Genomic DNA, 72,089 nt, shown 5'->3' on the forward strand with positions numbered 1-72,089 from the left:
GGTGACGGCAATCTGGACTTTACCAAGTGAGATTTGAGGGAGGGAGGAAGCAATGGGTTCTTTTTCTTTGTAATTAGTATTTTCGTTTTCTTGAGAGCTCAAGTAAGATTAATCCTGGCCTGAATGTGATGTTGTTATTGTGCAGGCAAAACTTTAATGAAAACCTAATGTTGCTTGACAGCTTAAATTGTTTGGTTTTTCTGATCCTTGCTAATGTCTAGGTGGTTTTTACCATGGGGTATTTAAATGTGTTCCAGTTTGTCAGGGTTTAGTCTAGTTTAGAAACCAGTGTTGGTAATTTTCTTTCAAGCAATCATGGCTTAGCATCATGAATATAATCAAGCAGGAGAATAGTCAAAATCTATATCCAACAGTAATTCAGTTGCGCTGAGGATTGAGAGGTTTGGATTAAGGAGATGAGTGCCATAGCGTAGAGAAACAGTTCAGAGAGAGACAGAGGCAAATGGGGACAAAGATGTTATACAGAGTGAAAGAGAAGGAATGAAAAAAGTAGGTGGGAGGGCCACAGATGTTCCAGACAAGAGTGGATATGTTACAAGAAGAGAAAAGAGAGGAAAAGGGAAAGATAGAAGGCTGAAGATTTTGGACAGGAGTGAGAGGTAGAAAGAGAATGTGATACGCTTTTCATTCACTACCCATGAATACTGTGTACTTTCAGCCATGACAGATAGACATCTCCATTCAAAAGCAGGATGCTCTGAAATGAGTATATACGTAGGTCATACTGCGTGGTATTATGTATGTGTGGTATTGCAACACAGGTCAGGATGTATTTTGGAAATTGGACACTTTGGTGGGAAACCAGTCAAAGGCAAAATGGATGCACACACTGACAACACTGCATCCCTTAATAGCTTAGTGTGTGCAAACAAGATCATGCATATGGATCGGTGTTCTTGGTATTCAGTAAAAGCCTCATTACATCAGTTTTGGTGGGGTTTTTTTTACAGTTGAATAGTTTGTTATATACAATTTTTATGCCTTCTCTTCTGAATGTATGCATGGGAGAATACACCCCCTCAGTCTGGTAGGCACAAGAAAAACAGAGTGTTTGACAAAAAAAAAAAAAAATTATAAATGCAAATCACATCCCAACTCCTCTCCGTCCTCTCTTATCGCTGTATTTCCCTTCCCTCTGGAGTGTATGTGTGTATGTGTGTGTGCCACTGTGCATATGTACATATGCCGTGTGTAGCCGTTGCTTGTATGCACAGGCACTCACACACACATGCACAGACACAGCTGTGCACCAACCTGTATGAGGTGTGTGTGTCACCTGTACCTTTGATGAGTTTAATGATTTAATCCAGAGCAGACACCAGCTTCCATCATTTCAGTGTGTACACACAAATGCATGCTCACACGGAGACACACACACACACACACACACAGACACACACACACACACACACACACACACTCACACTGTGGCATTGACAACATGATGAATTGGAGCAATATAGAAATACAAACAGGCGTACTTTCACACACCAGTTGTATGCATGCATTATGCAACCAAAAACATTATGTGGCACCAGCATGTTTCAGTGAGAATAACTACACATACTGTATATAAGCACACCATGACTGCAGTGAAACACAATCCACTGACACATAATGCAGTTATGGTGTGCGAGTAAATCTACCAATTGCAGAAGAATTGTTTTTCAAATTAAATTTTACTGTTTTTAATGTTGGTGTGACCAGGCCACAAAAGAGGCGAGATCAAGTTGCAACAATAAGCAAATATATCTCACACCAATGAAATGAACTTTGAATTTTGGTCTGCACCTAAGAGCATGCAGCCATTTAAAAAATGTCCAGCCTGTGCCTCCATACATGGGTCATATCATGTTAAGGGGCCTGGAGACAAAGGTCTGATGTCTTTTGGTCTTTAGAGTAGCGGTATACAGGAGGTCAAACCTGAAAGTACAGAGAAATTCATATATAGATTGATTTGATTTGATTTGAGCTATATTTCCTGTTCTTGTTTCATTGGCATTACTAATTTTTCAGGCAGAATAAATCTTAATTTGGAGCTATCATAAATCTTTATGAGTAGGAAGTGGAAATTACAGCAGGCAGGCCCAGAGAACATAATGTATAATATATTTTTTATAAATGTGCCAACCTGGTGAAAACATGTATAAAACAGCTTTTTGTCAAACTTATTTTTACACTGTGCACTTCCCTATTGTATGTATTTTCCATTCATCTCTTTTACAGGAAACCCCTCCAGATAGAAACTCCCCCAGACACAAAGACGTGAAATGACCTTCACTGTTTCAGCTTTATGATCAACACCCGGCCACAATGAGTCACCTCCACCTAAGGAGAGGAAAGGGGTGGGGGGTTGTTTAATGACACAGGGAGAAAGGGTGAAACGGGCGAGGAGAGGTAAGTGTGAGCGAAAAGGATGATAGAAGGACAGGTATATGGAAGGAACGAAGTGGAAAGGGATAAAAAAACAATCTCATCCCCCTTCTCCTTAAAGGCTGCTGCATTACTCACCATCAGACAGGGGGAGAAAAATCCTCCACAGAAAAACCCCCAGTCAATTAATTAGCAACTTCCCACATGTTAAAGATGGAGGTGTAAGGAAGACCGAGATGAGGTGTAAGGGGAAGGTTGGTAAGGCCTTTGGGAGCATGAAGGGAAGCGAGTGTAAGAAAAGAAAAAAAGGAAATGAGGAAAAAGAATGGAATAGGCACTTCACCACTAATGACACCTTCATATATTCTATTAAAGGAAATGCGCTTATTCAGTTTCTTTCCTGGAGTTAGATGAGAATATCAGCATCCCTCTCATGACGTTACCGAGTACTGAGCTGGCAGTTGGCCCCTGCTTCCAGTATTTATGCTAAGCTAGGCTAATCATCAGCTGGTTCCAGCTCCATACTTAATGCACATGATAAAGATGTCAATCTTCTCGTCTAACTTTTTCTTAAAGAAACAAATAACTCCCAAAATGTTGGACTATTCCTTCATGTCTTTTTTTGAAATATAATGTGTGTACGAGCTAAGCAGGAGCTTTACCTTACATGTATTAGCTAGTGTTAGCAGTAGTTTACAGATGTTTTGTTAAATTAAAGGAAAGGCAGCTACAGGTGGAACAAAACACAAGGGTGGAAGAGGATCAGAAGATCATGTTCCAGAGGAGTTTTCAAGTAAGAAATCAGCAGGTGGAAGGGGTGGAGAGAACATCCTGAAGACTGATGGAAGATGAAGGAGGGTTGCACGGAGAAATCCCCTTCAGCCTGGAGAGCTATATATTTCCAGAAATGCTATGTCAGCACGGTGGCGCATCGTCTGCGACAAGTGCCAATGATTAATGAGATTGGGAATGACTGCTCGGACGTAATTTAACGAGTAGCTATATTTTCTGACAAAGACCGCTTTGCTGTGCATTCCAGAGGCGGTTAGATTCTCCATGTGCAGACATAGGCATCTTGTACCTTGGGGCTGACACAATCACCCCTACCATCAGAGTTATTTATATACTTCATGGTGGAGAAATATTTCATGACAATCTGTGTCGTAGATCAAGGGTTGTGGATACAGGCATGCAGTAGCAGATAGAAGAAGTGAAATCCATCAAAGCACAGCACGATGTCACATTACATTACTGGCTTAACCAGAACATATCTGAGGTCAGGTGAAAAGACTGAGCAGAACATGAACCGAACAACAGCCTCACACATTTAAACTAAACAATGGAATATTCAGCAGAGGGATGAAGAGGTGGCACTGCTGTAAAGGTGTTTAGGAAAGCTATCAGCACCATGGAGAACAACGAGCCTCTACTGATCCAGAGAGGCAAAAGTTCCTGTGTTGAGTAGTATTTTGTGATAGTGTGTCACACCGTTCACATTTGACTTGAAGAGTGGGAGAATAGATGGGAAGCAAATGTAGTGGGCCAAATGGGAACAAATTATATGATTGTACCTACCTACTCACTGGAAATATCCTTTTCATATAGTACAAATACATTATTCAGAATTTCATAGCATAACCTAGACAGTACATACAGTGAAAGTCATGATCAAATATCCTCAAAATCTGACAAAAAACACTATTAGGCAGGCTTCTAGCCTAATCACAGCTGCGTTGACTCTTTATGAGCCAGTGCATAGCTCCAGATCCCGAAGCAGATCCATTCTGGCAAGTTCAAAATCTAGTAGTAAAAAAAGTGCAGAGGCGATTGGGACTTTGCCATCCAGGCTTGTAGGTTTTTATTGAATGCCTGAGAAGCTTAGGGCAGCAGAACCAGTCTGATCTTTGACATCACTTCTCAATAAACATCTCTACAGACAAGCTTTTACATAATTAATTCTGTAATTTATTATATTTGGGAAGCTAGCCTGGACGTGATTTTAGGACTGAGGAGTGCTAGCATCTTCCAAGCTGAAGTTAGCTTGACAGTAATTCACCAACTACCCCAGACATTAGTCCATATGTCACCAAGGTACGGTTAACACCAGCTCCGCAAGCACAAATGCAGTCCCACGAGCACGGGGCTCGACCCTCGCAACACTCGCTGACTCGTCAAGGCGACTTTTGACAGTTTGGAGGCGGGGATGCAATAGACAGTGGCTGATGTCTGCCCTCCTTTGATTGGCCACTTTGAATACTGACCATGACCTTTGATTGGCTGCTTGATTTGATCACTGACACAGTCAAAGACGGGCGGTTGCCTCAGCGAACAATCATTTTCATGGGGCCATCATGTCGGAGCAAGTAAGTCTTAGACTAAATTATAACCTAGCCTGACTTGTGGGACTATAAACTTGTGAGAGTACAAAAACATGAAACTACATTTCATTTGCGTGCCGTCTATTCAATCCCCGTCTCACAAATCTCAAAAGTAAGTGTTGAGCAGCTCCGAGTGCTTAGGGAGGGTAGAGCAAGCACTCGGTACAGGCCTCCGGCTCGCAGGACCGCATTTGTGCACGCAGAGCAGAAATGCTCCTTTGCGAGAATGCTTTTCCGCTCGCAGATACTGTTCTATGCACTCACAGATGGTTGTGGAAAACTGGAGGGTTTAAATCTGTAGTTTCTAATCACTCATAGCTGATCTATGCTTGGACATTGAAGAGTAATTTGACCACATTTTGTTCCACTGTTCTCTGTTTACTTTTTAGATTTAAGACTGAAGACTTCATTGTCATTCCTCTTCCAAGAAATACTGGGGAATGTTCTGTAAATCCCCCACCCACTGTCACTCCTCTGAATGGCACAGCCATTAAGCAGGCCCACTGCCAATTAAAAAGGACAGAGTGACAGATTGGAGTGTGGTGTAAAAGATGGGTGGACACGTTGACAGACGGCTGCTCTGGAGGTGATTCATGTGTGTGTGTCAGCACAAGGAGGAGAGGTGACAAGCCTTCCATTCAGGGACTGCCGGTAGCCTATAACTGATCGTAACCTACAAAGAACAGACGGAGAGGACAATCTGCGTTCGGGGAGTATGACACGGAGGTATGTTTTATCAGGTTGAAAATCCCCCCTGCACGTACTGTATCTGCTACCTGCATGTCCCACTCTCATAAGGACATTGCTCAGTGCTTTCTATTCTCTCTGCAGGTACAGTGGTGTGATGTTGGAGCGTCAGTGAAGCTCAGGGGCTAGAAAGATGCTAACTCGGCACAGGGTTTTCTCCATCCCCCACACAGCAGCGGTCGACTTCTATCATCTACCTCCTACTTTCCTACTCCCTGGCTCTACTGCTCTGTCTCTGTGGAATAAAAGCTCTTTTCATGTGGGTGAGTGGTGGAAGAAACCCAGAAGGGTATCTCTAGCTCTCACTCTCTCTCTCTCTCTTTCTCTCTTGCACAACTTTAAATCCAGTCCTTCGGGGAGTTATGTACTGCATCTGCAGATTCATAAAATATGCTCTGCATCGTCCCGAAGTGCAAGCACTACTGCATGTTCATATGCTTCCTACATCAATTATTAACACTGTGCATTTGTGTTTCCACGGTTATTTCTAAATAACCGCACAAGGAACAAATTCAAGCAAGAAAGGACACATACGGCACAATTTAATAGATATGTGGGTGCATCAGAAAACTACAGCAAAACTCAAAACTCAAAAAATCAAATCAGATGTGTGCATGTTTAAATGCTGAGTGTAGTAGAAGAACTAAATAGGCAATGTCAGCAGTTAGTCATCAGGTTTTAGCCAAGTAATCCTTTGGCTTATGTTGTACCCATATGGCTTTAATTTGGTAATGCCATTTTAAGCAGAAAACTTCCTTAGAGGAAAAGTTCAAACATTGGGAAATACACTTTTTTCCCAAGAGTGAGATAAAGACTTAGTCTGTTTGTTAAAGGTACTCTGGAGCTTTTGACCACTAGTAGCATTACGGAGCAATGTTTTTATGAGCGGGTCCCCATTTTGTTGGTATTTTGTCCCTGTACATATACGCACATGACCAAGCAACGGAAGCGATACAGTTTGAAAATATAAACGAAAAAAAAAATGTTTGGGAGGGGGTCAAAGTGTGAGGCCTTAAGTGTACACGGCTGGATTTGTTTTCAAGTTGTGAGTCTGTGTGTGTGTGTGTCATCATGGCAAAATGTCTTGGAGACACCCACAGAAGTGGTTTTGAGTACTTCAACGTGATAGCATCACAACCGTGCAAGATGCAGTCAAAACACTTTACAGGTGTGTAGTTTAGACTAAAAGAAGGCCAAGTTCGAAGATGGGTGTGGTCCGAGCAAGAGCGCCGGAAGCAAGTAGGGAAGGGACCACTGGTCCCCCCACTTTACGCCCCGGGCCCACATTTGTTTTGATTCACGGAAAGTAATTTCGTGTCCGCGACAACCGCTGTTGTCTCATTTAGCCACTTGTTAGCAACCGCCTTTTTTAAGACACATAAAAGCTTCAAAATTCACAAGTGGGCTGTTTACTGACGTATTATGTCATAGAACAAAATGTTGAAATCTCTTAAGCTTGTGTTCACCACAGACCTTATTTCAGGCATCTAACCAAACCACCTCTAACCACTGACTTCAAGACGAGGGAACCGGAAGTGTTAAAATGCCAACTCATTTCCAGGTTTTAGGACTCATTCCTGCAGCACTCTATGGTTGGCTAGCTGTCCCCCTGCCTCCAGTATTTATGCTAATCCACACTTAACGCACGGACCAGTAATTGAGAGGGATTTCCTCATCTCAAAGGAAATAAGTGTACTTGTGAAAGATAAGTCAAAAATGCATCTGAAAGATGCTTGTTGGTTGTATATGGAGCTGGTTTGATTGTTGATGGTAGATGATCACTTTAGTCAAGGAGAACAGGGTGTGAATACCAGTTAATGACACCCAATTTGGGTTAAGTGGGCTTACTATGAACAGTGGAGGACTCATTAGGGTCTGCGGGGAACAGTGGAGTACAAGCAGAATCAATCAGTGACATCGACTACAAACCCTCATTAAGCAAACCCTGTAGATTTTTTGCCAAGTCACATTAATAGGCAGATGAGAAAGTTTCGTCTTATTAAGATTTCTGGAGGATGAATGGCCCTAGAGGCTGCTAAATTTAGCTAAAACTGGATGAAGAAGTCTTTCTCTGAAGATTAATGGTCATTAGAGGAGAAGCTGAAGTTAATACGAGCATGAATCCAGCAACAAAAGGTCTGTGTTTTTGTTCTTGACATCATTAGGTGGAGTCTGTGTCCGTGTGCATTTTAGAGGGTGTTAACTGCGTGAATCAACCAGTGAAGCCATGACAACACCTGCTATGCTCAATGCAGTGCTCCATTGGATGGATTCAGCAGATTTAGATGTGCTGTCATGCAGGAAGCAGGAGGCATTCATTTTCTGTCACTATTCCCCAAAGTTATTGATAGAGCAGAGACAGAAATAGAATCATAAAACCTCGCTGTGCGCAGGTATTTTTGGGATATGTGTGACACTGCTGATGTTCCTTGTGCTGACTGTGAGCTATTTTCGGGGAGGCAGATATGTATCCCTTTGATTTCAGCATCAGAATCAGTCGCTTTCAGTGGTGTACTAGTCGTCTGGCATAGCGAGACAAATTGGGTGGTGGGCCGTCAAAAAATCCAGTTTGTCTCTTTACTGGCCCTCTTTGTGTTCCTCAATTCTGGATTTTATCTAGAAAAGGGCAAGTAACCGCTCTTACGCTATATATATATATATATATATATATATATATATATATATATATATATATATATTTAATAATATAACACTATAGACTGGAAGCTGGTCAGTTGATAGTATGACATTGAAATTACATGACATACAATACATATAATTTACAAATTAAAAAATGCATTTACTGTTGAGTTACTCTTTAGAGGAATTCTGAATGATCAGAAACATTACAAGTTAGATTTTTGCAGCCAGTTGTCCTGTAAATGAGCAAAACACTAAGCCACTACCTATAAGGAGCTGTTAAACTGCTGAGAACAAAAAGATTTGTCAGTTTCAATCTGTGTCTTATACTTTTAAACTTCCCATACTTAGCTGTTTACATCACATATATCTTGAATAGTACAGATGTATAAAAATGCATCCTTTATGTGACTTACTGTCTAGTAGTGTGGTACTGCTGCATGTCTTTACAATGTTTTTACTGACAACACGTACAGAGGACAGAGAGCCACCAGAGGAAAAAGAGCTAATAGAGAGAACAGTAGAGGAGCTGCGGTTCGGCCGGGGACGTAGTCCAAGGGGATATCAGGTAACAGGAAGTGATTGGAGGAAAGATGCAACTGTTTACGTAATGGCTTACATTTCAAAATAAGAGTTCAGTTTAAGTCACACAATGAACGTATTAATCCGTGGGTTCCAATTGTACCTACCTCAGTATAATTTATTTAATTACAAACCAGGAAGTCAATAATTAAAAACTGCCTATTCTAAAGAAAATACTGTATTCAAAGGTTGTATTTGAAAACTTCAACTGAAGCTCTCCAGTGAAGAAAGTGATGCAATTTTTTAACATAATCTTTTAGCCTGCAAAAGCTCTGGAAATGAGGCCCCGCTTAAAAATAACTGGAGTTCTCCTTCAGGCAAGAAATCAAACCCCTGCACTATCTTCTAGTGTTAAAAAAACACCATCAATATCTCTGCATAGCAAGTGTAATGCAGAGATACAGATTGTAGAGGAGCGACTCCCAATAAGCTTTCGGCGCACCAATTCAAGTTCTGGATCCTGTCCCTAATTCATGTCGTGTAACCCTGTTACACAGGAGTATCAGTATCTGTAGTAAACCACAAAAACTACATAACATTGTCTAACTAAACAATGAGATGAAACCAGGTATAAAGCTCCGTGAAAGCTGCAGATTTAGCTGATAATTCTCTGTAGGTCCATCACTACAGGTGACCACATTGTTTCCATATTGTCATGTGGTTTTGTTATAATACAAATCTTGATTATATGGGTGTGTACTGTCTGGGTGCAGTGATTGGCCGGCTGGGTTTAGGCATGGGTTTGGATTGGTCCTTTGTCGTTTCCAACACGCCAAATCAGAAACAAAAATGTGAAGGTGTGCTAGTAAAAGAGGAGAGAAAGAAGGCTGCAAACTGATGCCGGTTTCTAAGCATTCAAAAAAAGACTGCAAGGCTTTTATGAAGTAAGAAATGAATCCTACATATTTGCAAGGCCTTGAGGAAACATAAAATGCATTTGAGGACATCAAGGGTACCTTTAATAACTTAGCATACATGTGTGCTGTCACCTGGACATAATGTCTCTCATGGGTTTCCCAATCTGACGAAGACATTGTTAATGAAATTTGCATGCTTCTGTATGCCTTTGTCTTTGCGCAGCCATTTCATTGTTAGTTGGTGCCTTTATATGACTGGTAACCAATATTGGTCATTTTGGATATTCAATATATTTTGATATCTTTTGATTCTTTTGCAGTTAACTTCTGTACCTGGATAATGAAATGTTTACTATGGGTTTGGCTGGGAACAAGACTCATGAAAAATGTATTTACAGCATCTTGGTGACATCATCCACCTTCAATTACAGTTAAAAGCTGATCTGTACACACTGGTTTACTGCAGAGCCCTGTCATATCACTATTAGGTTACACAGCGGCGACCCTCTTCCCACTGACCAGAGACAGAGGTTTCTAAAGGAGGACATTTGGCATCCAATCAGAGGCTAAATGGAATGTGGTCACTGTGTGGCCTTTAAACAAGTCCTTCCAGAGGGGAGGATTTACTGTCCTGGAATGAGAAAAGAATGAGTACACAGTATTTTCTCACCCTCTTAGAGCAGTAGTCTATAAATCCTTCATCTTACCGCAAACTGTGTGTACAGATGAGGATTTGCGCTTTAGTGATGCATTAGTAGATGCGTATGGCAGCTATATCATAACATAGTATATTTGCAATAGCGTGAAAATGAATGGCCGAGCTTGAAAAGACCTTCTCTCAGAGGGTAATGCATTAATATTTGATATAATACCTAGAATGTCTCATGTGTGCCCCATTTCTGGCTCTCCACGGCACTGCATGGGCTACTCGGACTGGATAGCTGTGCCAACCATGAGCTCTTTGATACCGATGCTTTGTGTCTAGATAAAGGCCTCTTGTCGAAGCTACTCCAGCCCAGCTGATAGTGTGCCACAATAGAAGGTTGTTTATCTCAAGTCTTCAGTGGTGTAGACCGTTCTGAAGAATGAGTTTTGGAACGCTCAACAGCTTGAAATTCTCAATAATGATTTATTCAACGAAAGTGCACAGGCGTGAATTCTGTGTTCTTTGTGCAGGTCTAATGAGCAGGGCCGGAGCTTTGTCATTTAAATACGCAAATACATCCCAACAGCTCCTGACAATCAAAGGAAACAAACAAGGACAAACGCAGGAGGCCTGTTTGGCAGACTGGTGAATGAGGTTTTACTCATGCTAAGAAATGATTCAGGTGCAGAGGTAGCGACTGTACATGCCCTACTTTTTATGTTACTTCTCCATTGCTGGCTGCTAAAAAGTGCTGCTTGGAAAATCAGGCTCTCTACTAAAGCAGGATTAAGGTCTGGGTCAGCAACACTGACATCAGTCTCCAACACTTACACAATGAGATCTTGGTTTGGGGGATTCTTCAGTGGCTTCTTTGGTAAACAGGCTGCGAAGGGGCTTTGATGATGATTACAGCTGTAAACCTTAGAGTATACAAATGGTATTTACAGTATAACAAGCAGGAGTTAATCCTAATCCTGAGCTGTAATTGATTTTTCAGTGATGAGATGTTAACTGGAAGATGTTAGACTAGGACGAGGTTTAATCCTTGTCTGTGAAACTGGTCAACAAGCAGGCTGCTACGTGGGTGGGCCAGATGCTGTAGCAACTAATGTTGTTAGTTTAGTTACTTCATAATTAAAAGGTTTATTGAAAGATGAATGCTAAAAAACATACTTTACCCAAGCCTGGATTACCAAATGGCAAAGCAGGCAATTGCCTCCGGGCCTAGATATAATTTTAGTGGACGAGAGCAGGACGGTCAATTCAGGTGCGGCCTTCTGAGAATACCGGCAACAGCAAGAGTAGATGGCATTGCCGTCCGAAGTTAAATTTTTAAAACTCCCTTACACAAGGAGAAAACGTGGACGATCTGGCCAACGAGAAGCTAAAAACGTTTCTTTTTCAGACAAACATGAACAAGGGAGCCACCAAGTGCAGCTCTCCACTCACTGTCCATGTTGGAAATGATTGAATGACTTTATGTTTTGGAGGGAATTTAACAGTAATTTTAAGTTTGCAATAGAATATTAAGAGAAAGCTGCATTTTATAGCTACATGCATGACTAGAATAATTACATAGGATAGCAGACACAGAAAAGAATTTTATTTAATATATTTTTTATTCCATTCTCTGTAAAACAATGCGACATCACCATAGCAACATATCGTCACGTGTTTCGTTTTGCCGTCCTGCCGTTCCATCGTGCTTGTTTGATTTTGCAGTCCTGAAGGTGTCCGTCTGTCGTCTACTGTCTGCCTGAATCCACGTGAATGCAGAATTAGAATGGGGCCCCATATTAAAATATAACGTCTGAGAAGAAAATGACTCTATTGAGTTGCAGTATAGGAAGTGCAGGATCAATTAATCTGGAGCTGGACCCGCACTGGGGAAGTCAGGATTTCTCGGCATCTGCTTCTTTGAATTTGATCATTCTTTTCAAATCTGTGGGTTTACACAGAAAACAATTGGCACAGGTGTTTTGATGCACATTGACCTTGTGAGCGTGTGTTGTTCTTAGAGACTGTCCTCCCGAGTAAAATCAGTTGGTTGCGAAAATGCCTACAAACAACATATTTTCATGTAAAGGACAAAGACCTCAAGCACCATGTGAATGAGGACTTTTATTAAGCTGGAATATTTTACAGTTCTTTTAGGCCTGTTGTAACCTGGCTGTAACACGCCATGGCACTAATACAGGATTGCTGTTAAAGTGCGATGAAGGTCCCCTAACCTAGACAAATATATATTTTAACCAGTATACCAACAATACAACTACCTTAACCATAGTGGATCAGAAAATAAATGTCATATGAACCCTTTTCACAACAGTTTTGGGAGGGATTGACAAACAAAGGACTTCGGTCTGAAAAGGCTTACATTGCTTTTTTATGAAGGCATTGACAAATAATTCATTTTGACATTTTGCTTGGAGGACTTTGGTCCTTAAGGTGAAAAAAACAAACACCTGGTGTAAAGTGTGATTTTAAATATGATTTATTCCAACAGAGTGAGGTGTCGTATATTGAAGTTAATGCAAACCATGTACATTAGCACTCAGTGCTGCCCCTGGTGGCCCAGATCAGTGCCACTGATGATGAGTCAGGCTGAAATACATTGGTTTCAAAATGAAGTTGTTCTCAATACTAGTTGATAGTCCTATAAGACCACTCAGAAAGACATTACTCAAGGTCAAATCTGGCAATTTATCACAAAATATGGCGTGTCTGCCATCACTGTCATAAGACCTTGAGAACAGCTGTCAAATGGACATCTCTCAATTATCATGTAACATTTTCACACTGGCAGTAAATAATGTAAGTCAGGCCTGCGTCAAAGATAGCCTGGATGCACCTGCTCTATTCATTTAGGGACAGATAGATGGAGCATTACTTCAAGGCCAGCATCCACTTAAAACAATGTACTTGATTAACAGAAGTGGTAATGAGTAGGGTTTTAGAGGTGTGTGTGTGTGTGTGTGTGTGTGTGTGTGCTTGGAATAATCATCCAGTGACAAGCCACTTAAACAGGCACAACCTTACAGGCAGGTTATTTTAGGAAGAAGAAAAAAGAATCTGGGAGGTCTGTATTGCCTGGTCCTGTCACACCACCCCTGCCTGGCCTGTTTAAACCACTCAGCATGAAGCGCAACACGATGAGGGTTTTCCCCATTCATGAAGGCAGCACTGAGTCATCTCTGCAAGTGCTTTTGGTTTTTCAGCCACCTGCAGGAACATTTTACAACTCTCATGTTGCCTGTTGCCACTGTTCCTAAAATAACCAGACACCATCATCACGCCCCCCACACCCCACCACCCCTCCCTCCCCTTCAGCCCCCGCCACATGGTTACAGTTAAGTCTACATAAATCAAGCGCCGCCGCTGATGTGGGGGCTGTGGAGGCAGACGGGGAGGCACACATGCACTTCGCACCGCCGCGGCTCGTCGCTGCTACTGCAGCCGGTGCAGCGAAGGAGACGCACGGCTTTCTCCATCACACACGGGAGGCGGAATGGCTTGAGACCAGACAACGCGGACTCGTCTCGATCGGCTGATGCACGATGGTTTTCTGACTGTCTGCCTGTCTGTGTGTATGTGTGTGTGTGTCCATCCGTCTTGCCGCGAATTGCTGCAGTGCTGTTTTTCCAGGTGTTGTGGTGTGTGTGTGTGTGTGGTGTGTGTGTGTGTGTGTGTGTGTGTGTGTTTGTGTGTGTGAGTGAGCGTGTGTGCATGGTGGTGGTGTTGTAGCCTGGTGTAATTCTCTTACGAATTGGACTAAGCCGGGGAACGGAGTCTGATGTCACATGTGCTTCATCGGAGGAGACGGGGCATCTGCAAGCTGGATTTTGTGGAGGATGCTGCGGCAAGTGATACACAGAGGGCTCAAGGCTTCGTTCTACTGGCTGGGCTTATTCGTTAGCAGGCACCCCGTTTTCTTCCTCACCGTTCCCGCGGTCCTCACCATCATTTTCGGATCTACCGTACTGAGCCGATTCAAGCCGGAGACGGACCTGGAGGTGCTGGTCGCCCCTACTCACAGCCTCGCCAAGATCGAGCGGAGTCTCGCCAACAGCCTGTTTCCCATCGACCAGTCGAAGCATAAGCTGTACTCGGATTTGCACACGCCGGGCAGATATGGCAGGCTGATCCTGCTGGCCAAGTCCGGGGGGAACATCCTGGAGCTGGCCGACCAAGTCCTGCAGGTCCACAAGCAGGTGTTGGATTTGCGCGTCAATTACAAGGGATTCAATTACACGTTCGCGCACCTCTGCGTCTTGAGCCACAGGGACAAGCGCTGCCTCCTGGATGATATCATCACAATCTTCGAAGACATCAGGCAGGCTGTGCTTTCTAACAGCACTTTCCACAAGGTGCCCGTGAGCTACCCAAACACAACGTTAAAGGTGAGCTTTTGACCGCACATGCATGTCAGCCGGGCCTGCACCCACAGAGTCTCTCCGTCAGAGCCGCAGCAGTGCGAGCATGTGAATAGCTGTAGCGGGCTGGCCCGAGGAGCTTGCCATAATTTCTGAATGAACGCAGTGGGCTTGTATTCGCTCAGGCTGGGATGTGGAGCTGCAGTTTGCTACATATGTCAGCCAGCGAGGGAACCTTCTACATAACAAAGACAGCAGGCTTTGCAGTTTTTTTTTTACCCTCCCTTGTTGGTGCAGGTGAATTGATTGGCTGTATGTAGCCCCTCACTGCCCCGCTCTCTATTCTTACACACACACTCTCTCCTCCTCACACACACACACACACAGACAGGGATATCCTGCCTTTTTTTTGATGCAGTGTTTCCCCTCTTGCCTTCTCTCGGCTGCACATGCAGCATGACATGGCTACAGCAGCTATTAGACTCCCAAGTATCCTGTTTGCCTGGAGCCTCCTCTCAGTTGCTCAGTTGAGATCTGACTGCACACACACAGCCTTATCAATCACACACAAGCTTTCAGCAGCAGCAGCAGTAACAGGTAACAAAACGTGTCAAGATGCCGAATGTAGACATACAGGTGCTCATTCAGGAGGCCCACAGATACATCAAGTGCAGATGTGCTCTGCAGATGGAGCCTGGTGCTATATGTCTGATCAGGTGTTTGGGAGCATGTGAGGCTTTTACACTGAAAAACTGCTGCACAAATGCACGATTTGCAATAAGTACCATTTGTAGTAGCCCACAGTGCAAGATTATTGGTTTATTTGGAACTTGCTGCATGATGTGTGCTTTATGTGAAGTGATCAAGCATTATTGTCATTCTCTCTTGTATGGCCTTGAGGTGCGTTCACAGCACTGTACAGGTTTGATAGAAAATGGACGTAAGCACACAAAGTCACTATAACAATCAGCTTAGTCAACGGTAGGCGATTAGATTTTGGAGATACACACCACTGTAAACTGCCTTTTCCCCTATCTGCCACACACATACTGTGGACTCAAACTGACACAAGCACATGTTTAATGTATCACAAGTCTGGTCTCCAGCATGGCGGGTTGTAACTTCCATTGAGAGCTGCCACAGCAGTGTGAGCTATCCGAGCAGCATCGGTAGCTGCGATTCCGTTGTCAAGCAAGTTTTATAGCAAATTAGGCGCATTTCCATCAACTGGTTTGGAGCGAACAAACGAGGCAAAGTGTAGTTTTGTCAGAAGTTGGCGGTGTAGGCTACGCTTTATGCATGGCTGTAATCCATCATTAAACAGAGTAGAAGAAGTAGAGGTTGCTAACCAGAAACAAATCAAGTCACCATGGCCATCGGACCCATCTAAAAACTGGAGAGAGGTCCTCAGGAATTTGTTTCTATTGGGCAAGTTTTAATTGCTTGCCCAATACTGTCTGGAGACGAAGACAAACTAATGTGGAACAGTTCAGCAGAAACAGCTGATCAGTTCCCATGTCCCACGTAGCGCATCAAATATTTTTCAACAAATGCAAAAACCACCTCAAGCACAATTGAGAAAGTTTTATCGAATTGTGCCGCTTCCATACAGATTTTCCCATGCGATACTTCAAAATGATGTTTAAAAATATATAATATATATTTATAGACTATAAAAATACCTTTATGGAAACACAGCTAGGCTGGAGTAGTGATACCATTCATCGTCCTGTTGCAGACTGTTTGGCTCCTATTATTCCGGTTAAGGGGCACAGTGTCTTCTTGTTTTGAGTTTCAAGTGGGAGTCAGATATAGGGTTAAAAATGTTGCTGACTTTTATCCCCAATAAGTTTGTTTATTCCATTTTAAAGAACTATGGCACTATATTAAAAAAAAAAATATTGCCTCGACACATCATTGCTGACACATCATTGCAACAACAATCAAATTTTATGTCCTAGATCTTTTTCCACATAAGACATTTTCATTAATGTCATACACCTGTGCTTTTCTGCTATGACATATGTCAAAGTGTTTGCTGTGAAACAGGTACATCGCTGCACTGTGTCACATAGTACACAGAAATCTGCACAATCTATGTTAGTATAGAAATGATGGGCATCAAGTGTAACATATAGAGGAAGCAGACATGAGAATCTGTACTGCTGGAGAACCACGCAATTAGAATGAGTCACTTCACTCTCTTATAGAATAAACAGCCACTTACTGTAGTCAGATAGTGCTATATTCACAATATTAAACACGCTCATACCATAGGCATGTATGCAGTAATATCCCTTTTTTAACTTTATTTCTCACATTGTCATCTGGCCCTGTGATATAGAGATATATTTTCTTATTTACCCTTAATGGTATCCAGCCGCTGCTGCCCAGGTATAGTGAACGGAGCTCTGTTTTTGAGGTTTCATAGGAAGTAGTTCTGTGCACGGTTTAACAGGACATTATTGTTTTCGGAAAGACAAGTTGCTGTTGAGTTTTTCTTGCACTGCAGCGATTGACTCCACAAATCAAATTCCATTGAAAACAGAAACTATCTGCATGGCTAGATAATAGATACAGTAAAGCAGAGCCAAAACAAGTCTTGTCTGTTAATTGATTAGCTGATCGACAGAAAATGTATCACCAATCATTTTGATAATCTATTAATTGATTTAAAACATTTTCAAGCAAATATGACACAAAATATAACATTTGATGGTTTCTGCTTCTCAAAAGAGAATTTGCTGCTCTTCCTGGCCTTACATTATAGCTACCCGAATGTTAACATTTTTTTAGGCCCAAGGTGAAGTCCTCAAAATGTATAGACTCAACAATTAATTGAGAAAATACTGCCGATTAATAACAAAAATAATCTTGAGATGCAGCCCTACTCAATCCTCTAAATAGTTCCCATTCTCAGCTCTAATAATCAGTAGCACTACAAGTGAGGGTTTTGTTTTTGTGGTTCGGGTGAACTGTCCTTTGTAAGTCTTTATGTATGCACATGCTAACACGGGCCTGTCTCTTTTCATGCAGTTTACAGTATACAGTGTGCATGCATATACTCAGGCACGCTCACATTATCATTAACTCCTCTCCAATAGGAATTACAGTTCTCCTGCTTTTGAAGGTTGATGTGACCTCCTTTCTCTCTCGGCTGTCCTCACTCTGTATCAGGCACTCTGCACTCTGCATGTTCCCGTATCCTTCTCCTCGCTGTCTGTCTGTTTGACGAGCTGTCTGGGCTAATTCATTTGCCCGACTTCTTATGCCTCATCCTCCTCTTTGATGTCACAACCGGGGGTTTATTTCTGTGCTTGTTAAACATAGACTTCGGAAAAAAAGTCCTACTTTTTTTGCTGAGCTGAACTTTAGCTCTGTTCCCAGGAGAAAATGCTTAAAATATATATTCTCTGTTTTGCACTGTCAGTTAGTACAAAATAAAAATACATCAAGGAATATGATGGATAGCCGGGAAATTTTGTAATGACCATCAACATCCAATATTTCACATTCTCCAATACTTTGGTTTGTGACTAAACACAAACTAACCACATTCCTATCTGACTCAGCTCTGCTGTTTGTAAAGTGCTGTTTGCACGCTAACATGCTAAACTAAGATGGTGAACATGGTTAACATTACACCTTCTGTTTGGTGCGTCATTTGGTTGGAGGGCCTTAGCCGAGTGATACGAGGCAGCAGAGAGAGGCGGAAGGTTTAGCCCCCCCAAAACATGCACATACATTTTGCTGGAAGGAGAACATTTAGGTTGTCAATCGTTGTAACTAACTAATCAGTTCAACTCGGCTAGTTACGTCTGACTCAGAGGTGAGAAACAACAGTGCCATGTGCTGTTAGGGCCGTTGAGTGTAGCAGAGAGGAAGGAATCTTCTTCTTTTGATTTTTAATGGCTGTTGGCAAACCGCTTTTAGGTGCATTAGCCCTTTAATTGAATATTCCTAGTGACATGCAATGGTCAAAATGTGTTATTTCAACCAACAATATAATGAAATAATATTGCCTGCTTTATCTGTAAGAGAAAATGGTGATTTATTTCAATGTTTGTAACAGAGAGGCACAATGTAAATTCTGCCTGAGACAGAACTAGATTACAGTCTGATGTCCTGGTCTCTTCTGATATCGTCTCTTCCATCAGGTCAAGCCAACCTGCAACACCAGACTTATTTCAATCAGTATAAAAAATTCAATACGCGATATTTACATTACAGGCTGACAATGTTTGATATCTTCAGATAATATGATTTAATCGATAATGGGTTTAAAAATATATAACAATAAATAATAAACTGTGATGGGTCTTGATCAGATTTTGTGGTGCTTGTTGTTTCAGCCCATTACCATGAGATACCAGTTCGATATCTCAAGATAATTAGATAATTAAGTTGTCATCTTGTGATAATGAGGCACTTAAAAAAGAGTAAGTCTGGCTGCTCTGGGCTTCCATGGATAAAAGCTCTGGTGGTCATAATGGATCTATATATAAAAGGCAGAGGTGTGCTATTTCTGCATTACATTTATTCTACACTAATAATGTGTTTGACAAGATCAAGCGTATTACATTCAGGAGAGGACAGTGACATTGAGTGCTGGATTGAATTAAGTTATTGGGTAGTTTGGGTTGTATGCTGCATAGCAATGTCAAGCTAAGGTCAATGTATGTTTTACACCCCCCCTCCCATTCTCTTTAATAAATCATAAAACTGGAGCTGAGAGCAGCAGCGGCGGTAAAGCAGTGATCAGCTGATATGCAGGAGGAGGTCTGTGACAGTTTAAATGCTGCAGGAGATGGGATGTGATTGGAGGATGGGAGAGCAGACAAGGCACAGGATTTGGCTGATGGCGTTAGCTATATGTGTGTCAGTAATTGGCTGGCCCCAGTCAATGCAATTCTCAGATGTCTCCTGAAACTGCATTAAAACCCTTAATCAAGAATTTCAGCAAAAGAAAAAAAAAACTTTTATATTTACAATTTGCTGGGAGTCATTGTTGTTGAATGACTGAATTTTGTAGAATGAAAACACGGGATAATCATATCATTATGGTACGATGCCACTGAAATCATTTAATAATATTGAATTGTTAGTGAAATCTGCCCCAATAGATCGCTTGGTGGATGGCTGCATGGCTGACAATAAATGAATGGAAGCCAGGAAGTAAGACAGCTAGAAAATGATGCATTCAAGGCAAAAACAACACTGGGGTACTTTGTAGGTGGCATCTCTTCAGGATTATCTCTCAGTGAAAACCAGAAACCAATAAGGTTCGTTAATTTTGCACTTTTTCCGAAAGCACCCAGGGGTGTTTTTGACTTTGAGGGTGCATTTCACGCTGTTGTTTTTTTTTCTCATACTCCTCCAGGGCCACAGAAGACATTAGACATGTAAAATTGGTGTGTGAGTGCTCCGTTAATCAAATAGATTAGAATATATCTTTATTCTCATTGTGGAACAGCAAAAAAACGGTTTGGCAACTCTGTAGCAACTCGTCTAATAAGTAAAAGCAAATAAAAACTAAATAAAAATAAAAGCAAAATATGAATTCAAACAAGCGTTGAAAAGGAGACAACTTGACCTGAACAGTGCAATGGTGGTTAGGTAGCGTGTGTGTGTGTGTGTGTGTGTGTGCTTGCTTTCTCTGCTTAAATGTGTTCACGAAACCTGGAAGCTTCCCTCTCCACCTCTCCCACCAGTCACCTCCATCTTTTCTCGAGAGGTGTCACTTCCTCCCTTTTCACATATCACTCAACTTCTCGCAGATACGCCACACAAACACACACATGCTTGCTTTGTGTGGTGCCCCATCCCCCACCTCCTCTCCTTCTTTCTCTTTCTCTCACACAGAGAAGTGAGAAGAACTATATTTTCTCTTTGCTGAAGGGTGCCAAAAACAAGAATAGAAAACGAAGCTTGAACATTTTCCAAAGCTCAACCAAACAGAGATTTTGCAGGTGATACAGAAATTGTTGCCCTGATTATGTCTCATTATTCACTATGTTGGAGCTTGAAGGGCATGTATGTCTTAGCATGTACTGGGTCACTGTGGGATGCAAACATTTATAGATATTTTTGCTTTAACTTTCAATTAGTACTTCAGGGCCACTTCACTTCCGGCGGGTCGGTCTCAGTCTCAATGGGTCTGTTAACATTAGTTCTTATAGTCCGTGTTCATCCTGCCAACGAGAATTTAATTAAAGTACTGCAAACTTTTTGATATCGACTGCATTGCTCTGGCCCTCTGCTGTTTTTTCTGCACCCTAAAAGCTGCAAAGCTGTGCATGCCCCCCCCCTCTCTCCCTGACTCAGGCTTCTCTGTGCTGGACCGTCCTCTCTCTCTCTCCAGGCTGTCGGTGCCTCATCCAGTGGTTGATCTGAATCTTCATCTCCCAGGAGATTCAGCCTCTCTCTCTCTCTCTCCCTAGTTTGCATGTTTGCATGTTGTGTTTGTGTGGCCTGTTCTCTTTCCAGGTCTCTATGATTTAGTGGGCGACACCTGAAGCTGCTCAACTGTATCCATCCTCTTCACAATCTACATTTCTTCATCATAATTGTATAAACTGTGATTTTCTGTTGTGAATTTATTCTGTACACACGACATCTGCTGCATGTCTGTCTGTCCTGAGAGAGAGATCACTCCTCTGTTGTTCATCCCGAGGTTTCTTCCATTTGTTTTTTTTTGAGGGGGGGGCATTTTTCCTCATTCAAATCAAGGGTCTAAGGACGGAGGGTGTTGTAGGCTGTACATATTGCAAAGCCCCTTGAGGCAAATTGTGATTTGTGATATTGGGCTATAGAAATAAGATTGACTTGACTATAGATAAGTGTGTGGTGACTATTGAGATGAATTTGAAATGCTTTAGTGATTGATTTGAGCGTTGTGCAATTACACAAATGAAATTTGAGCTAAAGCTTTCTGAGTTCCCTTAGCAATTACTGAGTGATTACATTACATAAACACACTTGTACAGTGTCACAAAATGACAAATTTGAAGCAGTGAGTAGAATGTTTTGACAGTAATAATGCAGCACAAAAATAATGTGTAATAAATTGATATATTAGAGGTAGCCAGTGATGAAGTGTCTGACTTGGCGAACCTGGCTGTTGATTTATGAAAGTTATCAGTTAAGTTGAAGTGTCCACCACCACAAGGTGAAGTGTCCACCACCACTAATTGATCCCGCTGCCCACATAATGCCATAACAGAATAAATGTTTTTTTTTCTCACTGCAGTAAATTGTTTACAGAAATTGAAGCAAGTAATCACAGGGATTTATTTATCTAGAAGCATGAGATTTATATCAAGCTCCCTGCTGTGAAACAGTACAATGCGGCTGTTTGATTGTGCTGGATTATTGTGTTCATAACAAGATAAATCATATCTACAATAAGCTGCAAATTAAAGTTGACATCGTTCTGGTTGCAACAACAAACCAGTGTTGTGCAGGAGTTCAAATTCACATCACAGTGTGGCGTGGGTGTGTGTCTTGCTTTCCTCATTAAGTGGACTGGGGAAATATTTATTGTGTCAACGACTATTAGACCTGGTGAATAAGCATTTAGCTTTGATATATTTGCATTAATCACTGTAAAGTACAGGAAATGCATTGTATTTTTAAATGAGTCATACACTCAGGTGGCCACCATTGCCTCTGAATGCTAAAGCCAGTGTGGAAGTGCACTGAAATAAAGAACTAATACTGTTATAGAGTGCTGCAGGAATGACGTATTTTTGTAGGCCAACCGAAAGTTAGCATCACCCTGGTTCCCTCGATAAAAAGCCAATGGGATTTTTCCATTGGCTTTTGGATTATTACAGAAAATAAACTCTAGGCACCTTCGGAAATGTGTGGGAGATGCGTGTAGGGGAACATTCTCTTACTGTTATTGACTAAATGAAAGCGCTAACATGCTAACTTGGGTTGGACTTGACTGAAATCCAAGAGGGAAAGAAGAAGATTGTCAGAAAACAGCACCTTAACATCACAACACTATGAACAGTGTTGTGTACAAATTTTAAAGGGTTCAATTGCTTAGCTTTACAAAATGTAGAAATTGCATAGTCAGTGACAATAAATCTTTGTGTTGACCTGAATTAAATTACTAGACATCCTTTGGCACCATCTTCCTCAGCTGTACTCTGTACTTTTAATGCTGCTAACAGACTATTTCAAAACATGAACTATTGTAACTTGTGGCACAATGTACATCTGCAGGGCTAACGTGGCAACATTTCCAGCTTAGATATTAGAAAGGTTGTGAAGCAATAACCTAATATTGCTATAGTTCTGTATTTCTTCCTGACAGACTGACAGACCCATTTTTATTGTCCCGGCTGCCTCACTGAACTCTTCACTGCTCCGCACAATTCTTATTGCACAATTACATTATCTCCAAACTCTTGTCACTGTTATGTCTTGCGTGTGCTATATAATTAAATGAATTTAGCCATTACAATGGAGCAGCACATCAACCTTCACAACCAGGTCTGTCCACAGCTATGAGGTGAGCTCAAGTGAAATGCTAAATCAACACCAAAGCAGATAGGGCAGAAAACTGCTGCTGCTCCGCTCCCTGTAAACTTATTAGTATGTTGTACAGCTGGCTGCTCCTGAATTGCTGGTGTTTTTGCATTCAGGGGCAACATAACTGGTTTGAAGTCATTGGGGTCTGGACAGGAGCATTGAAAACAGGTTGAAAAAAATGTCTTTCATAAGACTAATGTTAGATATCTCTAAATCCCCTACAGGATGGCCGTGTGTCCTTCATCGGCCACCAGCTGGGCGGTGGGTCCTCCTCGCCCAACAGCCGTGACCAGCAGATCAAGTTCGCCCGCGCTGTCCAGATCACCTACTACCTCCGCAACCACGGACCCGTGGTGCAGGATGCCATCGCCGAGCGCTGGGAGAACGAGTTCTGTGCCCTGGTCAGCCGGCTGTCCACGGCCGAGGCACCCCACGCGTCCGACCAGCTCCACATCCAGTCACTCACCTCCTTCAGCCTGTGGCGGGACTTCCACCAGACGGGCGTGCTGGCCAAGGGAGAGGTGTTGGTCAGCCTGGTGCTGGTGCTCCTGGCCGCAACCATCTCCAGCTCCATGCGGGACTGCCTGAGGGGGAAGCCATTCCTGGGCCTCCTGGGCGTGCTAACCATCTGCATCGCCAACGTCACGGCTGCAGGGATCTTCTTTATATCGGATGGGAAGTTCAACTCTACGCTCCTGGGGATCCCATTCTTTGCCATGGGTGAGTGGGACTGAGACTGACTTTGTGTTTTGTGTGTGTGTGTGTGTGTAGTGGTTGGTTAGGGGGCTTATCAGGGGTTGACACTCACATCGGGTTGATTGGGGAAGGGATTAGCAGAATTGTTGTGGGCTCGGAGGGGATGCTGGCAGTTCATTGTAGTTGAAGCAAAATAGGGAGAGTGGCATGTGTGTGTTTGTGTGGACCTTGCTGACATTTGTGCAGCACATTCTTTTGTAAGACACTTTTACATGTGTTTCTCTGTGATTTTTGCATTGAGGACATTCAATTGTTGTGTATATCAACCATGAGTAGCAACAAAAGGCTAACACATCACAATCCTGCAATACTGTATGGAAAATTTGGCAAATTTGCATTTGAAATCTTATTTCAGTGGTGTCACACTACCAAGCTTTGACACATTGTTTTTGTTGAAACTGGTTGTTTTGCGAAGCTGTTAGGAACGAGTGCTATGAATATGGCAGGTTGGACCAGAGTAAGCAAAGAACGTGACTCAGTGCTTTGTGCATAAACTTGAACTGATAAAATCTCTGAAGTCATCAAAATGTATGAATGTGAAAAGGCATTCGGGATTTCAGGGATGAGCACGACTTGTGAGGCAGGAGGTTGGAGTATGGGATGAGGTAGGGAAGGTTTAAAACCTTCTGATGGCATCATAGGTTGGATATTTGGACAAAATACAAACAAAGATTTTGCCACTTTCCTGACAATAAAATTAATGACTTTTGATATATATTGGCAGTGATAGGCTAGCACATAACGTGAACTACCGTCCAGTTTAATACTGACGCGATAGTGGATTCAGAACAGCAGCACGGCGCTCCTCAACTGTGAAGATGTGAGAGAGACTGATCGCTGCTATGAGGGAGTACAGAGACGTTAATCGCCACGCAGTTGCTTTGTGTTGTATTGCTCTTCAAGTTGGAATTTCTGGTTAGTTAGTATTTCTACTAGAAGGTGGCCATGTAGTGACACTCCCTCACCACCGAACAATTCAGCCTTACTCTGTTTCTCTGCCTCTGCTTTATCCCCTTCTCCTTTTTCTTCCTCTCTTTGCTTCTTCAGATATACTTTGTCCATTTACACTACAGTATATATTGCATCCTAAGGTCACTGGATCCCTGGGGGGCTATGGTACAGCTCTGCTGCAGGCTGGCTGACATAACTGAAGTTTAAGTAAGACTCAGGAACAGGAGGCTGGATCAGCTCCTTGTGACCTAGAGGCAGGGGAAGAGAGGAGAGGGGGAGGTGTGATGGGGGGGGGGAGACTAAAAAGTCAAGGAGAAAAGAGCAAAGAGAAAAATGTATGTGATGCATAGGAAAGAACAAAGGGAGGGTGTAAGAGGAAGAGAGAGCAGACGAGAGAGGTAGAGGAGAGGGGAGGACAGAGAGAAAGTCACGTAGAGAGGAAGGAGGTGGAGAAGAGCGAAGGAGATGGAGAAGACTTGATTAAGTCTGTAATTTCATGTGACAGGACCTCAGAGGCAGCAGATGTCCACCCTCCTCTTGGGAGGTCCTGACTGAGACACACCCCATCACTATATCAACGCCACATCGAGGCCGACACTGAGAACTGAAACGACCACCGATACCTGATCTGTAAAGGCAGTGTGGCGCCCCCTGTTGAGACGTAATCACTATTTAAAGCTTTATTTAGTTAATGATGTAAGATGCATGAACAAATTGTTAAAGAGGAACGAGCTGACTCGATTGACAAGCGGGAGTGAATCTAAACTCCTGCTTCTGTGTGGTTAACTTCTGACTCAGAGAGAATTACATAATAAAGAACCAAAAGAGTTGTTCATTAGTTGGTTTGTTAACCGGGTCATTTAACCAAACCGGTCTTCTCATCACTGATAAATGTGTTTATGTTCTGCTTTAGTGGTTTTATTTCATGTTTTACTTTGAGGTCTTATGACTACTACTACATGTGAAAACATGAGAAGACATCCTTCGTTGTCATATAGATTTTTGTTTGTATTTAAACATCCTGGCTAGCGTGTCCTCCTGGCTAATTCTTGTGTTTGTGCAAGCTTCATTCCAGCATGTCAGGACACTAAGTCTAAAGTTTTCCTCACTTTAGACCTAGACTTGGGACTTGGCTTTCTACACCTGAAATTAAAAGTGTGGTGGTGTGCGGTGCTCAGGAAACTCTGCCTCTCTTTCTGTCTGTCTTGTTTGTTCCTCTCCTTTGGTAAATCACCATAAACTTAGTGGTGAAAAAACTCTGGCCAGTATTAGGAGATCGCCCCCTGTTTTGGTACTTCCTGGTTTGTGAAAGCAGACTTTACAGTGGTACAGTGAAGTATCTGATGGCGTGAAATGAGTTAAAAGGCTGTTTTTCCAGTTTTTCAAAGAATATTTTATACTCATTTTCAACTCTGCTGCTTTATTGTGCTAAGCTACTGGTATCTTTTGGCCACATGTTAACAAACACCTTTACTGTAGCAGAGTTAATCAGACACTCATTCTGCACAGTCCTGGTGATATACACCATAGACCTAATTATCTTATCTGAATATAGTCCCATGGCTTCTTAGTTGGTTCTTGTTCCCTTCATCTCCTCTGTGGAAACTACAAAAACACTTGGGATTGTAGTGTGCTATTTAAAGCTCCTGTGTGTAGAAGCATTGTCATCATATAATCTCAAATTTTCTTCTTTGTAGAAGAATTAGGGGTTATCGTTGTGCATTGATAATTGCCACTGTGTCTTTTCTTGATACTACCATTTGAATTTGCAAAATGTGACTGTGATGTTAAGGTCCAACTGAAGTCACAATTAGTCATCCCTTTTTGCAGTAAGTAAGTCATTTTGACAGATATATCAAATATGATCCTTTTCTCTCAGCTTTTCGCTCATGCTGGTAACTGTAGCTTACTAGCCACGGGCAGACAGTGGCATTGAGTCAAGACCACACCAGTATCTAAATGGAAGAAAATACGTTTTTAAGCTGTTTTGTGTGATTTATTTAAAGATGTCCTCCCTAATTTAATCACAGTTATGAATAGTTTGGAGGGGAAAAAAGGGTCATATTTGTTTTAGAGGCATTGGGCACTATAAGAAAATCACAACATACAATTAATATACTAATATTCTTTAGATGCCCTGTGATAAACTGGCGACCTGTCCAGGGTGTACCCCGCCTCTCGCTCAATTTCAGCTGAGATTGGCTCCAGCCCCCCGCAACCCTGCAAAGGATATGGAAAATAGATAGATGGATGGATATTCTTTAGAATAGAATAGAATATTATTGTTTGATCATTGTTAAAATGGACCTGTAGCAAATATGCTTGGTTGACACATTTTTGGGAGGCACACACTTGCATATGTCAATGTGACATCGAGGCTATAGAGCCCCATTAACTCTCCATAGACCTCAAACACAGTATTGCGTAGAGGCATAGTTCTGACACAAAATGCATTAACACTCTTAAGTAAAAACTTACTTATAGCCGACCTATACTTCAGCGGAAGGGCAGGAGAATACCTTCTGAAAAAGTTGCCAGACTTATCCCAGCAGCCTACATCCGGTGAGTTAGACTAGACACGGCCCTTGGAGCTACACAACAATTAAACCTTTCCTCTCAAAGAACAAACAAAATGATTTTTGCAACACTGACAAAGTTTGATTGCATCCAAGTATGCAAGAGAGAAGTCCCACCCTCTGAAGCTGAATGGAAAGCTGTAAAGCTCATGGTTTCCCTTTATCTGTTTCATCAAAGTCTCCTTTAACATTGTAGTAAAACTAATCCATTATTCTCTCTGAACAACTGAGCTAATGTCATCTCTGCCCTTTGAATCATGTAGAGGATGAAACTCTGCACGGGGCAGGTACCACCACGTGTGGGTGGACCTTTTGTTTAATGTAGAGCAGCTTCTCCTCCTGTCGTGTCTTCCCCTGCGTCTATCGGCCGTGTCATCTGCGAGCTGGCCAATTACTGCTGAGCTGAGCTTGTCACTTCCTTCTCTCTCTGGATATGTGACGGCTGTTGGAAGTGTAAAAACAGGCAGGGATAGGAGGAAAGGAAAAAGAAAGCAGAGCAGGACTCATGAAATATACATGCCGTGGCATTACAGAGGAAGCTATTGATCTTCCCAAACTGTATTTTATTTACACAACATGCAGCTACTGTACATCCCGCTGGCACACGATGGTGCTCCATGGTGCGGAGCAGTAATCCAATCTTTTTCACCTCCATTTGACTCACAGCGAGAGCATAAATTGTTTCAAATGGCTGCCTTGCATGAACTATGTGCAGGTGTATTTGTTTTATTTCAGGTGGAAAATCACCTAAGGTCTTACTCACCTCGCAGACATTTGACTTGTCAAAGCAGGAAAGGCACAGGTGGAATTAACAACATTAAAGATGGCTGCATTCCATTTACAGTAGGTCAGCCACTTACAGGGCTCTGGCATTGTGCATGCAGACTCACTGGCACGGTTCACTGGGACACTTAATGGTCAAAATGTCTGCTTTGAAAAGGGTCTATAACATGTACTGAATGGTGATTCCCATGGTACCAGGTTGCCAGAACATATGTACAGTGTAGCTGTTAAGTTGTGGTGATCTGCTATTCCAACCATTTACATAGCAGTTAGGTTTGGGTGAGGGAGGGGTCATTACAGATGTTTTCATCCAAAGTTCTCCCCCTCACGCCCGCTGTCTGTGTCCTGCCACATCTATCTGAGCCTGTGATGTTGCTGTCAGTGTAGCTGCGTGATTTCCAAGCTGTTTGGAGTGATCTCTTTCTGGACCTTGATGTTTTTTTTTTACGGACAGATATTCTTTTATCCTTTGAGGGCAAGATAAATAGTGACACTCGACATTCGCCCGCCAGTCACGCGCAGCGGCCATCTCATGCTGAAGGTGAAAAGCCTCCTGGGAATTCCTGCTTCTTTCTATAAGTAGGTCTGGATGACTGATGATCCATCTATGGATGATATTTCCATGAGTGGCTCTAGGATGATGGTGGTATGACATAATCATAAACCAGGTCTATACATCAATGAATGTAGCTCTATAATGATACGGTTCTAGATGGAAAAGTACACTATTCTGGAAGAGCAAGCCATTTGGAGTCTATAAAATATATTCCTCTTAATGTTTCCACTGGAAATTTATGTTGCCATGGGCAACAGGAAAAATGTTCTTTATTCCTGGAACTTGATTTATTCTTGGTCCCATTCCCAGTATCATGTTCTCGTACTGATTTTATTTAGCTTTGCCACTCATTTCTTCCCTTCTCAGTTGACAGTTCTAAAATCCGTGTTCAGTATTCAGCTGCATGTCTCACAGCATCTTTAATTGAAGACAGTGAAATTTGCACTTTGCTGTATTTATAGTGTAAACAGCCTCTGTGTCTCTCGCAGGTAAAACTGATTGCAGTGGCAGTAAGGGGAAGTCACAGTTTAATCAAAGCAGGCAGCAAGAAATAACACAGTTTCTGACTGCACCATCTCTCCATGTTCCCATGGTGATCTGGCCCATAGGTAAACCCTGGAGGACACTTTATGTTTCCATTGACCTCCGATTATTCTACAGTCCTGTAACACTGCTGTGCTGTCTTCTCTTTTGTTTCTGTGAAACCTGCCAATCGTGCAGTGTGATTTTAGCATAAATTCAAAAGATAAACTACCATTAAATCCATCTGCTGATTATGGGAAGTGGTCTGTATAAGCTAAATCTTTATGCAAGGTCTTACGATACCCATAACACGTATGTGCACGAGTGCAGGGATTTTTCCTGATCAATCAGAATTGTTCTTGCGTCTTACTCCATACATTTTCTCATTAAAAATGAAATATAGCAGCCGTACAGGAACTACCCACAAGTGACACTATGGTGCAACACGGTTGTGTGGTTAGCTTGTGTGTCCAACAGAGAACATAGGTATGCATGTTATGTTTACTTCTCTCTCGTGTGAACACGAAACAGGCCTGAATTAAAACAATGTCACGTTTTTTTCCCCTTGGCACAGATCAAATGAACTGAAAGGTGTTTTATTGTGTTAGTTTGTTTTTTTTAGGTCTACTTTAAGTCGATTTGGCTTAGAGGCTGACATCTTTGGGAATTGAAGTAAAGCTGTGCTGTTTTGTTTTCACAGTGGGACTCTCACTGTATTTTCATAGATTTGGTCATTGTTCTTATTGGTTATGGTTATGTTTTTTTTTTCCCAGGTTGAATGAAATTGTTAAAAGCTACAATTATTGAAGATGTGAAGACTTTCCTCAACAATGCTGTACTGTCTATATCATGCAGCAAAAGTGGTGAGATCAACAGTCAGGTTTTAAAAAAGCCTCCAGTTAACTTATTATATCTGAAGAGCAGGTTTACAAAACAACAGGCAAGTCTAATGGACATTTTGGGTGCTTCAGCTTCTGTAACCTGCGCTGTAATATGCGCTTTTGTAAATAGTCTTAATTGCGATTAACTGCTCATGTTTGCCTTAATAGACTCAGTTTTAAAGATGAACAAACCTATGAAAATAAGATTAAAAAAAAAAAAAAGAATGGAAATAATAAAAAATATTTTTTTTAACATCTATGACACCTTTGGGGAATGTGGATATGGTTGCATTATTTACCTTTGAGTTCCACAGAATACTACTGTCCAAACCTGATCTGCACCCAGTGGGTATTCTTTTTTTTACTTTTGCTCAGGTTATTATTTTTATGTGAGCCCAGCCATGAATACATCATCAAAATACGACTTGTTGTATTTTGCAACATTATTTTTGCAACCAGAATCAAATAATCAAAATCCATTTTGGTCCCGCCTGGTTTAAGTAACACACAATAACATCATTGTTATGTAGGAGCTTGTTTTTTTGTTTTTTTATTATTATCATGGAACCAGAGCTCAGGTACCAGCCGTACTCTCTCCCAAGCTTCAAGAGTGTACTTTGATAGCACTCTATTCCTAACTTCTGCATCTTAAAAAGGCCTCAAAATGAACATGAATTCCCAGCGGATGCCATCAGATGCAGTGAAACGTCTCCTGCTCAGGTAGCAGCTACACAACCAACTAAAGACACAGCAGATAGTTTGCTTTACAGCCTCATTTGTCAACCCTTTTGCATCACAGGAGAGTCATTTGTATTCCCTGTTGCCACGCTACCACCAACCTTGACTCAGTTGTCCAGCCATGGTGTTGTGTATGTGTGTGTCTCTCTTCTTACATGTACGTTTACCTCACACGCCTTCATACAGTCATGATTATGAGGACTAGTTCTTTTGGGGTGTGACATTCGCCATAACAGTTCAGAACTGGGTTGGTCATATTTTGGGGTGACTGAATGGCTGGACTGAATGAAATAGTCCTGTACAGCCACAGTGTGTGTTCATGTGTGTGTGTGTGTGTGTGTGTGTGTAGATTTATACATGTGTCATACAGAGAGATGTTCTCCAGTACCGCAGCAACAACACACAACAACACGCACACACACATGCAGCCTTCTCTAATCGACATAGCCATGAATGTGCCTGGTCATGACAAACAGGTGAGGTGAATGCTGGGAAAACTAAGGCGAAAATTTCAGTATGCCTCTTATGTGAACACACAAAGTGAGTACATACATACTGTACTCTCATGTTAATGCTGCTAATGCTAACATATTTATATGCAGATCAAAGCACAAAGTATGGTTTAACTGGAACATAATGATTTACTTCATGTCTGTATGATGGCATGATGTGAGAACAGTCCTCTCATCTCAGTAGTCTGTAGATTAAAGTCAATAGGAGAGTGTGCAATTTTGCAAAGTTTGATTACAACTTACATTGTCTTAAACTTTAAAAGGTGAAAACTTTAGTGTGTAATCATTGATTTTGCCAACCTGAATGACAGATCGAGTTCCTTCAGCGGGGCTAAGTGAAGCTGTTGGCTGTCAGCTGGTTGGTATGTTCTCTGCCTTCTGACATCTGTATTATTTATGCTTCGTTTCTTCAAAAAGCAACACTGCTCTTATCATTTTCCATGAGCTAGCAGCTAGCTTGACAGGCTACTTATGGAGTGTAAATGACCTACAGCTGGTGGAAAGTGAACAATAATGATGATATACCAAATACCTGGCCAAATGGTAAAACTATCACAGGCCATCCAAACCATTTTTTACCCACCCAATCAAATAAAAAGTAGCCCATTTGGGTGGAACACACCCCAATCTGGCAAACTGACTGGCAGGACCTCAAAAAAAATAATCTAATTGTTATACAGTAGGTTTTCTTCTGTAGAAACAAAATAAGCATTTTATTTAGTCTAAATTAAAGTCTTGTGTCTCTGTAAAGTAAGAAATATTTGCACTTTTTAACAATTTCCACGAATTATATAATCATTATATTTTTGATTCTGCACATTATGAAAAAACACAACAATAGTTAATTAGAACAAGCCACATTACGCTGCCCTCTACATTTCACCGTCTAATTAGATTTGCCATTTGTGTGAGTGTGTGAATATTGACCGGGATGAGAGCCACTTTTACCGATGAGAGTCAATGAGCAGGTGCATTGGGGGCTAATCCATTTTTAATGGAGCGTTCAGCAGGAAGTGGGGTCTCGAAAGGGCCCCTCTTAACAACTCTAAATATAGCATCAAAGAGTGGCGAGGTCTTGCATTTTTGATGGATCAACAGAAAAAAAAGGTGTAACTTTTGTTTACTGTGCGTCACACTTCCTGCAACTATATATTTTGATCTGTTGTGGTATTTTTGTGTGCTGCATGTCACCAATTGCTTGTGAAGTAATTCCACATCAAAGATTAAAGAGTGACAGCAATGTTTTTCCCTTAGGTTATTTCAGACTCACGTTGATAGATGTGGGTTTTACTTGACAGTTATGTGAAATATTAATTACTCGGGGAAAATGAAGAAACATAAAAGGCATTTGATTGGTTGGATGGCTGGGTGTAACAATAAGTGCTCCCTGCGCTCTTTGTACTTTGACATCTGTTGTCATCTCGAAGAGTGACACTTTAAGGAAAGAAATTGCATCAAATAGATTATTCTTTAATTTAAGCACCCAAAGCCCTTTTTTACTCCTTCATTTTCTTTTTTTCAGGATTCAGTCAAAAAAACAGCTCAGCACAACTGCAACAAAATGCTATACAGCAAAACAGTGTGTGTGTGTGTGTGTGTGTATGTCAGCATCTCCACTTAATGAATTAACTCTAAGGATCTTAACAGACCTTTCTGCCAGAGTCAGAAGGGGAAACACATAAATCTGATTTTGCAGAGACAGATCAATGTCTCATCAAGCTGGAGACCTGAGAGGTTTTGGCACAGTTATAAGGTGTCCACCCGTGGAAGTGGCATCAGCAGCTGGATACACACAGGTTCTTATTTGCATCATTTTATTTAGTGTAACAACATTCAAAGTAATGGCATATCATGTTAAACAGCTTGAAGAGTTGACTTGTCCTATAACTGGAAATGACAGTGCTTTGGGTGCTATTGTTGTGTGGTGACACACGCTGACTGAGACCACTTTATGAGTTATGTATTTGCAGGCAGAAAAGCTCAGGCAAAAAACACAATTACAGATATCTCTCATGTGAAATAACCAAAACTGTTCCAACTTTGACTGCAAATTATTTCTTCATGTAGGAGGTTTTTCAGGGCCTGTAAGCGGGATTTGAAGCCAAAGAGGAATGAGTCCCTGAACTTGTTAGTTTTCGTTAATTGCAGTTGGATACTTTGCCTGAGAGCAGCATGTGAATCTAATCCTGCAGTCTGGGTAATGACGCTGTGTTTCAGTAGTCATTACCAATTACCAAATCACCATTTCAGCAGGGTTAAGCTCACCTCCAGCTAAAACAGTATATGAGCTAATAGCTGCAATTAGCCAGGCCAACAAATGTAGGTAGCACTGCAGGAATGTGCATTTGGAATTAAGACTTAAATTGCAGAAATGCCCTTCTTGGTTGCAAAAAAACAAAACAAAACTGGGGTTTATAAGGAGTGTTATCACCCATATATTGATTTGGACATGAAGATTGCTTTTGGGCTCCCCTGTGTTCGTCCTCACTTTCACTCCCCTCATCTGAGTTTGGATCACTCTTCTGCAGCTGGACCTCCTCCTTGCGATATTGGCTCCTCTGTCATCTCCACCTGTGTGACAAGCCAGCATGGTTAACAGTCACCCTGATTGGAAGAATCCACGGCGGGCGGGAGTGGCTGACACGCTCTCTCGCCATGTGATGGATGTGTTTTGGGGGTCTGTGGGCCGCAGAAGTTTTAGAGCAGTAATTTAGTTTAATGACTCAGTGGCTTTTTGGTGTGGGCCAGGACAGGATGAGAGCCCGGGCCTCCATTATAGGAGCAACGTGGTCAGGCTGTGAGATTTTTTTTTCCCTCCCCCCGCCTCTCTTCTCTGCAGAAAATAGTCTGCAGGACAGCCGGTGACAAACTGCCCTCTCACAATCCATTCAGGGTTGTACCTGCATCTGGGAGAGGCTTGAGATACAACGCCTCTTGCCTCTTCATCCTTTCATTCTGAGCTACAGCTTCTCATTTTTCTTTTTCTCTTTATCCGTCCCTGTTTCCTGACAAACTGCTGTAATGGCTGGCAGGCAGCACAGGCTGTCCCCCATTAGAGGGAAGGGGAACAGGTGAGTCAGTAAAAGGTTGCAGAGGTTTCAACATCCAGCATTCACACCGCAACAAATTGCAATGTGAATGCTAGATGATGAAAAGCTGAAAGACCCATGCAGCATATAAGGAAATCCCAACCTTAACAGGCCTGCCATGCCTAGTTGACAGTTGCCATGCTATGATTGGACAGTTGCTGTTTCAGGGAGGGTTTTAGGGAACGGTCGGTTGTGTAGCATCCACATTACAATGACTATATATATGTCTATATTGTGACCGCAGAGGGGCAGCATGAAGATAGAGAATAACCCAGGGGACCCAGGATTGGCCTCTGAGGGACCCCACAAGAGAGAGGAAGGAGGCATCTCCAACCAAAACAGAGGACCTGTTGGACAAGAAATAATCCAATCTAGAGCAACATCACTGATGCCAACACAGCTTTCGAATGGGTTGATTAAAACAGTGTTGTCAAAGACTGAACTGAGATCACAAGGAAAATTAAAATGTAATAAGCAGGCCTTTATCAGATCCCTAGATACTAAAACCCTCAAAACATCAAAAAAAATACAGAGGACATGACCTCATTGTCCTTTGTAGCAGCTACACTCAGGAAACAGCTAAAGCATGCAGCTTGAAAAGCACATTTTGATTGTTTTTGCAGATTGACCTTGCTGGTAACAGGCTGTTATTATCTAAACACAATCCCCAGTTAGTGCACTCAGCTGTTCACAGATATTGAGGACCAAGTGCTGAAGGCTTTCACTGCAGCTGCCAAAGAGTGTATTTCACCACCTGCAGTCTCATATATAGAGGAAAAAGGGGGATGAAAGGAGGCAGATTGTTCGTTTGCTGTCTGTACGTGTGTGTTTGTTCCCTGCAGACTCATAGTCGTGGTTATAAAGTTCTAAGAGGTTAGTCATACTGTGTGTGTGTGTGTGTGCAGCATTGTTTAGGGGACATCGAGGTGACACTGGTTTAGTTTTATCACTGCAATAACCGCAAATGCAATCTCTCTCTGCCTCTGTTGCTGTGTTACCTCACGCCCTCTGTTCCTTAGTCATCCATGTGTATTTCCTGAAAGTCTGTGAGGCGCGAGTAAAGATTTGGACATTCAGTTTTGCATCTATCAGCATTCAGAGAATTGTCGGTTTCCTCCAAAGCTGATTAGCATTGAGCGGCAGTCATGCTGCCAGCCATGTGCTCCTCTCTCTCCAGCTTTTTTTCACTTTGTCATTGATTAAAGCTCCTGCACTGTCCACCCGGACCAGGCTTTTCCTTTATTTGAAAGTTTAAACACCTGCATTGGGTTGCACCAGCTATTCCTAAATCCAATACAAAGTTTGTGTGCAAAGTCCTTCCTAAGTTTATAGTTACTACTAACTAGTTTACTGATTTACTAAATCACATGAAACATTTGTCCACACCATTTTATTCTTCAATCTAAATGGGTCATATGTTAGCAAGCTAATGTTAGTTCTGTCAGTTAAACCTGTCAGTTGATGGTTGGAAATACTTAGTACCAAACTGTACTCTAACTAGTTAGTGGGGTGCAACCAATTTTTATTTAGGGCTGCGTTCATTTTCACTTACATTATGACTAGGCTAATAGATGTAGGTGCAACCAGCCCCTGCAATCCAACTATGTCTCCATTGTGTCAAGAAACACATTGAGCCATCAGCCAAAGGATGAACCATTCACCTGAAGACAACATGAACTCCTAGTTGTCAAGTTTCATAAAAAAAAAAAAAAAAATGTATTCCGCAAAAATTAACATTTATACTCCTGTGTATGAATGTTATCATGTCAAATGTCCTGATATATTTATGGAAATATGTGAGGAAGCAAAACTTTCATATCCATTAAACACAAAGAGATGCAGGGTGCTATCCTTGTTCAAACATGTTGCCCACTGGAGCATCTGTCTTAGTTTTACATGGGTTTGAATATCACCCCAGTGAGAGTGCTGCTTTTTTTGATCTTGCACTCTTTCACTTCTCTCTCATCCTTTCTAATTGGGATTCTTCTCACGTTTTAGCATGGGGCTTTCAAAGACAAAGGTAGTTTCACAAAGAGACAAGACAAGTGCAAAATCCCCCAAGTGTTTGTCATTGATAAAAATGAGTTCTGCTCTTACTAGAGAGATCAAAACATAGTACCAACACTAAACTCTCAATGCTTCTTAAAATCAGGTCTGTTTGAAGGGTCTTACCAGTAAATGTTTTGTCCTATTTACTACAAATCATGTATACTTTACATTAGTATGCCATATGCTTTTATATGTTGATGATGTTATATCTTACAGACAGCTGTTGGTCTCAGATGAAACTTGCTTGATACAAGCAACCCTTCCAGCTAATCGTTGTATTAGTCATCACTTGTAACTGTATTACTATGCAACAATAACATATGACAGCTAACAACAACATAACTTTTTCAGTTTTCAGTTTCACTTTTTTAGTTTTATTATCATACATTTTCACTTGAATGTATTTTTATGATCATAACTGCGGTACTTTGTGTCTGTGTGTGTGTGGGAGGGAGGGGGGATGGCTGGTTGGAGAGAAGGTAATAGTTAGGGAGGGAGAACTTCTATGGTTCGTCTCTATTGTTTTACTTTGTTTGACCTACGTCTTTGTATTAATTTCACTCTTTGGATTAATATAAATATGATATTATGTTATATATTATATTATTATATAATTAATACTCCATATTTGATATTGAAAATAAATAATATTAAAGCCCAATCAGCATGCATGTCCTGATAATCACTGATTGTTGATACATTTTTAAATATTTTACTTCACAAAAATATAGATTTTATAACACAAATGCGAGTAAATTTGCTATTAAACTGATTTTTGTTAGAATCCTTCTTTTTACTTTACAAGATGGGCTCATTGTTATTATCCACCTCCACCTGCCAGTAATCAATCACCGTAATGAATCCTAGAGCTTTTCCAATCATGTCTAGAAAATGACACGCTACTTAACGCATCCGGGACGCCTCTGGTGTATTGTTGGAAAAACCATGGGCATGAATTTCCTCTCTCTGCACACCCTCTAAACCAACTGACACTAACTAATTGACTTGCAGCACAGCTTAATAAAACTAAAAGCAGGAAAAGCCATCTAGCCTACTCATTACACAGGACTAATCCTTTATAGTTAATTAACTTTATTCTCTGTGTCAGACAAGGGGACATTTATAATGCTGTCAAGGTTAGCAATCCCTCTCACTTCACTGTCCACCTGCTAGATTTGAAAGGAATATTTCAAAGCTGGTGTTGGCAGAGGAACATACGAATGGGCTAAATCCAGTGTTCACTCGTACTGAAATATTTACATTGTGGAGGAACATTAAATTGATTCTAGTGTTCAGAAATGTATAACACATTCCCTTGCAACAGTCAAACCCCCACCCCATCAGAAATGCAGCTCCAGCATTTTACAAATAAATGAACAGTGAGCGTGGGTGGCGGGTGTTACTGTGTGGGAGAATTTGCACTATGGAGCATATGCCTTTGAACGTTGTGTATTCATGTCTATATTATTGACTGGTGCAAATCCCACAGATTTGACTCACATGAATGGGCCTGCTGCAGACAGATTTGGATGCTGTTTTCTGATGCATGGTAGGGAGGACAGTGTACAACTCTATCTCAGATATGAAGAGAAAAGGAAAGCCCATGTCTCTATTAGAGGAGTCAAACCAAGGCTGTTCAAAGTAAAGTTTTTCATTTAATTTTTAATCTGCCTTTACATACGGAAATTGTTTAACAGCCTTGCCGGTGCTGGTGAAAATACAAAAATATATCAGTGTATTGTTTGTCTGTCAAGTGTTCCTTGACAGATATGTAATGAAGGGTGTACTTAACATGGCAGCCTCTAGGAGCTGCTAATGGATGTAGAATCAGTGGATGTCCTTTATTGACACACTCCAGTAAATTGTGACAGCACTTGGTTGATTACACAGCCCACAAAAATGTATATAAAAATCATAAAACATTTAAATCAAATCCTATATAAAAACATAACACGAACATAGTGGCCCTATTATGCAGGTTTTTAACTGATTAGACTCATTTTCTTTCAATTATTTCCTCCATGTTCTTGAACAAGGATGCACAGTGCTAACACATCAGTGCAAATTCTCACTGAGTTCCTTCTCTTTCTTTTCTTCTAGGCCATGGAACTAAAGGGGTATTCGAGCTGCTGGCAGGCTGGAGGAGAACAAGGGAAAACCTCCCCTTCAAGGAGCGTGTGGCCGATGCTTTTGCTGATGTGATGGTGTGCTACACCATGACCAGCTCACTCTACATTATCACCTTTGGCATGGGAGCTAGCCCTTTTACCAACATTGAGTCGGTAAAAATTTTCTGCCAGAGCATGTGCGTTGCCATCCTGGTCAACTACTTCTATGTTTTCTCTTTCTACGGCTCCTGCCTGGTGTTTGCCGGACAGCTGGAGCAGAACCGTTACCACAGTGTTTTCTGTTGTAAAATTCCCTCAGTGGAGTACCTGGACCGCCAGCCCACATGGTTTAAAACCATGATGAGTGACGGCCATGACTTGTCCACACACCACGACAGCGTTCCCTACCAGAATCACTTCATCCAGCACTTCCTGCGCGAGCACTACACAGAGTGGATTACCAACACCTATGTCAAACCCTTTGTGGTCATCCTATATCTCATCTACGCCTCTTTCTCATTCATGGGATGTTTACAAATCAGTGATGGATCAAATATCGTGAACCTGCTGGCTAGTAACTCTCCGAGTGTTTCGTACGCTCTGACCCAGCAGAAGTACTTCAGTAACTACAGCCCCGTGATTGGGTTTTATATTTACGAGCCCATCGAGTACTGGAACTCCACGGTGCAGGAGCACCTGAAGACTCTGAGTCATGGCTTCAACAAGATCTCCTGGATGGACAACTTTTTCCACTACCTGCGGGTAGTGAATGTGAGTACGTCAACCAAGAGCGACTTCATCACCATCCTCAAGGGTTCCTTCCTGCGCAGCCCGGAGTACCAGCACTTCACTGAGGACATCATATTCTCTAAGAACCGCGAGACTGATGAGTACGACATTATCGCCTCACGGATGTATTTGGTGGCACGGACGACAGAGAAGAAGCGCGAAGAGGTGGTGGAGCTTCTGGAAAAGCTTCGTCCGTTGATGCTGATCAACAGCATCAAGTTCATCGCCTTCAATCCTACGTTTGTATTCATGGACCGCTACAGCTCCTCTGTCATCTCGCCCATCCTGACCTCAGGCTTCAGCGTACTCACAATCCTCATCCTCACTTCCTTCCTGGTCATCAACCCCTTGGGGAACTTCTGGCTCATCCTCACGGTAACGTCCGTGGAGCTGGGCGTCTTGGGTTTGATGACCCTCTGGAACGTTGGCATGGACAGCATCTCAATCCTGTGCCTTATTTATACCCTCAACTTCGCCATGGATCACTGTGCACCACACCTGTACACTTTTGTGCTAGCCACCGAGCACACAAGGACGCAGTGCATCAAGTTGGCACTGGAGGAGCACGGGGCAGCCATTCTACAGAACACATCCTGCTTTGTGATCGGGATCATGCCCCTGGTGTTTGTGCCTTCCAATCTGACCTACACACTGTTCAAGTGCTCCCTCCTCACCGCGGGCTGCACCGTGCTGCACTGCTTTGTCATCCTTCCCGTCTTCCTGACCTTCTTCCCGCCATCCAAAAAGAGACACAAGAAAAAGAAACGGGCCAAGCGTAAAGAGCGGGAGAGGGAGCGGGAAAGGGAGAGGGAGAGAGAAAGGGAGGAGATAGAGTGCATTGAAGTCAGGGAGAATCCTGATCATGTGACAAACGTCTGAGTAGTTTGTAATTTCAGCAATGAGTATCAGTGGGTATCCGTCAGTTATTGGTGGATTAGAGGTGTTCTCCAATGGTGAGGTGCCTCTTGAGGTGCAGGGGAGTCCGAGATGTCTCCTGAGGAGTGGGCACTGGTCACTCCCAACCAATAGCAGCTAAGCTGGCCAGAGTAGAGCGCAGCCCCACTAGTCAGTCATTCAGTCCTTCAGTCTGGACAGTGTATCTCATTTGCACAAACTGCAACATGGTCATGGTTCGAAAGCTCTTTCCCAACTATTTGGTATATAATTCAAGTTAGTAACTTATGCTTGCTAAATCCATAAGTGAGTTTAAACATACAGTATGTTAGTCCATTTAGATATTAACAATTCTATGTTCATCTCCTGCAGCCCTTATCTCAAACGTGGGGAGCATAGTCTTTTAAGCCAAGGACACTCAAATAAGTTGGTGAAAGTGGTTAGTGTGATCATCCAAAAGTGTACAAATTTAACTGTGCAGGCTGTGCACGCATCTTACTCCTCACACCTTGATAACAGCAACAAGATACAAAACCAAATTTTGTAGACTAGAGAGAAACTGTGGAAAGAAAGCACACCGCATGCTTTTCTGTAACATTAAAAATAGCTGAACAGCTGAACTGGGCAGATGGCATACACTGTGTCCATTTTGAAGAATTATCTTGCACATTGCATCGTGTGAATAGAACTGTCAAAGTTTATATTAGCAGGAGGCAAAAAATTCTGCTTTATTCAAGAGGTCATATAAGGTCTTAGGCAATGGCAAAAGGAACTGCAGTGGGCTGCAGCGTATGAAGAGGAAGTGATAAGTGACTGTCGTGCAGCAGTATTTGAAAAGGCACTAAGCCTGAGTATGACTTAAGTAAATCCTAAACTGCTTTTGCACCAGACCAGTAAAACCAAAAGGAAGAGTGTTTCCTAGGCTTGAAATATGGAACTTTCTAGCAGGTGGATAACAATGGAAAATTTCTGTGAGAGTATGAATGTCTCTGTGATCCACTTACAAAAGCTGACTGGCATGGCACTGGTAATTGGACGGTCTGAATGTGATTCAAAACTAGCAGTGGTGCCAAATAGTGTACAGATTTTTTTGTTTGACAGATTTCTATAAAAACAAAAAAGTCTCAGTAAGTTTGAACATTCATATAAATCAACCATGAATCATAAATTATTCAAGCTAATTTAATGATCGCTATTTAATGTTGTTTAGGTGTGTGAAGCAGGCTTTAAATTCAGCAGTGAGTGAAAATGCACTGTCTCTGAATAGTGTGAAAAACTGATAGAGAGCCAAAGTCAAACTAGAACTTCCAGGTTTGGTTCCAGAAATAAGAAAACGTCATTAAAAATCACATTGACATTGTGTAATGAAACATTACTAAAAATCCAGCCCTTACAACATAACCTCGCTCAAAAGCATGGCATTTACTCAATTTGTCTAGACAAAGATAGTACATTTTGCACTGAACTGTATGGTTCACTTTTACTACTCTCATCAACCTTGTTTCCAAGGTATAAGTCTACACATTATATGTCCCTCTGGAGTCAGTGGAGATGGAAACTTAGCTAGAAGAAGAGGGAATGTTGGACTTACATTGGTCAGGTGATCAGAACGCCAAATGAATGCTATTGTTGCTCCATATCTGCTGGATGTGTAATAGGCAATTGCTTGCCAACACATTTGCCTCAACAATTTTTTAAGGTGATAATTTGTCAAGATGTATTTTCAACATGTTCCACTGCCCCCAAGTGACCATTAAAATCAGTCAATGCTGCTTTACTGAACACCATTTCCCCCAAGCCTTAGACCATGTTGGGTTAATATCAACAGCTAGATATCAACTGGATATGACAGATACTACCTAAGGAAGAAACTGTTTATATGATGTATAATATGCACAAGGCCATGCATAGTTTAAATGCTAACAAATTGTAACTTTGTTACAATAATGAAGGGGTCAAATGCTAATAGCCAGTCCTGTAAATACCCCAGGAAAGACCAAACCTCAGAAAGGCCAATTAAAGACACCCTCATTGATAGATTCCATTGAGCTATGGAAGCTAAGTGGAACGGCATGTAGCCTGGAAGTGATGTCAAGACTTTGGCTCTCTATTGGGAACATTACAAAAAGTGAAGGTGCAGACTACTAATCCCACCTGTAGGCCTGGAGCTGGTCTTGTCTATGTAGTAACTGAATATGTTTTGCCCTAATACTTAAAATAACATTCCATCAAGTTTTACTTGCAAATATCCTTCTTCAATATTCAGTCTTAGACGTCTAAAATGGCTGCCGTCTCCCCACAGGATAAACAGTACTATCTACGTGTGCCAAGGTCCGATAAGAATCTCTGTTGCAGTCCCAAAACAAACAGACTCAAGGTCAGCAGCCCTGACAGATACCAATCTCTCACTGACCTCTGGCAAGCAGATAACTGGTGGCATGTGATAGAGGCCCCATATGTGAGCAGATGTGGCTGATTGCAGACCAGTCAATACCTTCTTAGGGGATTGGCTGGTTCTTAAGGGGCTGTCATAGTAGGGATACTGCTGTCTTGTTTCTTTGTGCTGCCACTGAGAAAGTGAATGGCTCTCGCACAGGACAGCTAATCTGGCTGCTGAGGGGGGAGATTGCAATGTTTATGTTGGACCATATGTCATTGAGAAATAACTGTTGATATTTGACAATGGGGTGCATGAGGGAAGATTATCATTCAGTATCAAGTGACAGATCACAAGTTTACCACAAACACATTTTTTGTGGAGTGAGAAAGTACTCTTAAGTGCTGAATTGTCGATGATAAGAACCTTATAACTTTCATCAACCAAACGTTGCCCTACTTAGAAATGAGGAGTTTTTGGCAAGCTACTTCCTGCAGCAGCTGCAGTGAACATCACATTAAGAAAAAACATTGTCATGTATGTATAGCAAGAAGGCATGAAATGTTTGAAACATGGGAAAGAAATGCAAATCTTAAATAATTTACTTCCCAAAATGGACTGTGTTTGCATGGCACTGTATTGTATGTATGCATGTATTTAATTTTTCTGTATGAAGTCTGCGTATTTTTAATTTTTGCTACGCTGTAGTGACTTATGTTTGTTGTTTCGATGCATATTCTGTAACACCATGTGCTGCAAAAGAACAAAATGAGTCATATCTGTTCCAAAACAAAAGCCAGAGGATATTTCATGTGTAAAATAACTGTAAATTACTCTTTTCTATATTTTCTAAGAAAAAAATATACTATAGAAAGATTTTTAATGACAGAATTTTCTTAAAAAAAGAATAAAAAGGGAAAAAAGTTGAACACAGTAGGCCAGTAATAAACAGTGGAATGTTACCAGTATACTAGATCTTATTCCTTGCACACTGCAGTGTCAATGTTTGTTGATGATTCACGTTTTTATATGGGGAACTGTGGCCACCATTTTCTTGTTTGTTATTGTGTCTTGACTCCTTTCTATTTTCCACTTGGCCCTCACATTTAAGGAAATCATTCATTACTCACCAGCCCTTTTTTAAACAACAGAACATGTTTATCAGGCTTTGTAATGATCATTTTTAACAAAAACGGAGGTTAGAAATTTACAGAATATAGATGGAATCTCCAATTTATGTCTGAAATACATCTATTACTGTTTGCTATGTGGCTGATTAAGCTTAGCAGCAAAGCGATTTCAATATTTAGCATTATTGTTAACTCTTCTGGAACATCATTCCTAAATATACTCGGTGTCCTCTTCGGCAACCTGTCATTGCTGCCTAGAAAGCTATTGCTGTTACCTAACCACTTTTCAGCTTTCTTACGATTAGCATCGTTTCTAATGCAGAATGCCGTGTGATTAGGCTACTGTGTATTTAAATAGCATCATTAGCAATTAATAGAAATTATTCTGCTATTGCAACAGAGAGTCCTACCAATGGGTTATTGAAACAGTATGTGATATTCAATATTTAAAACACATCCTCATAGTTTCTTTGGTCTTCTTTTGAAGAAAACCCAGCTTAAAGTATGAGCTTGACTTTATTTAACATTTTTTTTCCTATTGTCAACAAATCCCTTGAAAACACCAAAACCAACAACGTGTTATTCCAAAGAATTTGTAAAAACGGGCCACAAATTTTGTTTTTAAAAAGGATAAATCATTTCCTAAAACTGCTGGGCACTGTAGTATTTAACAAATGTCACTCAAACAGAGGTAAACAGTGGATTTATAGGACTATTGTCAGCTGCATATATACTTTAAGTGTGCTACTCAGGATTTTACGGCAGCAGGATAAGTGTTTGTGTTCATGGTAATGAAGGCACATGTCACCTAGTGCAAAGTTGTGGCTCAGTGATGTGTCAAAAAGGTTTTTGGACAACAATGGAGCTCTATAGCACAGATGAATATAATATACCAGGCTTTGGATTAATACAATACTTGGTGGTTTTGGTCTTTTCATGGGACTTAGTGACAGTAAGATACAGGCCTGTTGTGCTTTATAACCAAATTTGATGAGGTAGCAGATACTCTTGAAGTTGACGTGCTTTCTTCTCTAATAAGCTAAGCTTTGTATTTTTTTTTTTCATATTTTCATCTGAGTACGTGTTTCTGTGTCCAAATATAGTTTGAATCCTATACATTAAAACTAGATTGTTTGAGTCACATTTATTCACCCACTTTATCATCATGTAAAAACTAACCTTCATGGACAACCATTTCTAATGTTACAGATCAGTTTCATTGGATCTATTCTGTAAGCTCCCACTATATGGTGTGTTGTAGCCCTTTCTTTGTCTTCTATGGGGATATCATAACTCAAATGTTTGTTTGTGACATTACAGCTGAAATATCTGCATGATAGATGGGCTTCAAATGGGATGTTAGGTGAGGTTACCTCAGAATCGGTTTCATCAAACTAATGAACTAATGAGTACAATGCATGATCATCAAAAAGCAAAGACAGAATTAAAATAGAAATAAATGTGCTAAAATCTTTAGTGGTACTTCGAAAGTCAATGTTTAAGCAGGTAGATGGGTGTACTGTAAGTCTCATGGAGTCATTTGACCATGCACCAGCATATTTCCAGTATGTACAAACAGGGACAGCACAATATCTCCACAATACAGGGCAATAAAATTATGCAATCATCACTTCGCTTGTTGAATAATCTACATTGCAACCACAGCCTCAGAGGACAAATTACAGTTTTATTGTAACTCATCCATCTTGTATGTCAACTATCTGAGCCAAAAAAAAAGAAAAAAAAAGCTGATGTTGCCCCCATTTATCAAACCCCTTATTTAATGGCATCTATTTCAACATTTTTCATAAAGTTTCAACATTATTCAGAAAATAACAAACTCAAGAGGAACTGAGGTTATTTTAGAAACCAGTACCATTTCAGTTTAATTCTTGTTGGTTAAACAGCCAATGTTTTCTTCATACACTGTTAATAAGTATTAAATACTGGCATCTATCTATCTATCTATCTATCTACAGTGTGTTTATATAATATTTTGTTTACTTCATTATTCATTTGAAATACCAACATAGGGCAATAACTATAGGTTTGCGTTGCTGTCAAAAAGCTATTTCTGTGCTACTGTGTCCCCATCATACAACATTATCTAACTGATGGTGTTGTATAACTTGCCTGATTTGAATTTTGTGACCCAAACACCTGGAACAAGGATAACATACATTGAGTGTAATGTGTACCTGTAACACTAGTAAGAGTACACTCTGTTTGTTCTTGGTATGTGTTTGGAGGATACTGGTCAGATTGATTTTGCCAAAGTCTGAGCCTTATATACTGTGTCTTTAAAGGGTATACCACTCAGTTTAAGAAGGTACATATGCTATGTGTTTTCTATTCCAGTCTAAGTCCAGTCAGTGTTATTAGCATGGTCAGCTCTTCCTCAAACCACAAAATACCCAGAAAATAATAGGAAATGTTCAGAGAATGCTTACATATTGAAGCTATCTAGCAGAGTTTCAGGAGCAGGACCACACCTCAATTGCGCCAGTCCTCCATATCTCTCACATACTGCTCACATACCCCATTTCTTTGTTCCGTTTCTTCCTCTCCGTAGGGTTCTGAGGGGGGGTCCGTCGTGCGATGGTGCTACGACGGATTCCCTACCGAAGCTTCCCCACAACACAGACAGCAAGCGGAAGAACTACGAGTTTCGAGCCTCGCACACCATTCAATTTTTATAAATAAATCGTTAAACGCATGTCGTTGATGGTATGGTCCTTGCTAGTGAACCTGCAGCATTCACAGAGATAGACATTGACTTAGCAAACCAAAAATTGGCTGAACGTTTAACTGTTATGCTTATGTCAGAGTCATAACCTGTGAGAGGCTAACTTTGTAGGCTTAAAATTAGTGTTTTGTGCAACTACATCACATTACATCAATCTAAGGGCAAAATTAAGACTGGTTTAACTTTAGATTGGTCTTACATAGCCATGTGAAACCAGCTGCTGAAGGTAATAGAAGATGTTGTTCCTAGAACCTTCTTTAAAGTGAGACTATGTACCTTTTGCTTAGTGGCCACCATGTCTACAAGGAACAGTTAAGGAAAAAAGGTAAATGTTAAAACAAGTAATCAAGTCAGTGAACTGACTCCATAATGTTATGCAGCAACATCTATGTATCTAAAGTGTGCTAATATTAGCCAGAGCAAGAAGGATTGTATTGGTAAAACCCCCATGTGCATTAAACAGAGCATGGGTCTGTTTTATTGCTTATGTATTCAGCTCTTTATTGAGGGATATTTAATTTTGTTTTGCATAATCTGTGTTAAAATATTGCAAGAATATTATGTAGATTGGGAAACCTTCAAGTAATGTTCTCCAGATATTCCTTGGAGGTATTTCAAAACCATGCATTAGTTTTCCCATTGGTTTTATGATCATAGTTATAAAGCCTTCTGACAACCAAAAGGTTCCTGAAAATAATTGTTGGTTACGATAATGTTCTCGGAACACTTTTTGAGGTTAGGAGAACGTTCCCTTAGTTTTGTTACTAGGTGAACAGTGTCTACTATGTCCACTGGTGATATTTATGGGATATTCTAAACGTAGTGTAACAGTAGAAGGAGAAAATGAGAAGAATCGTAAAGTCGACAAACTGACGCAGTAATGTTTGTTATATAGTAGCATCTGTTAGCTAATATCAGCTAGCGTGAACCGCCAGAAGCTACTGGTCCTGCCAGAGCAAGAGAGGTTAAAGCGGCTAATCCCGAGTGTATTAAATTGTGTATTGAGTGTGTTTTATTCCAGTTGTACACCAATATTATAGACAGAGCAAGAAAGGCTGTATCGGCTGAAACCCAGAGTGTATTGAACCAAGTAAGGGTGAATTTTATTGCTTCTGTATTGAACTTTTCATTTGGAGGAAGAATATGTTACTTCCTCATTCATAAGTTTCACAGTCTCACTTTAAATGTTTTAAGTTAACTTTGTGAAAAGGGGAACATCAAAGGAAAGTTCTGTGGAGGTATTTTATAAGTAATCATGTACAGATCATTAGTGAACTTTTCCTGATAGTTTAATCATTGTGGTCATGAAAAGATAAATTTTGGGACTGAACATATTCTCACAACAATTTTTGAAGGTAGTAAGAAGTTAATACAAGTGTAAAGTACTAAAACTATAATTTTCTGCTGGTTAATCTACAGTACATTTTAAAATGGACAATTCAGAGTCTCTGGTTCTACTGAGCAGCTCCAAACTTATTTTGCTTCAGTTCTGGTTTTGAGGTAGTCATGATGACTGATCTAACTCTCTGTATGTGACAAGAATGGTTTCTCAAACTGGGTGGTATTCCTCTTTTAAGTGTTGTAAGCGTTAGCTTAGCTTCACAAGTCTGTGCTCTTCATATAACCGGTGGCATTGCCTTACATATGTTTTCCAAAATTATATCTTTAAGGTGGAGTATTTTTCTCACATTGTGACTGAGATATCAATGGGAGGTACATCTTTAGAACCAGGTGCAGTAAAGATACACTGTGATGGGATGACTATTTTGTCAAGTGCTGTTGGTTGTTTGCGTGTTGTTTGATTAGGTGAGTGGAAGTGTATTGAGTTGGAACGTAAGAGTCATTTAATATTCTTATGATACTGTGGATTTTAGGCTTTTAAATGCTGTTCATTCTTAATGCCTTTCTCATAACTATTCAGCTCACAACAGTCACTCACAATCATATTACAAGTTTTTCCTATGTTGTTGATGTGAAACTGAGAGAAGAGCATGCATGTTTGTACCCAGAATGTATGGTTGACATGTTGGGATTTTCCTAAAGAATGAATTGTAATCCCCTTCTCACCACCTCCAGTCACTGTTAACATTCCCTATGTCATGTAAATGCTAAAGTCACTCAGCTGTTAGACCACTGTACAGCTATGCATGGCTTTGTATCATACACAAACACATGTACACACATGTTGCCAAGGTATACTCTTCAAAGAGGAACAGGAAATTACCAGCTGGTTCTTTGTGTTGCTTGTTTTCTGGTCGCCTTCTTATGTGTTGGCAGAGCTTGAACTCTGTTTTGCTAGTCTATGTCTCTTACCAAGCAGCAGGAAGATTTAACCTGATGTGACTGAAGTGACGGGGAGAGAAATACAGGGGGAATAAAGAGTGAGAGGAAATGTAGGCAAGGATAAGAGAAGTGTTAGAGGGAGGAAGAGATAAAGAAAAATGACGCCAGCAAAACAGGAGGTAAGCCCTCATTTGAATTTGAGAAGATTCCAGCAGCAGGGATGATGGGAAGTCTTTCGGTGAAGGGAGATTTTGCATGAATGGGGAGTGACTGTGGCACTGTGAGAAATGTTCATGTTGAGTCCTTTGCTCATGTAATGAGTCTTACCGGCTTATTTTACTTACAGCGCATAGAAAGTCTGTTGTGACAAGTGCAAATGTGCTTGTTTCAGAAGAAAGTGACTCTATCTTGAAAAGGGCGGATTTCTCCACGACTGTCAAGACAATGTCACTCTCTGGTTTTCAGTGATTCTTGGATCAAATTCAGTTGCCTGGGAAGAAATTGGAATTACCTCAGAATGATCTCGGATTGTGTAGCATGTTTAAAGCAACATTTTAAAGGGACACTGCGGCACATTGGTATAGACCGATTTTGGTCAAAATGAATGCAGCAGAGGCCACGATAGCCTGACTTTCAGTTCCTACTATGCAGGGTCGGGTTAACCCACTAGGGGGCCATGGGGCAAAAATGAGTTGCAGGCCTCTATTGAGCCGCCCAACACACACACTTTCCCCAGTAACTAACCAGTATTTCTACGCTGGAATATTAGCCTATTTTGCTTCAGGAAATCAGGAAACCATTTAAGCGAAATATTAAAGGCCCTGAAAACCTACCTTTGTCGATCAGTTTCTTACTATGAGTATGGGGCCATACATGAACACTTTTTAAATCTACCAAAGTTAGAGCAGCTTTGGTTATTTCACATGAGATATTTATGTGTGTTTTTGACTCTGGTGTTCTCACAGTCTGGTTTGAAGTGGGAAGGGCTCAGTTGGAAAAATATGATGTCATATACTTCCAGTCAGGATTCAGCAACATTTAATCAGAATGTGCTGACAGTTGGTGGTGGTGTTTGCTCATGTTGCCAAATCTGGTAAAACCACACCCACACAGAGTTTGTGACTATGAAGATTATTTCTAAACATAAACTAAAAAACAGCTTTAAAGGTACAGGGACCCTCCATAAGATCAGGCCTGAAGTTTTTAATTGCGTCCTCCAGAGTCACAAAAGACACTGAACTTGATGTGTAAAATTGCTGGAGTGCCCCATTAAAGATCAATAAATTACTTTTTGAAATGAAATTTCTTTTGCAAAGTTTGGATTCAGAAAACCATCAGCATGATTGAGGAAATCTTGAGTGCTAGTCTAGTTTTTGATGTTGTATTTACGCAAACTTTTATGTTTTATATGCAGGCAGTAGAGAAAGTAGAAAGATTAGTGTGAGTCTCGGCGTTATACTGCAGTGGAAGTTTTACTGTACACAGCCACATCATAGTGGCTTTTTTATAATCCCCCCCAACGTTTTACTTCCTGAGCTGACGGAGACTGGCAGCAGGAGTGGCTGCTGTCGTGTTGTGCTCCGGTGCAGCGTTATTGCGCCAAGCTGCCTTGGCCGGGGATATTTTTGGCTCCCACCTTGTCTTAATCCTGTCGTGATTCTCCGATGGATTATTCATGCTTCCTCTCTCTCCTCTCATCCCCAGCCCCTCCCGCTTATCCCACCTTCTTCCCCTCTCACCCACCTTCTCTCTTTCTCACCTTCTCTCTCCATCCTCCTTTTATACTTGTCACCATCCTCTCCTCCCGAGCGCCTTCCTTTCACACCACCACCAGTCTTCCCCTTTATATATTTGTCATCAGCCTTGTGTGTGTGCTCCCAGGCTGTGGACCAATCCATTCTATCATTTATTCATTCATTAGGTCCATATAATATAACTGCAGTTCTCCCCATACCCTCCAAATATACAAATAAATATATTACTAAATCAATAATCTTGTTAACACCGCTACCTACCTTTTAACGTATCCCTCCACTCTGTCCCCTTCATTTAGATTGCTTTTCTTCACAACCTATTGAAACAGACTGAATTCCCTGCAGAGGACAGCTGTGATAATGACTTTCATAGAATTCCCTCTTTTGCTCTTCTCTCTCTAATTATAAAAAAAATCCTGAAGACTTTTGGCAATGAATAGAGTTGAAAAGTGTATGAATACATTTCACTAGAGACTGAAAGTCCACCACCCTTTGTTGAATGTGAGAGTGACAGTTGTTTTGCTGAAACAGTGAATGAGAGTACTAATAGTAGTAGTTACTACTGTGCAAAGTCACTAACAAATGATGGAATGATGATAGTTGGGTGGTTGGTAGTGCGTTGAGGAAAGAGTGGAAATAATGTTTAGGCTCAGTTGGTTTTCCAAGTAACTTGAGTTCAAATCCTATATCTTAGTTTATCTTAAAGTATGCACAGATGTTGTAGCTTCCTGGCCACTTTCCATTTCAGAGGACGTCCACACTAAGCTAGCTAAATTTGAAAATGCACCATTTTCTCTCAATTTTGGCCCTCCATCCACTCTAACACACTTTCGTTCTCCTGTTTCGAGTGTGTCTGATGGAGCAGGTCGCTCCTATTTCAATCAATCCAGCTATCTACACGGGCTGCGTAACGACTCGCGTTTCTATTGTGCTGTGCGGTCACAACCGCTGCGCAAAAGCATATTTTTATGAGGGTACAGTGATTGTGCGTTGGGCTCTGAGGGCTGTCAGATCGCGCATGACCTGCACTGAACGCATCTTGTGTAGTCAGACGAAGCACTGAAGCTGCTGCTCTGTTAAAGTGCTACGTTCTGTATGTGGACTGTGTCAACATTGTGTAAGCCATCGTTTTTCTCACCTGAGAGCTGAGCTTTTCAAAATTGGTCTCCTGAGTGAACACATCTGACACAGGCGGCGTGTTTTACTGTAAACAGAGCTTTTAGGAAACAACGATGTTAAGGCTGGTTTGGCAGCTGTGTGGCAGTAAAGTTAAGGCTTTTTGTTGCCTCTAAACCTGATTTGTGATCACCAGTTGTAAATATAGCTGATAAATCAATATAGGTGTCTGCATAAGCTGTATTTACGCTGATTTTCTGAGACAACTTCACAATCATAAATTGTGATTTGATCCGTGTCTCAGCAGGAGTTACTGTTTTCATAGTTAATTGGTAGCTTTCATATGGAGCCCCGAGAAAGAAAATATATTGATGTGAAAATCTGTCAACTGTGAAAACATTATGATAAACTGAGCAAACTGATTAATAAATGGTTCTCATGGATTCATTATTTGAAGGGATTGCAAAAAGGGATTGCTTTAAGTGCCCAGTCAGGTTGTGTTCATGGGAACAATGAGACTTCTGATATGGACCTTTGACCTCCAGAATAAAAGGGGTAGAGGATTAGATGGTGGTAATTTAATGTAATCTGTTATTTATACCCTGTGAATAAAAGCACAGATGAAAAATATATGTAAGAAAAATAGAATACTAAAACATGTGTACAGTGTATTGTATTGTTAGTATAATAATATTAGTGAAAAGCCACTCAAAGCTGGTTATAAATAAGACGCTGTGCAGGTCATTTTGATTTCTATTAAGTACGTTCAGTATTTTTCTGACACCAGTTGTTAGTCTGTTCTTTAATTTAGCAACTAAATGACAAACTAAATTTCCCGCCTTCATTCTGAATGCCATGCATGTTTTGGAAGCCTTACTTCAAAATGTCCCCAAAACCTCAGTTTTATCAATCCCTACACACAGATTTTCACACAAATATTTTTTTCTACCATATGACTCCTAATTGGCTCCATACTTCTGTAAACAAATAACTTGTTATGCTCATTCAGTTGCATGACAACAGTGTCTGTCTCGCTGCTTGTCAGATGTTGGCTGTGATGCACAGTTTTGTTGTTCTGTGATCTCAATGAGACAAAGAAGGAGAGACCGAAACAGTTTTCCTACTGTTCAGGCTTTTTACGATGGACTGAGATTTTTATTAAAGCGATCGCAAAACGCTGGGGTGCACGCATGTTGTTTTCACACATAAACAGCATTTTAAAAAACGAGCCGGCTTAGTATGGACGTGGTGCCAGATGGCAACAAAACTGCTGGTGTGGCTGCAAGGTTATAAAATAGCCAAATACAATATTTATTGTAACATAGAATCATCTCCAGGTGTTTAGTGCCACATTGCCCAACCACCATATTTAAATCCACCCAAATCTTCAATTGCAGTCAAGAAATGAAAGTTACAATGAAACTATCAGGCAGCAATATCCACTGCAACTGCTCATATACAAGCATTAGCAACATACTATATGCATGATATAGCTGCAACACCAACTGTATGTCAATACGCTGACATGTGTTGGCCCTGTTATAGAAGTTGAACAAAGTAGTTCAGAAATAAACACACATGATATCCAGTGAGGATTAGATAAAAGCATATACATTAGGAGAGCTTGTGTATATTTTTGTGATGTGTGTGACACAACTGCCCTCTCAGATGTCAACATCAGCGTGTGAAATAACACAAACTGAACAAGCAGTCTTCCATAAATGCAGACATCTAGGTGATAAACTATCAGCGTCAAATACCTCTTGGACATCCAAGCTTAGCCTAGAGCTAAATCACCTGGGTCAAAATATTATCCCAAATCCTTTTTCTAAAGCTTTTCACAGTGATTGATTGAGCTCCTCCAGCACATCACAGCCTCCTCCTAACGAGCCCAATTCTGGCACTGCTCTGAACGTACATGTGGAAGGATTTTGGATAGAATTTGAGCCCAGTCTTGCATACTGTACACCTTTCTCTCGTAGCGAGGAGCTGAACGCCACCGACCGGACCAGCCAAAAGTAGAACCATAGTGAGTCGATGATGTACGGGAATGTCTCAGTGTCAATTTATTAGAAGACGTGTGCTTTTGAATGCTCTGAATATTTCAAATGTAAACTCTTTTTCTACTGCCTGCTATGTTAAAGCTATAAATAGTATGCATATGATCAATCTTTTTTACTTGACAGAAGAAGAAAAAAAACACGATTTTCATTAAAAGAGCTTTTGTCTATGAAACATCTGTGAGTGACTTCTGTTGTTTTTGTTGTCAATTTGATTTTAATTTCAGTAGTTTAGTTCCATCAGTGAGCTAAAAAGAAATGGCTATGGACAGATAGTGAGAGTAGAGCTGTCTTCTTCTTCTGTTGTTACCTTGAGATCACAACTTAATTATTCCCATATTATGCTAATTTCAGCTCTATATTTTTATTCTGGGATTCCACTAGACTCTACAATATGGGACCTTTAAAGAGACTTGCTTGCTTAGCAACATTCCTGCTACAAACAGCACATAATGCAACAGTCTCACAATGTAATGTAATGCAGGAACCGGTACTTGCTATATTTAAAGAGAACCCCTGCTGTTTTGAGTGACATAAAAGTCTAGTCCTCGACCTGCTTTTTCAAACGCAATGTCCAGAAAAAAAAGACAGTGTCATATTCAGGCCAATTCGGGGGTTATGTTACTCCTTCAGCAGCGCTGGCTACAACACCCACACCGCACATCATCTGCATTTAACACATGTAGAATGTGTAGACATTGCAGTATAAACTGAGCCAGTTTACCATCAGGAGCTAGCTTGCACCGTGTGGGATGCATTCAGGCAAGCATTAGGCAGTACTCAATCACACAATCACTGTAGTTAAGCGTGTAAAATGGCAGAAAATAGACTTGAGGCATGAAAAATATGCTGTTTTTAGGAGCATATCTGTTCCACCAGACCCCTCCTGTGCAGACTAACCTCCAATTGTGAACCAATGCTGGTGATTCCTCATCATGGGCTCGCCGGGCAAATGTAGGCAAAGCTACTGGTGAGTAACTAGCAGCTAAGAAAACACAACATGTAAATATGTCAACTTTGGAGTTACATGGAGGTGCATTGCTCCTCTTTTGGCGGATTTTATCTGCACCCCCAAATCTCCAGTCTATGTGCCAAGCTACAGTAACCCCACACAGATATATGAAATGATATCAACCCCGTCCTTCAAATGCGTGTTACTTGGATTAGTAACTTAATGTAATTACTGAATTTCAAAATGAACAAACGACCATTTTCAGTGTGTCATCACATCTGCTGCGCCAACACAGTCTCGTTGAATTGAATGAGGGGGCTACGTTTTTTCACAACACTAATATTGGTCTGAACACGGCCTTATTAACGTTGGAGAGTCACTACAAGGATCCTGCTGTTTTTTACGGTGCCATTGGTACGAGGAGGAAGATATGTTGATTAGAAACATATTTGTGTCACAAACAAACGTAACTTGGGAGAAAATACGCTTCCCTCAAAACGTAATGGCAGTTTAGTTGTATGGTAACGTAATTTTTAGAATATAGGGTTGCATATTTTGTAGTCAACAAGAGGCAGACATTGCAACCAATTTCCATTATCTAATTAACAACAAAGAAGGAAATACAGTTTGACAGTTCAAGATAACTGAAGTGAAACAAAAACCAGCATCAACAGCTGCTCATGACTTCCTTACTCAACAAATTACATCCATCAAAGTGTCCTTTAGCAAATTAACTAACTGCTCCAGTGGTGCTGCTCTTTGGCAAATGGAAAAAAAATGGAGGTTTTACTGGGCAGCCTCCATGTGTGAAAGCGTCAGATAATTAAAGTGGGAAGTTGGACGATGCTGAAACAGGTTGTGTGTGCTCAGCAAAGCTTCCCTGGATAAATCAAGGTTAAAAGCATGCACAGCATCGGTCTCGGTACGGATGCTAAAATATGCTAGCATGCTAACATGGTACACTACTGAGAAATAAAAAGGAAACATTTCATGTTCAACGAGATTTGTTCTGCTCACTATCTAATGCATGTTTTGATGAGCGTCAGACTGTAAGACTGTACTTTTCTGTAACAAATTATGTAGAACATTAGAGGCCACCTTTCCTTTAGTTTGATTTCTGAGACACATCTAATAAGGGTTAGGGTTAGGGTGAGTGTAATCTTCCAACCTGTTGCCAGGTAAAAACATTTGGGTTGTGCTATGACCCTGGTTTTAAAAATGAGAACAAGAGTTCTTACCTTACCAATGCCTTTTGCTGTCTCCAGGCAGCATCCACCCTTTCCACCCAACCTAGTCTGCACTTGGCCATGACAGGCTGTGATTAGGCCCCTTGGACCTTCATCACTGAGCCTGCCCAATATGTGTTGCCCAAATCACAGACTGTACAACTTCTAATACCCGGAAGTACCATCTACCTGTCCTGTGACGGAGTTAGCCAAGGTGATAGCCTTCAGGAGGAAGAAACTATTTTTAGCTTGACGGCTATTTGACATCCATTTTTCCTACAAAGTATTTTAGGAGCATGTCACCCATTAAGTTAGGTTCAACCATCAAAATGTCTAGCTCTGATTTTACAAATGTTTTACCCACTAACAACAACATATTGCATTCCATTTGACCGAGCTGGGTGCAACGTGTAACCTATTCAAGATCAAATGTTTTAGAGTCGGTGAGTACATAAAATTAGTGCAGAATAGGGTGTCAACCTTAGCCTCACGTATAGGATGCCTGTGAGACACAGCAAAGGACATAATTAAACCACACACACATTAAAACAAACACAAAAGGGAATTAGACTTTTCCCTGCTTGTTTGCACAACATTTTTGCACTAGCTTTGAATGAATAAAAGCACTCACTTTTATTCATTTAATGGGTTCACTTAAAGGGCCAGTTTCTATAACTTACCTTAGTATCCATGCAGATACTTTTGGTTTTATTTTACACACATCTGCATGTGTGTCGTGGCATTTGTGACCTGGAATGAGGCAGAGAGTCACACTGCTTATAATTTCTTACAATACAGGGAAACCCATCGGTGCTAATTACAAAAGCCAATCAGATAATGAAACTAGTCCATGTGACACAGTGAGAGGAAGGTGTGAAGAAGCAGTAACAGGCAGACAGTAGAGTGAGGAAGAGAGGAGACAGAGATAGCAGCTGAATATCTGAATTCTTCTCAATCTGACAGTTTTTTTCCCCCAAACTCCTTCTCACCTTCTTCTGCCTGCTTGCATCTCTTCAGAAATGAAATATTCATGGAAGCCCTGGATTTTATCTGCTGCTTATCATCCTGCCAGCCTCCTGCTCTGCTACAACTGCTGCAATCGCTACTACAACAGCAGCGAGGCCACCACCAACAGCTACTGCAAGTTCACACTGTTTATTTGAGAAGCTCCTGCATATATGCAAGGGCCATCTCCAGCTCCATTTCCAGCTCCAGTCACCCTCCCTTTCTTCTTCCCACCCACACACATGAAGACAAGAAGAACAGCAAAATGGTGAAATGGAAAATGAGGGAGAGGGGGTGTTTTTTTGGGTGCAGATATCACAGAAATGGGGGAGGAGGGAGGGAGAAGATAAGGAAGAAATAGCTGTGAAGAGGAAGGAGTAGATGAATGGAGGTGGGGAGATACAGTGCAGCATGGTGCACTGGGAAGAGGTGGGTGGGGGGGGGGGGTGAAGAAGCACTGACTCCATTTTCACAGCGTGAAAAATAAATTCAGAGATTTGCTATCGTTCATTCTTGTGATGCTGAAGCTGCACCCTGTGAGTCTGTGCGGCTTTGGTGCTTCAGGGAAAGAGCAAGTGCTCCCCCTAGTAGATTCTCTGCACTCGACAGTTTGAGTTTCCATTTTGACTTAACATTCACACTGTTCTCTACATTTGAGCCTGTGAGTGACTAAATAAAGACAGAAAGAAAGGTGAATTTAGTCACAGATGACACTGTATAATTAATCAATTACTGATCGGTTTAACTGATACCTGTACACTGATGCTTATTGTAACACTCTTCTCCTTCTTTGTATCAAGTAAATTCTTTTCTATTAAAATTTTGCTTTTTAATTTTTATGAATTTTATTTTTATTATTTATATATATGCCTATATATACGATATTCAATATTGCATATATTCATATTCTTTTTTAATTTTGCATATTTTGTCTTCTATTTAATTGTTTTATTGAAACATTTAAAATGTATTATTTAGTTTTTTTTAGTTAATTTATTTATTTTGTTATATAAAACTGTCTTTTATACATATTATTAATCCCCTCCAATATCAGTGTAATGCTACCTGGTAAACTGCACAATGTGTTCCACAGTGCTTGATTTGATTAAGTGTACCTGACATGACTTACCTGTTTAAAAGCCTGCACAGTGAGCGGGCCGTCTGCTGAAACATTTGTGCTTGTTGCTCTCATGCAATCCAAAAAATAAAAATAAAGCAAATTATTACTTTCAAAATTATATGCAATTTTCACTGAATTACTGTGACCTATTGTAACTTGTTTACTGCTTCAGCTCTGTATAAAAAAACTCTTTCTCTTTGAAAAGTGTTGTACAAATAAAGATGATGGTGATTATTGTTATCATTATTATTATTATTATTATTATTATTATTATTATTATTATAGCAGTTTGCAAATTGCAGTCCACAGCAAATGGTGTATGTTATTCACATAGTTGGCCAGTAGAGGACAGTGTACATTGTTGGCATTGGGAGTCTCAGTCACCAAGGATTATGCAGGATTAAATCACCCAGTGATGTAATGTCCAATTGCCTTCATGTCTATAATTGATGTCTTCTTCTAAGATTTGTGTGTAGGCTCATTTTGTGTACAGAGAACAGTAGTAACGCATTTACTACAGCTTTTTGAGTCTTTTCATGCCACCTCCACAATGAAATTGTCCAAATTTCTCCATCCACCTCCCTCTCCCCCCCTTTTTCGAGGCATTCTTTCTCTTCTAGAATCCAAAGGGGGACGGAAAGCTGCAGGGAAGTTCTGCCCCAGAGACAATACTTCCATCCAGAGTCCATCCAGTCCAGGGTCCCATCCATCTTGTCTTTCCATCTCAACCACATCACCCTCAGACTCTCCTTTACCCCGTCATTTACCTCATCAAATCAAGTGTAATCTGGTCAACTTCCCCCGAGGAGGACCCAAGTTCTGTAGTTTGATTTGTGGAAATGTAATGAATTATAAATTATAAACCATGTACACCATATAAAGATGTTGTACATTTGAAAGACTGAGAAACAAGAGTGCCAGTAGCTTGGTTTGATGGTTTGGAGTACAAACTCTATTTCTTCAGAAAGTGTTTAGCAGAGGTTCAACATTGTCTTCAGTTTGTGACTCTAATAAAATGTTATTACTTCTGTAATGAATAAAGAAACACCCTCTGGTCAGTCCCTGTTGGGTGACATGAATGTATTTATACTGGCGCCAGGAAGCAAACAATACAGTATATTCTCAGCTTGATAATTTTCCACTCGTATACCCACGGAACAAAGTCATGAAGAGGGTTGTGTATGGCTCCTTTTAGCTATCTTGTCTCCTACAACAAAACCCAGTCAGAACCAGTTTCCAACAAGCATATTTCAAGAAATTAGGACACGCCCAAGGTCTTCTATTCTGTATGACTAAACAGTGTGAACCTCCTCTGACGTAAAAGGTCACAATGCCCCTCTTGAGTTATTCAACAGTACAGTGCATAGTACCTTACGCCAGCGCGATGAATGACATCAATTAATCCATAAGTATTGGAATGCTTGCTGTCCTGGAAAATATGGACATTATTTTTCCATCCTCGAGATTAAGGACAAAAATGAAGTGGTGAGCAGTAGTAGTCTATGTGCAGGTGTGAGACCTTTACCCACATGCTTCAACACGCTTCTACAAAGCTGATAATTGAAGCAGATGTTTAAACGTTACTTTACCTAGTAACTAATTACTTTTATATGCAGTAATAGGTAAAGTAATTCAAATACTTTCGAGAGAAGTAACTAGTTACTGTAACAAATTACTCATTTTCAGTAACTTGCGCAAACAACACTGGTAATCATATGTAATAGTCTATCTAACGTGAGATATCTTGAAAAATTAGCTGGACTTAACGTAACCTATCTGAGCCATCTCTAGCACTCTGTTGAAGTATGTTTGGCCAAAAGAAAACTGTGGTTTTTTGGAACCACACCTTTCCAGGTTGCTTATACTTCCAGGAAATTAGCATGATTATATTTTTTCTGATGTTGTTTACTTTCACAGGGTTTCCTGAATAGACCAGAAATATATAAGATGCCAATATCATAATGGTGAAAGGTAAAATGGTTTGTTGAATGGTAAGTTGAAACCTTGAAAAATTAAGTTTTCTGATGATTGTTAACTGTTGTCATTATGGTAAACCGGATGTTATTCCATGTTTATTGGTTGAAATTGCAATATTTGCGTTATTCTTTCTGAAATGTGTGTTTTCTTGTGGTCAATACAAGTCAGCAGTGGTTTGTAGTAAACCATGAAAGAGGATCCATCCATATTTATTTGTAAAATGTTTTATTTGTTAGCGGTGTGCAATCAAGAAATGTCAAATTTCTTCTCTTGAATTAATAAAAATATATGCAGATTGTAGAAAATACTTTTACTAGAAATCAAAGTAATTTATTGTTTGAGGTAAACACCCTCAGGTGTTTTCTGATCATTAAAGGGATTCAGATAGTCCCAATGCATTAATTTCAAAATACTAGTATTTTACATTTTGAATGCAGTAAAAGTCCTACATTCAAAGCATCACAGCAGTCGTTCTGCATTTCTCCATTTGCAATATATTATTATAAACTGTGGCATTAGTAGATTGTTGATATTGTTGCATATACGTTGAATTGTAATGTTGTAGCTGGATGAGGTGGAGCTATCAATTACTTTACAGCATTAGATGGTTTAACCAAAGTAGGGCTCAGGCACCTCCAAAGGCTCACCAGATAAATCTGAGGGGTCATGAGATGATTAATGGAAAGAAGAAAAAACAAAGTTCTGCTACACAAAGTAATAATTTTTTTGGACTTTTGTTTCTTACCTTTTTGTAAAATATGGGATTATGCTAACCTCTTTGGGCCTCAAAAAGTTGAAATAGAATTGAAATGAAAACGTGAGAAGAGGGAATGTCTCTGGTGGAACAACTGATATATACTGTGTATATATACTGTATATATATGTACAATACATTAACAGAGAGTTTGTGTGTTTATCTCTTGTCAAAATCCATATCAGTCAAAACATGCCAATACTTTTATGGTCAGTGTGGTCATGTCCATTCTACCAAATCTCATGATTGTAATCCTGTTATTAAAATGCTCCTCATATGAAGAGAATTGTCAGATGCTTAGATCCACCACTAGGTGCTACAGCAGGACAAGGATCTGAAAGCCCATCCTGAAGCCAAATTCACATGATGAAAGTGTCATCCAGCCCTGGCTCGCCCTGGTCTGTTTTCTTGGTAAAAGAGAAGCTTGTTCATGTCCTGTAATGTTCCTGACATTCCTCAGCTCAGAGTTACAGCAGGATATTTTAAAGCTTGACCTATTTCATTTAACATAACATAGTTTTTGTAAACAGCATTACTTATTGGTGCCACAGGGCTGATGGTAATGGGAGAATTACATTTAAATGCCATTCTGTCCTTTTCATGATGTTTATGATGTAGATTCAGTCTCCAGTGGCCTGGAGGTCTATTGATCAGGTGAAGCACTGAGATTGGTTTCCCACCAAGGAGAATTGACCTTTGTGTGTGATCACATTGTATGAGGACACTTAAAGTTTACACCCACATATGACTGTTGAACATGTGAGTCCAGCATCATTAATCTGCTGCTATAATAGCCTCCACTCTTCTGATTTCACCAAGATAGACTTTGACTATGGATTGGATCAAACTAATAGTCAAACTTCAGACAGACGTCTAAATGCATCTGTAGGAAAGCTCTACTGGTTAGGAAAATTTGCCAACAATATGGGGTGTCTTGTCAGGACACGGGAGGCAGGGATATGCTTTAAATAGTTTATTTCTGAAGCAGGCACTTTAAAGGCAGATGCACAGGCACTCGCTGCAGTAAGTGTGGTTCTAAATAAGGAGAAATAAAAAGGGCATCAACTTCAGGTTACAATGTCTACTGGATAACACAATTATCCTGTAATGTGCATAAACATGGCTCATAAACTTCAACTGAATAACTACAGGAATAACATGCTACATAGATGCTTACAGCTAACAGGTCACAAACGGAATAATAATAATAATAATTAATAAATAATCAATAAACTACACACAATACACACTACTCACAGAAACGGCAGGTAAATTATATAATATTAATAACAGATAGCAGCAATCAAACACCACTGTAAACATAACTATGAGCACTCACTTGCTGTCATTGACGCACACGAACTGTGTTAATGAGCTCAACCAGCTGTTTTGCTGTCCCCGTGGATCGCGGGTGAGAAGGGCGAAACCGTGTGCAGAGGGCGTTGCCTAACAACGAGGTAAGCATCATAGTCCGAGCCTTTGGCACAGCATCTGTTGCTCAGGGCTGACTAGTTCTTGACTTTCTTATGTGGGACTAATTTGCCATGAATTCTTTTCAAACTAAAGCCACAATGTCAAACCACTCACATCCATGTGTCATCAACTACAAGGACATTTTACTGGGAAGATTCAGCAGCATATCGTTTGTGGAAAAAAAAAGCTGTGAAGACCTGTAGCAGAGCTGAGATACTGTGTCGTGTCCAGTCCTAAACACTACAGACCAGCCTAAAATATCATCGTGAAACTGGCTCCCATTCAGCCACAAGAGCATTAGTGAGGTCCAACACTGATGTTGTGTTCCGGTTCATCGCAAAGGTGTCGGATGAGGTCGAGGTAAGGACTCTGTGCAGACTCGTCATGATCCCCCTCACCAAATCTGGAAAACCGTCTTCGTTTGGACCAACTGTTGCCTCAAAGCTGGAAGTCTACTGTTGTCTAAAATATTTTGTGCTGTAGTATTGAGATTTCCCTTAATTGGAACTAAGGGGCCGAGCCCAAACCATGGAAAATAGCCCCAGACCAAAATCTTTATTCATATTCATTCATATTATTAATTCAAAAACATTTGCATATTTATCTAATCGTTTTTGTCAGTTAGTGAAAGGTGCACCACCGTACATGTATATATCCATCTTATGAAAGAGGGGAAAAAAAGAACAAGAGAAAAGAAGAAAAGACAATAAACAGGGCAAATGTATTATATCATAATAATATAACTCATATAACTCATATAATTTCATAATCGTTCATTCATAATCAATAATTGTTCATATAATTTGTGCAAAAATGCCAAAAAGTTGATTTGGCCCAGGTTCTCAAATGTCAATATTTTCTTAGTCCCCTATGATAGTAAAGATAGTAAAGTAGTTGAAATGATCAATAGATTAATGGAGAAAAGAATCGATAGTGAAATTAATTGTTAGTTGCAGCCCAAAGACACACCAGCATCCCCGATAATACACGCCTCATTGATATGAATCCTTTAATCAGTTTAAAAGTTGGTATAGTTCTGAATGTGCTCAGAAATAACACTGAATACTGATGCTACTGTGGTGACAGTTTCAGAATGGAAAGCAGCTCAGTTGTTAAACTCTGAATAATTCAGCCATCACTATTTCAGAACAGGTGGAGAGACTTGATTCGCAGGTTTTTGCCTCAAGGGAGCAGCTGTGTGCAAGGGTGTAGGTTTGATTTGGAAAGTGGTGGTGACATAAATTTGGCAAAAATTTGGATTTTTCGTTGCATTTCATGGAATTCCAAACAATATATTACGACTATATTTGTCTGGCTTTGGTCTTTCTCATGGGATACATTGTTTATTACCAATTACATCAGAAGGGTGAGCTCAATGAGACAACATACTTTTTGTCGCACTGTCTCATCACTACATATGATGTTTCTGGACAAAATTGTCAGATTTTATGTGACTTTTCTTTTTCTATTGTGTGAGTCTGTGTGGTACAATATATATTGTGGTTTGCTGAGTCCTGCTCAGTGTGAATTGTCCATCAACATCACAGTCAGTGAAGAAAACAGAGTAATTGTTACAAGCTGTCAAAAAGCTGTTTCTCAAACAGATATGAATTAAAAATGATTTTGAACAAAGTTAGTTGTTTGTTTCTACACAATAATATGAAAAAAGACAAATCCACATTAATAAAAAAGTAACATCATTCTTTATTGAAGCCTCGATGCCGAGTCACATTAGGAAAGTGCATGAAAAAAGGAACATTTGGATTATTACGCCAGTGAATTGTTATATTAAAATGAAAAATTAATATTTCCCATTAACATTGCTGCTCTCATCTTTCCTTCATTATGTCATTGTCAAACATTGAACCTACAGCACAAATGATTCTTCCGCAGACAGCAGATTGATACAGATTTTTGTAAATACTGCAGTTGCAAAAAAAAGTTTTATTCAATTAATCCAAGATGAATCACAAATCCAAGCAAATGTTATAAAAGAAGGGTTGATAATAGTCGGGCCAACTGTGAAAAAGAGGGAAAGTTGGCTTGAATTGACCTTTCTGACTGAAAACCCAAAACTGATCATTTTCATGTGGATCTGAGAATATCAGAATTTGATGAATCACCACACAAACACTAAATGAAGGAAATCAAAGAGAAGTTGAACAGTTGCTTATGTCAATTATTTTGGTTGCAAAATCTTCAATTTGCGGCTTTCTGGCTCACTGTTGTTGTTCGCATGGTAGTCTCAGTGAACCGTCTGACTGTCACATGGAAAAACAACAATCTCAGAAAGGAGAAACACACTGAAATGGAATATACTAGACTAACAAAACAAAATACTAATAGCATCAGGCACAGAATAAAAGTAAACACCTGGTGTGTGAAGAGAATCTTTTCTCCAAGAATGTAACGGCAGAAAAACCTGACAAGCTATACTCACAGATAGACTATATATTAGTGGCAAACATGTCTCAGTGTATCCTGTTTAAATTTTTCAGAGCACATATTGGTGTTTTTTTCATCTTTACATTAGATTGTTATTGTATATTGTCTTGACTTTGGTTGTTTGCATTTATCCATAGCTTCTGTCGTTCTAAGTGGACACAAATTAAAACCATACAACAAATTGGTCTTCCTACAAACTAAAATGTATAGAAGCTTCAAATGAAACTTCCTAAAACATCTGGACACTGCAGTTTTGAGAAAACATTACTCGAACAGGAGGAAATATTGCGTCTTTGGGGGACTATGCTCTATGGCACAGATGAATAAGATATATCAGGCTTTGATAAACACAACACTTGTTAGTAAGATCAAGTGGTTGGTGGTTTTGGTCTTTTTATGGTAAGAAAAATATTGAATGACTTCTGACATTACTCTTTAATTTGGCACACAATGGCACATTTGTTTTGAGTGAAGAATGTCTCTGAAAAATAGGTTAATAAAAATGTAATTATCATATTTGTTCATATGAATAAACATTCCTTTTAGGATTTTCAGTCATCAAGGTAATTAATTTCCCAGGCAGTTTCACCCCAGTAACTCACATGACTGATGTGAGTGACTGGTTTTGACTGACATTTGACCTCAAGCACCCTCAGGCGACATCAGTGCACAACCAAAGAGGTTAAATTATATAATTATAATCCAGCTGCACATTTGAACAAAGTGAAACCATTTATTCTGTTTTTTTATTTCTGTCACTTTTATGTCAGTGTGTTATGGTAAATGAAGAATAACACGCCTTTAACTGTCAGTCAATAAGAATAACAATATTAACGAAACAGACGTACTACTGTTGCTGTCTGTGTAGCTGAACACAGTATACAGCTGTATACAGCTCAGTGACAGAAGTGATGTCCAAAGTCAAAACAACGTACAACAGTAATTCAATGAGTACACGAAGATAAAACAATAGTCATTTACATTATAAATTCTGAACAGTATTTATGTGCAACACATCTTTGGCCCATAATCTCCATACAGACCAGCAATACCTGAGATTCAGTTTGACGCCAAACAAGGACATCATTGTAGTCTCCATTGTAGTCTCCATTATCTAACAACATTAATTTACCTTTGAATTGACTGACCCTTACCCTGTATGGAGTGCCAGATGTGCCAAAGTTTGAGAAAAATGGATTGACAGTCTAGCACTAGTCAGCAAAGTACAATGTTATGACAATATATTGTTCGATAGCTACTTTCAAAATGAAAAATAAAAACTGAAGCACATCAATGACCTATGGTGACCACAGAAAGTACAACGTCGCTCTTTTTTTATTGACACTAAGAATCAATATAATCTGCTGTGAACCACAAGAACTAGCTTTGCATATTTTGTAAAATTGCTATAAATCTGTCTAGGTGGAAATGGAACATGGATTAACGTGTAAGAGTGCTTCTTAAAGCGACACCCTCTGACCAAAGCTCAGTTGAATTTGGAAATATATTTTTTACTCATTCCAGGTCACAAAATGTGAGTTATTTTGTGGACTGCAAGTAAAAAGGGGTGGTGTCATGGGTGGAGAAAGAAAAAAACACACTCAAAGGGAACACGTAAAAATTTGTTTCAAAATGCAGTCTATAGAAACCTTGAATGAGAATTATTCCAGATTAATGACAAAAGGATAGATGGCACTAAAGGGTTGCTGGAGAATCCACTAAGTGTCTGACTTACTGGCTTTGCAGTCATAGCAGAGGCCAGTCAGGTGTTTAAGACAGTAGGACATGTCGAAACACTTAGGCTTCAGCGTCTGCACAGTGCTGAGTGCTGACACATGGAGGAAAACAAAAGAGGCTCAATGTGGCATGTTTACAAAAGGCTCAGCAAGACAATGACATACACGTTTCAGCACCAAAGGGAGCATTGCCTCACAAGAGAAAGTCTCACATGACCAGACAATGTGGTGATTTTGTTGATTTTTGATTTCATGTCATGCATGTTTCTTTCAGTCACAACTGGGAGGGAAGTATTAAAATGTGTTCAACTGAAGTAGCCCAGAAATAGAATAACCTCCACGCTTTCAGTAACTTGCACTGGCTATGAGATCAGACAAATTGCTAAAATATGGAATATAAATTTCACTCAGACGTCATTTGGAACTGGGCAAGTAAAATTTGAATTAAATGCAAGGTAAGATTTGAGGTACGTTCAAACGTACTGAAGGAAATTGAATCACTTTTGTGGTTTTTGGTAATAGATTTCACTACAACCGTCTTTCCATGCTTCACATACCACTCATATACCCTTATATTGACTGTGGCAGGACACTTTCATGTGATGGCACACATCATATGATTTCAGGAAACAGCATTCTCTAAAATTAAAAAGGTTCACATCTTGAAGCCAGGATGCTGGGCTCAATAGCATATGACTTTGCTCTTCTTTGCTTCTTTGCTTTGTTTCAAAGCAGGTGTTTTTATATCACCATGACGATATATGCCAGGGTATAGTACATTTTCTTTCAAAACCTTTGAGATAAAAACCAGATGGAAATTTCGGCGTTTGGTGAAAGCAATAAATTAACTACCAAGAAAGTCAAGGTAAATCCAATTGTGCATAAAGCGTTTTTGCTCATGGATTTAAAACACTGCCCACAATGAGAGATATACACAACCAGAGATATTAAAGGGACATACCCTGGTAGAAAAAAATCTGACGGTTGATGAATTTCTATCGTCATATTACCATCATATAAATTGTCAAATCGCTCAACCCTATTTCAAAGTATTGAAGGGCCTCTATTTTAGCAAAGCAACAAATCAAGAAATTATATCCACACTGGATGATTCTGCACCTTACGATTTATGTTCAACGTTCAATGGGGATTATAAGGGTGCTGAGATCTGGATCAGAGTTCGCCTTCCACCACAGACCAGCAATTAACGTCTGCGTGTTCATTAACCATAACCATAATCTTCCCCTAACCTCACGAACCTAATGTCGGATTGTCAGTTTTGTAAAGTTACGGAAATTGTCAAAAATCATCCATCAAGCAGTTCTGATCGAGTATACAGCCATCTTAACCCTAACCACATCTTGACCATAGCTTATTTACCATAACCCTGATCTTTCCCTAACCTTAACCATACTGTAGTTGCCATGAGCAGATGTTGTAGAGAGAAGAACATTGGCTTTGGACCTTAAAAAATATTGTCATTGAACACAACAACATTGACATTTGATGGTTGAGCAGCTGATGTTAGTGGCTGACTGCTCATGAACTTGCAGAATTCAGGAGCTTCAAGTTCATGGACCTCAGGTCTTCACTTGACATATGAAGTTTATGTGCAGAAGTATCTCAGGCGTGATGATCACACCCCAACATTTTGGCAAACACAATAATCACAGATAAACCTGAGCCACTTTGTTATAACTAAGGACTTTCATTAGGCACAACACTGAACTCATTCAACAAGTACTATGTCTTCATCCCCGTTTTCTTCCACTTTAGACATGTGAGCAGCAACCTTTGATTCACGCTGATGCTGCCAGCTGGCTCTTTCTTTTTGACTTCCCACTCCACTCCACTTAATTCCAAGTACCCTGCTGTTGAACTTTCTGACCAGTCATGAGACTCTCTGTGTGTCTGCAGAAAATCAATCCCCTTATTTAACTTCCTATCTTCCACTAACTGGATGACATTTTGAAATCCTTGTTCAAATATCTTCAAATTAGCACTCATTTACTATATGATTAATGGTGTGAGGTTAGGGCAAGACAGACATGAACAATTTTCAATATGCAAAGCCCATATTTTTTGAATATTGCTTATCTTCATTTCAGAAATGTGCATACATAAACATTAAACATGAATTTGAAAAACTTCTTTATGAATGAGACCCCAGGTGAGTGCAAAAAGGGAAAACATTCAGCAAAGTAAATGTTCAATTTAAAGGAATACTTTGATGTTTTGGGAAACATGCTAATACGCTTTCTTTCCAAAAGTTAGATTAGAAGATCTAAGGGAGACTCTCAATAGAAGAGCAAGGGTCACGTGATGGACTACGTAAGCCATGTTTACTTTGCTGTAGAAGAAGGTGAAGCACGTGACACCAACTACCCTTGTAAAAGTCTGTCCCGAAAAGGGAAAAACGCAGTGCAGCTGCCGCATTTCTTTATTCTTTTACTACTTTTAACTGTGTGATGAATTGAGATTTGAATAATGCTAAATCATTCAAATGAAAAATCCAAAATATATATTATATCCATTATGAATATGCAAACATAACTTCTGGTTAATCTGATTTTGAAAACCACATCTCAACATCCCTTCAACACAGATGACCTCCCACTTTCTGCATTACAGTTGTATTAAATCATAGCTGCAAGCACAAGCGGGTAGAAAAAGGAGAATTAACGTGCATCAAGACAATGCCTATGTGTAGGACTTTACATAGGTGTAAATGTCGCATTAGAAAAGCAAGATACAACGTATTGTAAAGATACTGGTGGACGGATTCTAGACTAGTTGCTACCCCCTGCCTCTAGTTTTTATCCTATGCCAAGCTAATTGCCTCCCATCTCTTGTCTCTCTGCTCAACTCTCAACACTAAAGCGAATAAGCATATTTCCCAACATGTCAAACTATTTATTTACTGTATCGTGGAAAAGAATCAGTTATTTTTGGATATGGCAAAAAACGGACTAAAAAAACAACAATAAATAGATTATAAAATGGTCCCTGAATTAACCTTAATTGTTCCTGTCCCATGGCCACAGGTAGGTTTGGTAGATGAAATAAAGTTTTGGAGTTGTTTGAATTATGTGGCCATCCACTTCTCTGTAGCAATTAACTATATATATATATATGTTTAACACTAAACTGTTATTAATGCATACTGAATGGAAGTAAAGTGCGCTCATCCTGTATTTTCTTGTTAAAGGTGCTTGGGCTGTGAACACTCCTCTCAGCAACAAATAAGCTTTTGCTCAGTGTTGCAAAATGACAATACCCTGCAAATGCAATGTTTAAGTCTCAGTTTCACTTATTACAGTGACATAACGTCTTCTTGTGTGCAGCTGATATGATTTAGTGTCTTTTGAGATACAGTACTATCTACTGTATACAAGCCACAGGTGTAGGAGTACAAAAGACAACAGCCTGTACAAACAGTAAAAATACAACTTTAAGCTTGACAGTTACACCCAACCCTGATTTGACATGGCTCATGTCAGGTTGACTATTTTTCAGTTTTAATTTGCAGTTCAGGTTGAGAGACATTGTTGAAAATAAATGTAACATTTGTAGTTTTTGTAACAATTTGGAATCACAAAAAGTTATAGCCCCAGATGCAACTTGACTTTGGTTGGAAACGTTTCAAACCTGAGTTGAGCCGTATTATGAGAACAACACTGTAGTAATGTTAATGGGGTTTTTTTTCATAGCATTGACAGTGTGTCTGTAATACTGAAAAACAAAGTCACAAAGCTCACACAACACGTCACTTGTATGTGGTAACCACTGTAAAGACACCGCAACTCCACAGATTAAGGAAAACCTCAAGGGAAAGACTTGTTTCCAAGGAAGAAGAGGTGGGGAGCTGCAGGAAGCACACAGAGGTCCAGCATGAGTGCAAAAACAAGCGATGGTGATGGTTGATGATGTCAAAGCAGGTGACAGGCAGCGTGTCATTGGGTACGTGTAGGGCACAGAGGGCAGGGCAAGGCAAACTGTTCAAAGTAGAAGAGGTAAGAGGGTCACACAGTCTAAAGTGTCTTTCTCACATCTCGATATGAGCTTCTTTGGCTGGTGGAGTGTCCCTTAATGAGCCAGAGATGGTGTAGAACCTGCAGGGACATGAAAACAGGAGGATGCAAGGACATCAGTACGAAACAGCTTTGATTTTGAACACTAAAAAATGTGCAAATGTAGCCAAATTTTGCAAATCAACAAACAGTAAAATAGTGCAATAATTTTAAGTAAATCTCATCAGAGCATACATACACACACATTAGCTGTGTCTGAAATCACTTCCTTATTCACTACATGATACACTTTCTCAGTCATCCTCATACTGGTGTAGTGTCTCTTGAATGCAATTTATTGGCTGTGTACATGCTTGGACAGACTATTTCTTTGTTCCAGTGTGGGAATAGTGCATAAATCGTACATTTACTCTAGTACGGCTGGGCTGTAATTCAGTATTGTCGTAACTCATGATGATGATGCATCAATGTGTAAGAACATCAGAAAATAAGGCTAAATGTACTTTATTACCCGCAGTAACTTCATTTACTTCCTTTGCGGCAAAAGAAAATGTTATTTAACTCAAAAGCTGCACTGCTCAGCATTGACAACATATAATGTCAATGAAATTCAGCTCAAGTGACTGGAATTGTTGAGAGTTACAATAGTAGCGAAGTAAATCCGTACAATTTGAAGTCAAATTCAACGTTTAATGAACTTCAACATGCAAATGAATGATCATAGCGGTTCATAGCAGCTCATAGCAAAGCTGTTTTGGCTCTGTTGACCTCTGAAAGGCGGGACACCTACTTGAGTCTACAGTGGAGTTACTGACAGTGAAGACTTTCATTTAGCCTGCTGTGATGAGCCCTCAATGTTAGATGCCCTTGAGAAGTGTGGCATTCAATCAAAAGGTGAGAATGATGTTTCGTATAGAATAGGAGAGTATTGCCTAGCATCGCCCACATTCATACTGTCAATATTGTTGTATGTGAGAACCTTTCAAGAAGAGTTATTGTTAACTGAATTTACCTTAACTGCTGTGGAAATATGTACTGTAGGTGCCGACAAACCCACTGTAAAACCAACAATTACCACAGTAAACTCTTAAAGGTTTAAATGTACTGTTTGAATGAGCTACTATGGACACTGATGGTTGGCCACAGTATTTCTGCCTAAATGCCTCTGAAAGCTACAAAGTATTCTGATTTTTAACACACCAAAAATATATTTCTCTATGTTTGCATAGAGAGGAGTGACTTCCAGGGCTATATAAAATATGTTGATGGGACATTATCACCCTTCCTATGCTGGAACACACACTTATTTAAGAATATGCACTATGCTAGCACAATATCAACTGAAATAAAGGTGTCAACACTAGATTGTGAAACAGGAGCCCTCTACAAAACAGGTCCTCAAGATTGGATAAAAATGCAGGAGCCGCCTTGAGGCCCTTTTCATTTTAGTTGATACCGTGCTTTAGTTATGCATATTCAGAAACAAATTAACAATCAAACAAATTACAATAAACTAATTGCCACACAGGGAACCTGGCGCCC

General features: G+C 40.3%; 2 protein-coding genes across 2 annotated transcripts in view; one reads left to right on the plus strand and one right to left on the minus strand.

Annotated features, from left to right (window-relative positions):
• The first annotated feature begins 14,044 nt into the window (after nucleotides 1-14,044).
• On the plus strand, nucleotides 14,045-40,347 carry ptchd4 (patched domain containing 4). The gene is made up of 3 exons (XM_070926290.1): nucleotides 14,045-14,470; nucleotides 23,383-23,878; nucleotides 38,672-40,347. Exons 1-3 carry the CDS (start codon nucleotides 14,045-14,047, stop codon nucleotides 40,345-40,347), a joined length of 2,598 nt encoding a protein of 865 aa, XP_070782391.1.
• A 30,214-nt stretch (nucleotides 40,348-70,561) lies between these two features.
• Nucleotides 70,562-72,089, minus strand: part of opn5 (opsin 5) — a 19,682-nt gene continuing 18,154 nt past the window's right edge. The window contains exon 6 of the mRNA XM_070926266.1: nucleotides 70,562-70,628. Within this exon, the coding sequence (XP_070782367.1) occupies nucleotides 70,562-70,628 (67 nt within the window). The remainder of the gene's footprint in view (nucleotides 70,629-72,089) is intronic.

This window comes from Enoplosus armatus, chromosome 19, assembly GCF_043641665.1.
Source record: "Enoplosus armatus isolate fEnoArm2 chromosome 19, fEnoArm2.hap1, whole genome shotgun sequence".
NCBI lineage: Eukaryota > Metazoa > Chordata > Actinopteri > Centrarchiformes > Enoplosidae > Enoplosus > Enoplosus armatus.

Excerpts from the sequence above, each read along its gene's own strand:
- ptchd4 (XM_070926290.1), top strand. The coding sequence starts at position 14,045 with ATGTGCTTCATCGGAGGAGACGGGGCATCTGCAAGCTGGATTTTGTGG. Across the intron at positions 14,471-23,382 it reads AGCAGGTGTTGGATTTGCGC|GATGGCCGTGTGTCCTTCAT; the intron begins GTCAATTACAAG and ends AATCCCCTACAG. Across the intron at positions 23,879-38,671 it reads GATCCCATTCTTTGCCATGG|GCCATGGAACTAAAGGGGTA; the intron begins GTGAGTGGGACT and ends CTTTTCTTCTAG.